This window comes from Sphaeramia orbicularis, chromosome 6 (genome assembly GCF_902148855.1).
Source record: "Sphaeramia orbicularis chromosome 6, fSphaOr1.1, whole genome shotgun sequence".
Lineage (NCBI taxonomy): Eukaryota > Metazoa > Chordata > Actinopteri > Kurtiformes > Apogonidae > Sphaeramia > Sphaeramia orbicularis.
Window position 1 is genome coordinate 20,864,042 of NC_043962.1, and position 68,569 is coordinate 20,932,610.

At 37.4% G+C, this 68,569-nt stretch overlaps 2 protein-coding genes across 3 annotated transcripts; one reads left to right on the forward strand and one right to left on the reverse strand.

The window, feature by feature from the left end:
- Positions 1 to 332: 332 nt before the first annotated feature.
- irf7 (interferon regulatory factor 7) lies at positions 333 to 5,702 on the reverse strand. 2 transcript variants are annotated; one of them, XM_030136183.1, is made up of 10 exons: positions 5,609 to 5,702; positions 4,336 to 4,489; positions 3,190 to 3,364; positions 3,009 to 3,094; positions 2,799 to 2,850; positions 2,578 to 2,697; positions 1,396 to 1,598; positions 1,087 to 1,288; positions 881 to 996; positions 333 to 773 (listed from the first exon to the last, which is right to left on the reverse strand). In XM_030136183.1, exons 1-10 carry the CDS (start codon positions 5,614 to 5,616, stop codon positions 600 to 602), a joined length of 1,290 nt encoding a protein of 429 aa, XP_029992043.1. In that variant the 5' UTR covers positions 5,617 to 5,702; the 3' UTR covers positions 333 to 599. The 2 variants fall into 2 exon arrangements, with proteins under 2 accessions (XP_029992043.1, XP_029992042.1); XM_030136182.1 differs by having other exon boundaries at positions 2,578 to 2,700.
- A 9,207-nt stretch (positions 5,703 to 14,909) lies between these two features.
- LOC115420420 (achaete-scute homolog 1b-like) lies at positions 14,910 to 15,921 on the forward strand. Its single transcript, XM_030135654.1, has one exon. It carries the CDS (start codon positions 15,092 to 15,094, stop codon positions 15,716 to 15,718), a length of 627 nt encoding a protein of 208 aa, XP_029991514.1. The 5' UTR covers positions 14,910 to 15,091; the 3' UTR covers positions 15,719 to 15,921.
- Positions 15,922 to 68,569: the final 52,648 nt, after the last annotated feature.

Below are 68,569 nucleotides of genomic sequence, written 5' to 3' on the forward strand. Positions count from 1 at the left end.
TGTGTAGTCATTTTAGACTTTGTAGTGCTCGAAGGTAGTCCTATACAGGAGATGAAGCAAAGCGGGTGTTACACTTATACACTTACAGTCGCGGAAAAAATTATTAGACCATCAAAAGTCATCAAAAACAATGGTTATGCAATCAAGTACTAACTCCTGTGTGTATCATGTGACTAAAACAGACAGAAATGAAAACATGGAATTTCTAAAAGCACTGTTTTTGGCAGTACAATGCCATAGCTATTGATGCAAGAACTGAAGTGATTTTGGTTATCAAGAAAACCATAGAAAATGGCTAAATATCAGCTCTTAAATTAAATTCTTATGAGCTATTTTTGTTGTTATCATTATATTTGTCCAAATAAATGTACCTTTAGTTGTACCAGGCATTAAAATGACCAAGAAATTGAAGAAAACAAGGGTGGTCTAATATTTTTTTTCCGCGACTGTATATACTTTTACACTTATGAAGTCAAATTAATGCCCATTTTGCAACATTTTGGTGTTCACTCCATTCAGTTTTACACGTCACAGGATAGCTTTAGCTGATAACAGGAGCCAGTGCATGAGGAAAAAGTGGAAATCATGACAGATCAGATCTAATATGCGAATGGGTGCGCTGGATCTTCAACCATTGGAAGGCCGAAGACAGAACTGATGAGATCATACAGGCTGTTGTGTGATATCTGTAGGCTGACGTTGGCGCTGTGAAGAGACGACGCCCCCTCCATTTGGGCCAGCTCATGAAAATGTCGGCAGATCAGAGGGACGACCTGAAAAGGGAGAGAGTGCTCTTAATATGCATAACTAAAAGAAGCTGAACCTCTGTGAAGTCCACTCCCATTAAGTGCCCCTAAAGGGAGGTTGAAGATGGTGGTACCTTGACTACAATGAGCTTCTTCTCCAAAGGTTTGCCATCTGGAAACTTCTCCCCAAAGCACATGTTGATGGTATATTCTGGAGAACCACCGTTGTTTTCTCTAAACTGTTTCAGTTCTGAGACAAACAAGCTAAATTTAATATTGGATTCCCTGAAAAGGTAATGATTAAAACCAATAAGAGAGCCAGAAGTTGGTGGAGACCTACCATTTACATACTTCTCAAAGCTGAGAAGCTCCACTGTGGTGTTTTGTGGCAATTTTCTTGGATCTGGATGGGCCACAACAGGGTCACTGGTGCTGGCGAACACGTGGCACCTGTCCTGCCTGAAGGCGTAAATACCAGTTTCACGCACCTCCAGGAGAAGACCTTTCTGAATGCTATTGAGGATGCGGTTGGTGTATTCAATCTGGTGTGAACAAGGTTATGTTGAGTGTTAAATCTTCCATATAACAAGTCTTGATAAAAATATTGTACTCTAAACTGTCATAGGTGCTCATACATTGGCATGTGTACCTGTTTGTGGTCCAGCAGGCTTTCAGTGGATGGGAAGCACAGGTGTTCAGCATTGAGCTCAGGGGCCTCATGGTAGTAATGCAGCTGGAGACGGGGAGTGTGCAGTGTGGTCTTCAACATTTCTTTCTTTCTATAGTGGATGGAAATCTCCAGGTCAAAGATGGTCGGCTGCAGAGGTTGAGTGATGAACTGAGGAGGGTTGACTGTAACAAAAACATTAGCATACAGTTTACAAACCCATATCATTCCAGCTAATTAACCCTGTAAAGCCTGAACCATTAAATCATTGACAGAAAATTCCAGTTCTTTGAAACTGGAGCCTTTATTGGTCCTTCTGAACAACCAAAAAAAAAAAGGTTTTTTTTTTCAAATATCACTTTCCATGTATGAGTTTCAATTTTGTATCATATTTGATACATCAGGTCTCAATGCTCTAATATTATTATTTTTGTGGAGGGGCAAGAGCTGTCACAAGCAGCACTGGTCAGGCTTGAGAAGTGATGCGAAAATGACCAGTAGCCACCAAATGAGGCAGTACCAAGCATCCAACATCCTTCGGGAAGCAATTAGCACTGCCCAGGAATGGATTCGGCATTGGCGCGCTAAGATATGATGATGATTTTTGAACAAACAAAAACATAATATGATACAAACATGTCTTAACAAATTGGTAATTCTTTTTCAAAATTGGCCAAGTTCCACCTCCTTCCTCATTAATGACAATCTTGTTGTGTCACTGGAAAGGCCTCTGGTGAGTGACTTCCTCCCCCCTGGTGGATTATTCGTGTTTTGCATGAATCTAATTGTATACATCAGGTTTTTCAAGAAAAAAAATATCACACTGATCATTGTAGAGGGCTTCAAAACTCATGTATCAAATATGATATGTTTGGCATTACAGGGTTAATGCACTGAGTGGTACTTAAAGTCTGGAAGATAAACATAAATCATCAATTTGGGGTTTAATTTGCACAACACTGGTAATCTGCCTCTTAAATCTGTTTAATCCTTTGCAGATTCGTGATCTCTTCAAACTTTTGTCCCACTTCTGCTAACGTACACAGCATTATCCTATTTAAATTCCCGTTATAATCTCATCAATTCCACCTAAGCAAGACTCACTTTACGCTCAGAATAGCACTTTAAAAAATGACATTTTACATATTATACAGATTTACATACCCTCGCAATAAACAGGCTGAACTGGTAAAAGCTGTGAGTGATTTTCAGGTGCTGGAATAGGTGCATAGTTTTCCATGACGGGAACATTGGGTTGGATGTAGTTCTTGTCCCACTGTTGCTCTTCTTTAACAGACAATTATAAACATTACAAACCATAGACACTGACAGACAGCATAAATTTTTATAACCTGTGTTGTTAACCTACACACTAGAAATGCTACCTGTTGACTGGCTGCCAAGATCCAAATCCCTGAGGTTGTTAAGCAGATTGTTCTGTTTGAAGAAAGAAGGTTTATTTAGTAACGCAGGATTGAGGATTAACAAAGAGCACAAAGAAGTTCTGTAAAATACCACAGACAAAAAAACATGTCATAATCTGACCAATACTTGACAGAGAGAGAAGTGAAAGTGTGCTCTAAGCAATAACACACCTCGCTGCCTGAGGGGAAGTACTCGGTGGGGGTGATGATATCTGGAGCCATGTCTGAATCTTCCTGGGAGTCTTGTATTACCAGATCTACATATGACATAAAGACAGTATGTAAATTACAAAATATTGTCAAACTTGATACTCTGCTCCAGAAGATCTGAATTAAGCAAACATCATCTTACTTTCGGTGTTGATGATCTCGTAGATTTTATGAGGGTCCTCGTTGTTAGTCTTGGAATTGTCCTTTATCATCTTGAAGCGTGTCGAGAGGTTGTTGAGAGCGCAGCGGAAGTTGGTTTTCCATCTTGCTTTGTCGTTGGGGAACTCATTAATTTTGCCGCTGGCTACTGCCCATGCCTGTGAATCATGCAAGTTACACATTAGTCACAATTTATTTTGATACGTTTAAGATTTGTTAAGATACTCTGGGGAGCTGACATGGGAATTTATGATCACTCCTTTTCAGATATGTTTTTCTTTTCTTTTTTATATTGTTTTTCCTTGTTGTACTGGTTTTAAATGTTGATATTTGAAATAAACAAACATTTGATGAGATGTTACTGAACTTCTGTATTTTCCAGTGTAACTCTTCAACAGTTTAATGAACTGCATATGAATCCTTTACGACAATAACATGGTTTAGCAGGTTCTGTATCAGGTGTGTCAAACTTATTTTAGTTTAGAGGCCACATTCAGCCCAATTTGATCTCAAGTGGGCCAGACCAGTACAATAATAGCATTATTACCGATAGATAATGACAACTCCAAATTTTTCTTTTTATTAGGGGAAAAAAAGTAAACATATTATGAAAGTGTAATTGTGAAAATATGAATAGCCTGAACAATAAGTAAATTTTAACAATATTATACCTCAGTTTATCATTTATACATGTATAGTACAACTTATAGATTGCAGTGGATCTACAAAAACACAAAACATTTGGTAACAGGTATCTGGAACTGAAATTGACAAAACCACTTGTCAAGATTCAGTGACATCTTTGAGTATTAATGTATTCTGTGTGATTTTCGTACATTATACATTTCGGGTGGGGCTGGATCAGACCCTATGGTGGGCCATTTTTGGCTTGCGGGCACCATTGTTCTACATCAATTGTTCAAAAGGTACAGTTAAAGCAACTTACAATGCTGTTGCTGTGAATGGCTGTTGGATTATATTGACAATGTGACTGCTTTAGCCTGACCCTGATAAAATATCATGTGTCAAGTTGTAAACAAATGTTGTTCTATCCAGTAAATTGCTGTCAGATAACACAGCAGGGCTATCACATTACAGTCATAAATGTCACCAAGATAGTGAAACCTACCCGGAATATTTTACTGTCTCCATCATTGCAGTCCTTTCTGGAGTTGTGCTTCCAGGGGACTCTGAACTTGTTGTGGTCCACAAAGGACAACCCCGGGTATTGGCCCGTCTCCACCTGCTCTATGAGCCAGTTGGCAAACTGTGGCTTTGGTGGACTAGGACAGAGACATGGCAGACATTTGATATTATGCCTTGCAACTATATTGAATCAAAAAAAGAAACAAGACTCCTATCCTCCCTCCTTTTTTCTCTCTCTCTCTCTCTCTCACACACACACACACACACACACACACACACACATGCACATACATACTAAACCAGGGGTGTCAAACTCATTTTAGTTCAGGGGTCACATGCAGCTTAATACAATCTAAAGTGGGCCGGACCAGTAAAATAATATAAATAATAGCGTAAGAACTGATAAATAATGTCAACTCCAAAGTTTTTTCTATGTTTCGGAGTGAAAAAGTCAAATTCTGTCATGAAAATGTTTACATCTACAAACTGTACTCGAGCATAACATGAACAAATATGAGCAACCTGAAAATTCTGAAGAAAAATAAGTGCAATTTTAACAATATTACGCCTTAGTTTATCATTTATACCTGTGCGTCACAACTTACAGATCACAGTGGATCTACAAATACACAAAACATTTAGTAACAGGCAGAATATTGTTAAAATTCCACATACTGCTATTTAGACATTTCGGGTTGTTCGTATTTGTCAGGTTTTTCACATTTTTTGTAAAAGGCTAGTCTGTAAATGTCAACATTTTTGAGCAATTTAACTTTTTTTTTTTTTTTTACACTAAAACCAAGAAAAAAGTTTGTGGTTTTCATTATTTATAGTTTCTTCTGATAGTATTTTACTGATCTGACTTACTTTAGATTGAATCGACCTAAAATGATTTGAACATCCTTGATTGTTAATATCTTCAGTGTAATTTTTTGCATTTCACAAATTCATCCCACGGGCCGGACTGGACCCTTTCTGCGGGCCGGTTTTGGCCCCCGGGCCGCATGTTTGACACCATACTACACAAACACTGCTGTAACTAAAGCCCAGTGATCTGTCATTCTGTTATGCTTAAATATTCTGATATGCGGCTCTCTATAATCCAAAATTAAAAGAGTCAAAACATGCACTAAAAGCAAAACAACCCAAAGCCTGCTCATCAGTGCTGAAAACATGACAGGAAATCCACTCCCACTGTTACAAGCACAAGCAAATACACGCAATGTGGAATCAAATAAACTAGTGTCTTCCCCTACCTTTGCATGTCTCGGTAGATTGTTGCTAAATCCTTAAAGTTGAAGTTCTAGCTCATCGATACGTCTTGACTACCTTTAAAGGGACGGATCGCTGACGTCATATGACGCGCTGGTGTCCCCGCCCCTGCACTTCCGCACACTTTCACCGCAGCCTACTGCAGACAGGAGCGGCTGACGTGTGTGAGGTGGACTGGCTGTCCGGTTCCGTCCGGTTCCACAGACCGGGGCTTTGGTACAGGCTCTTAAGGGAAAATTGAAAGTGAAAGTCTTTAGTCGGAATATGTGATGACTTTTGTTGCATCATCGTATCTTCGATATTTTTGGATCCAGTTTCGGAAATATACTAGAACTGGTTACACAAGTTTTTTTTTAATCATCATAAGAATGACTAACACCATATGAGTTTTATATGTCTACTGTTTTTAAGATTTTAGATTTAGATTTATTTATTTATTTCGAACATGAAAAAAAAAAAAAAAAAAAAGAAAGCAAATTAAGACATGCAAAATAACTTTTAAATAGACAGAATCTATCTTCAAGCACATACAAGTCTGAATATCGCATGGTCGAAAAGGAGTAGGAAGAAGTATAAACTTAATTTTCCTTGATATATGAAATTGAATTGCTTTTAGATAGATTTTCCTTTCTTGTTCTCATTTCTGCAAAGGGAGCTCACATTAAGTTCTAATACTATGGTTTATAGAGCAGTTTTTACCACTTAACTTTTCTTTTTACTGCTGTGTACATACATACTTCCCATATATCCAGACTGTGTCTTAATACAGAGACTGAGAAATGCATATGTGTGGTTATTTTCACTTTAGTAATTCAATCAATCTAATATTGACCTAAGACTGCACAGAACTGTTCATACATGTATATGTGTACTCTCACAGATAAACATACATTAAAAAAAATTGTACGTGTGTGTGTGTGTGTGTGTGTATATACATATATATATATATATATATATATATATATATATATATATATATATATATATATATATAGGTCAAAAGTTTTACAACACTCCAATTTTTCCAGTTTTGTATTGAATTTCAAGCAGTTCAAGTCCAATGAACAGCTTGAAATGCTACAAAGGTAAGCAGTGAACTGCTGGAGGTAAAAAAAAAAAAAAAAAGGTAAGGTTAAACAAAACTGAAAAATAATATACATTTCACAATTATACAAAAAGGCGAACAAGAAATGGGTTAACAACTTAAAGCAGTTCTGCAGCAATGGAGACTGATCAAGCCTCGAAAGTTGGTGCTACCAATTCCTACAGGTGTCCCAACGTTTGTGAATTCCTTCCAACCCCCTCTGTCTGCATAAAAGTAGTGTTGGAACACACTTTGGTACCATACCGTTGTGAGCATTATTTGAACAGTATTAGACTGCAGAAAGTAGTGTGTTACTATAAAAATGGAAAAGAGGAAAAGGCAATTAATGATAGAAGAGAGACAGACCACACTAACACTTAAAAATGTAGGTCTTTCCTACAGAGAAATTGCCAAGAAAGTCAATATAATATAAACTACATCGGCCACCATTCAGTACAATACAAGAAGTATGTGGGCAAAAGTGATTTATCAAACACTGATGATACAGTATGATGTGATGAATGAGTGTTTCATGTTGCCTCAGGGTTTGTATTCCAGTTCCTTTTTAAGCTAAGAGAAGGGAATTATAATTTAAGAGGGTTGTTTGTGTTTGAAACACGTAAAGTAAGAACGAATGTTAAATATTGCTGTGTTTCTGTTATTGGTGTCAATTTATGGAGTCAGTTGAATGATGAATTGAAATTGTGTAGCTCATTGTTGAGTTTTTAAAAAAGTTTTATTTTGTTAAATTCTCAAGGGCTATAAAGGTGAAATGATCTCTAAATGACTTAAGAAATTGAATGTAGATTTATTTGTTAATGTTTTATTTGCTGCAATGTCAGGTAATTAAAGGATGGGAGTAGGAGAAACATAAATAAGCTTCTTACTTACTAATCATGTCAATTGTATGTTCTTTATATGTATGTTTTCTGTACTTAACTGAAATAAAAAATATGCATTCACTCATCCATTCATTGTCTATTGTGCATTTCAGATATTCAGATATAGTTTTGATTAGATTTAATAATAATCATGGTGTTGGCTGAGAAAACGCAGATCCACCTGCTCTGATCTGAAGAACTTTAGGGAAAATAGTAGTTGATTAAATTAGCATCTCATGAAACCATTCCTTTCCAGTGAATTACCACAAATGAATTTAGCATTGTAATATGTAACCAATATGCATTGTCACCAAGTGTTTTGTGGGACTTTCAGAGATAGCACCGAGCAGGTGTGTGGTTCAACATGTACAATTTATTAATAACCAGACGGTGGTTGAAAGTACCGCGGGGATGTCCTCATCTATCTGACATATATTTTAGACTGAATACTTAAATAACTTACTCATCTTGCCCCAAGTGGGGCCTCACTTCCTCTTTTCATCATTGTTTAAAACGTAATTGTAGAGAAAGGAAAACTTGTTGAATGTCATTTTACCCCCACTTATATGTATTGTTATGCTAGCTTTTACCTTAAACTTTTATAGGGTACTAATAGAAATACCCTGAAATTCAAACTTCCAACTTTAGTGTGTTCTTGGAAGGCCTAACAAGACTTTATTACTTTTGTGAAATTTTTCGAAATGTTTTATTTTTATGTAAACAAAAAAAAAAAAAAAAATCAAGGTGAGAGAAGTTACCATATTTACTTCCTTATCTGTAAGTGGCAAAAAAAAAAAAAAGTTAATATGAAAAATACAAGAAAAACGTGTAAGGTGAAAGGAACATGTATTTTAGAACATTAGAACATCGCTTTTGGAATATTATAACAACATCAGTGCTGATCCAGACACCTGTCCACATCCACATTCCCCCTTTGAACATCATTCCTTACATTAGTACCATTACTTCATGGTACCTAACAAAGCAGGTGCACTCACTGTTCATGCAGAGGTGGACCTTACAGACCCTGTAGACCACATTAGACCTGAGATTGTTGACTCACTGTCCTCACTGTAACTGTTGATGCCACTGTCTCGTAATGTATTTGGAAATTACCCAAAATAATCACTTGCCCAATAAAGGGTTAAGTCAAAATACAACATTTCAGGTACAGGTACATTGTGTTTCAAGCTGACTTCAGTGGACTTTTTTTTTTTTAATAATAGGGAAAATTGCCTGTTATTAAGGGACCATATCCTGACCACAGACTTACGTGATCAATGATTAACACAGGGCTAAGACAGTACTCTGATACAGAATAAGGAATAAAGGTCACATAAGCCTGGTATGTTTCTATAAGGTATGGGGAAGTGATACATGCTCTGATGGAGCGCTTCCTTTTTCCTGCTCAGGAAGGATCTCAGTCCTATCAAAAAACATAGAGTTCTTCACCACCACAGAGGAGAGTTCTCTTTTAGACCTTAATTCATAAACTCAGTGTCAGCAATGTTAGATTTATGTGTCAGGTTGAATGGTATGAATGTGCAGATCATAAATCATTCATTTCTGTGTTTTGACTGAGCACAAATTTTGGGCTGTACTGACTCAGCACTTCAAACAGAGGCCTGAATGCAATCCAATAATACAGGTTACAAATGAATGAGCTAACAGGCAGTAGCACTTGTAGTTTGACACCATATATGAACCAGTGTACACTATCTCATTCTGTATCCCTTTTGTGCAGTTTAACCCATAAAGACCCAGTGTGACTTTTGTGAAAGTTCCCAAATGACTTTTTGTCCATATTTAACATTTCTTAAGTGATTTACCACCATATGTCATAATATTATCCTCTATATTTAGCATTTTTGCAGTGAAAATCAGGTATTGTCCTATATTCAATTTAGTGATTATGTACTTTAATCATCATGATGAGATTACAGTTAAGGGTTATCATATCAAAAATAAGGAAAACTTAAGAAAAAATGTGTTTTTTCAGCAAATATATCATTAATTAAACATAAAACAAGTGTGTCTATCTACTGTCATTGATCCAACTCCATGGGTTTTACTGGTGAATCAATGTTGTAGAAGATGACATTGTTTCCACAGTAACTATGGAGCCTCTGAACGTCCAAATGGGTCATATCTGATGACCATGATAAGATGACAAACTGCATTTACACCAATTATTTACATGGATTGACAGAATTAATGGATCAACAAGTATTACAAAGTATTACAAATTCCTCCCCCCTGGTGGATTATCTGTGTATTGCATGTATCTAATTGTATGCAACAGGTTTTTCAAGAAAAAAAAGTATCACACTGATCATGTAGAGGACTTCAAATCTCATGTATCAAATATGGTACGTTTGATGTTATAGAGTTAAGTAATTTATCACTATGTATTATAATAGTCTCCTCTGTATTTTACACGTTGTCAGAATAAATCTGGTATTTTCCTATATTTAATTGACTGATCATGTGGATGTTCATAAAACATCAGATTAAAGTTGAGGGTTATTTTCTGAGAAACAGAGAAAACTGCAGAAAAAAAGTGACTTTTTTCAGTCAAATATATCATTAATTCAACATAAAACAAGTGTGTCTATCTACTGTCATTGATCCAACTCCATGGGTTTTACTGGTGAATTAATGTTGTAGAAGATGACGGTGTTTCCACAGTAACTATGGAGCCTCTGAACGTCCAAATGGGTCATATCTGATGACCATGATAAGATGACAAATTGCATTTACACTAATTATTTACATGGATTGACAGAATTAATGGATCAACAAGTATTACAAAGTATTACAAAGTCCTCCCCCCTGGTGGATTATCTGTGTATTGCATATATATAATTGTATACATCAGGTTTTTCAAGAAAAAAATATCACACTGATCATGTAGAGGACTTCAAAACTCATGTATCAAATATGGTAGGTTTGATGTTATAGAGTTAAGTGATTTATCACCATGTATTATAATATTATCCTCTGTATTTTACATTTTATCAGGATAAATCTGGTATTTTCCTATATTTAATTGACTGATCATGTGGATGTTCATAAAATGTCAGATTAAAGTTGAGGGTTATTTGATGAGAAACAGAGGAAACTGTAGAAAAAGTGACTTTTTTCAGTCAAATCTATCATTAATTGAACATAAACCAAGTGTTTCTATCCACTGTCATTGATCCAACTCCATGGGTTTTACTGGTGAATCAATGTTGTAGAAGATGACAGTGTTTCCACAGTAACCACGAAGCCTCTGAACGTCCAAATGAGTCATATCTGATGACCATGAAAAGATGACAAACTGTATTTTACACCAATTATTTACATGTATTGATAGGATTGATGGATCAACAGGTATTAAACTGTTTCAATCAGTAGATGGTTTTGGTTGCCGGTGGCTGTTTGGATCTTTATGGGTTAATGATCATTATGTTTTTCCGTATCCCTGGTATTTGTGTCACATGAAGCGTGGGCGTGCACTGACAAGGATGTTTCTGTGTTTCTAAAAACCTGCGGGTATTCTCATGAAATACCACACCCTTACCTGTGAGTAAGACAATGGCAGGCCTCCGCTGAAATGACTTTACCCCATGACTATTAGTATGAAACTGTGGAATCATAACAGTGAGAGAGGGAGGGAGATAAACAATACTAACAGTCTTTCTTTTTTACAGTAACTGGATCTGTGTAGTGCTATTTTATTTTCTCAACTTTTTTTTAAGAAGCCAGGAAGAATAGCCGGTCGTTTGTGCGTTGGTTAATATTTGTATTTGTGTTTGTTTGTTTTTTTTTTAATTTATAGTGAACAGGTGATGCATTAATGTTGTCTGTTTTATGTCTTCTTTCTGTCATCTGCCTAGGGACTGCACATGAAAAGTAGTTATTTTTACTAATTCTGGCATATTTACATGGGTGTATTTTTTATACAGCAAAGTTCATAAATGTGCACGATCCCTATTAAATAAACCAATAAAATAAAAATAAAGAAAAAGTAAAGAATAAACTGAATAAACTGATTAATTTCATTTGATGGTTTAGTCATAAAATGTACGCATCATAGGTATATACCTGTTCCTGATTCTATGGACTCACTAAAAATGTTACATCACATCAAGCGATTTTTAAGAATGTCCACAACTCTTTTAACGGTTTATCCCGTGGACCATTCCTGATGGTTTTTGGGTTGTTTATGGGTTATTGTGCTGCTACAACTAACACAAAGTCATATTTTTACAAGTATTTTGATCCAAAATTCCTTGGTCAGCATGGAAATAAATCACAATTTCCACTATTCCCAAGTAGCAGGAAGTGAATACGTAGCTAAATGTGAAAGTGCAAACACAGACAAACACTCCAGTGGAGAGAAAGTCACAAAAATTCCAAAGTAATCACCTCATACATTGTACAAGTTATTTTGCCATCTTGTGGTTGCACAGAGATTTCAGTGTGTTTTCACTGAACGCCCTCTGCTGTCTCAGCGAAGAGCCAACCAGAGGTGGAAGGTTGAGGAAGGAACGAGTATTAAATATAAAGTGGGGATTACCACACAGTGTTCCCTTGTAGATAAGATAGCTAAACTACACATGAATGATACACAAATAAATTATATTTCATAAACAAACCTGGAGAAAACTGTTATTGTTGCAGACAGTTGAGACCATAACAGTGGCCTACAAGCAAAAATCTATATCAAAGTGGTGAAACTGTACCACATTTTTGTAACTCATACAGAAAAATGAAGTCATAAGTACCAGTTGACTGATACCAGTTTTCATGATATAGTAATGGGTCAAACTATGAAACTATGAATTAATGAGAGAGTTGGTTTTACTCAAAAGATGTTTGTCTATGAGCTATTAGTTCTACTTCAAAATGTTATCTGCACATCAGAATATTTTCACTTCAGATTCTTTTTATCTATCCATCTTAAACCTGTGTGTACATGTAATAACACTTGCTCATATCTTGAAAACATTTGTCGACCAGCACATAAGATTTAACAAATTTTATCTCTGAACCAGACAATTTCCCCAAAGAATCGTAGACTAGACTAGTATTATTACTTTCATACTTATATTGCTTGTATATCGTTGTTATGACTACTATTATCACTTTATCACATTGTTATAACTATAATAAACTATACATATATGCATATTGTGCATACTATAATATTATATATTACAATATTACATGATAAACTACTTATTTATTATTATCATTATTATTATTATTTTTTATTTACTACTTTACCACTTGTCTCTACCAGTACTTTTATTCTGTGGTTATTAAACTATATATATATATACATATTATACATATTCATATTGTGCATACTATAACGTTATATTATAACATGATAAGATATTTATTATTATTATTTTTATTATTATTATTAGTAGTAGTAGTAGTAGTATCATCACTACTACTTGTTACTACTAGTACTTTTATTCTGTGATTATTGAACTACATATACATATTGTACATACTATAACATTATATTATAACATGATAAGCTAGTTATTATTATTATTATTATTGTTATTATTATTATTATTATTATTATTATTATATCACTACTACTTGTTACTACTAGTACTTTTATTCTGTGATTATTGAACTACACATACATATTGTACATACTATAAGAATATATTATAACATGATAAGCTAGTTATTATTATTATTATTATTATTATTATTATTATTATTATTATTATTATTATTATTATTATTATCACTATTTTGCCAGTTGTTACTACTAGCACTTTCCAATGTTCAATGGTGTTTTTTTCATTACTGTTTTTTATAGCTTTTTTTTTTATAGTTATATTATTGTATTGCTCTTTTATTGCTTTTTTTTTTTCTTCTGGGGGCTCTTGTGTGTATGCTTGGTGTTGTGCTGCTTTTGGAACCTCAATTTCCTCAAGGCTCTGCCCATGGGATCAACAAAGTTCTATCTAATCTAATTTATCTAATCTAGTAATTCATGTGATTCACACTTCTAGGGAGGAATGAAGGAGTTATTTATGATGAACTGATTTGGTAATTTCAGATTTAGCCTATGGTGTACAGACTATATATAGTTTATTGCTGACTTCAGCATCAGAAACTGTGCTCCAGCAGCTGTCTGGGAATGCCCCTTATCTCTGACCACAACAGGAAAAGAAAATCCCAGAAATCTCGTTACAAGGTGTAATGACAGACTTCCACCGCCAGAGGCCACAAGTGTCCCGTCTTTACTATGTGTGCAGCTCCAGACGTTTACAATCCAACTGTTTCAGAGTCAGAGTTTACGGACAAGACTCTCATCCATGGACACAAACTTAGAAGACTTTATCTTTGACGACATTAAATAAGTTTTGCAATAAGTGAAGCCAAATGAAACTAAATGTCCATAGAATCGTCAGACCCTAAAGGTGGGCGTTGTGCTTGAACTTTCCACTGAGATGTGGTGCTGAAATGTTGCATCTGCAGTTTGGAGTTCGATTTGGCATTTGTGCGTTTTATTTTGTGCGTAAATGGTGCATCCTGCTGGCTCACAGGCTCCACAGGGAAATGCATTAAGTGACAGAGATGCAGAATATTTCAACTTCAGCCGCTCCAGCTGTATCCTGTTAAGCAGTGCCAATAAAAGTGGACATACAGAGCAGTGAGTTGATATCCATGCGTCTGGACAGCTATCACAAACACATGTTTACTTTGAAATTAATGGCGTCCCTGCGCGAGCTTTTATAATTACCGATTATTGTGCGCAGAGACACGCTTCCACTGTATTTTCCTGTGTAGCCTGGTTACAGCACAGAGCGTCCTTGGTATTTGTGATTGTAAAGAACTGGAGGAGAACCGCGGCCGAGGGGGAACACTGATAATTTGAAGACTTGCCAGGGGTACATTGTCAAATTCAAAAGGCATTTCAAAGAACCAACCCATTCACTTTTTCTTTCTGTCTTTTTTCCCCTTCTTTCTCTGTCTTTTTTTTCTCCTTTCTTTCTTTTCGCACGGTTGCAGGCCGTTTGAATCGACCAATGGGCCTGCAAGTTACAGACATTGGAATGTAAATGAGCCCAGCGCGTGCTCCCGGCGCAGTGAAAGCTCGGGATTGTTTATTGAGCTACCGGAGCCACGCGCCTGGCCCGGGGGAGTCGGCGAGCAGAAGAATCACACAGCGGGGGCGGGGCCTTGCGACGAAGCGTGCGTCTCCCAAAAAAAAAAAAAAAAAAGGGGGTGGGTGGGGTGTGTGTTGGGGGCGCGTGTTGAAAAAGAGGAGTGCTGCCAAAGTTTGGGTCAGATCGGCTCGTGGAGTAAAGCAGTCAAGAGACTTGGACTAGAGTTAGCCACACGGTCCCCACGCGAAGGACACGAGAGCTGTACACTGCCAACCTTTGCCTCTCCTTATTGCCCCACTGACTGAAGCTGCACTCGTCCTCTCCATCCATCTGTCCATCCATCCATCACTTTAAGACGTGCTGTCAGCGAAGATGGAGACTACGACCATCACCACCACCACCACGCAGAACGCCTTCACCTTTGGACTTACCGAAAGACGCGCCAGCATCACCCTGCACGCACCGGCGCAAGACTGCACGGTCCCCGCAGTAGCGCACCCCAACAGCAGCAGCAGCGCGTCCGGTTACCAAAGCAAAACCAAGGTGCTGAAGAGACAGCGCTCCAGTTCCCCAGAGCTGCTGCGATGCAAGCGGCGTCTGAGCTTCAACGGCCTGGGCTACTCCATCCCACAGCAGCAGCCCGTGGCCGTGGCCCGGCGGAACGAAAGAGAGAGGAACCGGGTCAAGCAGGTCAACATGGGTTTCCAGACGCTGCGCCAGCATGTGCCCAACGGCGCGGCCAATAAGAAGATGAGCAAAGTGGAAACCCTGAGGTCTGCAGTGGAGTACATTAGAGCTTTACAGCAACTTCTGGACGAACACGACGCCGTGTCCGCTGCTTTCCAGTGCGGACTGCCCTCACCCACACTTTCCAACAGCTACTCTGCAGACCCGGAGTCACCTCATTCCACCTACTCATCAGATGAAGGCGGCTACGAGCCCCTGAGCTCAGAGGAACAGGAGCTGTTGGACTTTACCACCTGGTTTGACAGGTACTGAGACTGACAGCATGGAAACAACACAGCAGGGTCTGTGCGTAAAAGTGTTGTCTTTTTTCAGACTTGTAGACATCAGATCAGTCCCTGCCCTTAGAGCTCGGAGAGGATCTGTTGCCTCCCTCCCTCCCTCATCCAGGATGCTTCTGCAGGAGCAAAGCAATAGTATAAGAGAGGACAGGAGAGAGGGAGAGAAAGAAAGAAAGAGGGAGCAGCCGCCCCGAAGTCCCCACTAGAAGGAGGGAATTGGACACGTTGACGCGTGGAAGTAAAGAACTGTTGGTGTTATGTTTGAATAAGTGCAATTACTACGTGACACAGCAGGCTCTGCAGAGACGGTGCTGTAGTTCTAAAGGACTTGAGTGATGAATGCTTTTTAGCAGAGCAGGACTGCCTTCCTCAGCGTCCACGTCTTATGGAAAACAAAACAAAGATGATGCTCCGACCCACTCGAACTGTCCCTGATGTAGCTACCCCCTTTCATAACGAAATTGTATTATAATACAAATTGTTTAACATGAAGACATATTTTTGTACATTGAGACAATGTTCTTGAACATCAGTCACTGCCTCTTTCCATGATAGTGTTTGGACATAGCTGTCAGTGAGGCAGTGAGTGTGCATGTGTGAGATGAGTGACTGGACAGCAATATCATGGCTATTACCTGTGACAGATTGTAGTTTTTTCTAAGTAGGTGATAAGGAGACCTTCATTAATGTATGCACTTGTTCTCCATTTCCTGTAGCCTACAATGTACACACCCAATTTTAACAAATCTATTTTGTGTAAAACAAGTTTTATAAATAAAGATGAGTCTATTTATATTATACACTTTGCAGTGGTTTGCTTCTTTGTGTTTATCTGTAGGTGTATTTATGAACACACATAAGCCAGTGTATGTGTGAGACAGAGGGGTGTGTTGGTGGCAGTAATTGAGCAAACTGGGAGCTTCTATTCAAAGCCCCTGGATGACCTTTTCCCGACTTGGTTGGGCACGCGGGGGAAAATTGCGCAGCTGGGTGAGCACTCAATAACCATTATAGACGTGCACCTTCTACACCGCTTTGTCTGCATTGAGGACGGGGAGATTAATATTACGTTTCATGCATTGCATTGTTTCTTTTGCATACTCTGCCTTTACCCAATAGCCCAGAGGGCCTGGAGCGGTGAGAGGGAGAAGGGAGGAGGGATGCAATTCACTCCTCTCAAAGGGTATAGACACTTTGAAATACGGCCTGGGGAAAGTCAGCAAGACAATGAAACGGGTCAAAATTCTTATTGCCCGATTGAGATCAATCTAAATAAAACCTGGGGTTGTAGACTAGTTGTATCCCCAACTGTGTTTTTCATGTCGCACACAGCCCAATCAAAAAGCACATCTCCTCCGAAATGGGGAGCACAACGCCCCATTGTGAGCACCATTATGTGCGCCTTTGCGCCTCATTATACGAATTATAGAAGATCTTCTATTGTAAATAAACACTGATGCAAAATTTGGCGAGGCAGGAGGAGAAAAAACAAGTTGAATCTTAACTGGTGCTCTGTGTGGGAGTGGAAAATTAGGAACAAGAAAGGCTGAGTGAAGTTGATCTGTATTGTGTTGTAAATTATATGAAAACTAACAGAAAACAATGTCATTGAATAAGTTTGAGCTGCTGGGTCGGTTTATTATACAATTTAATTCCAGGACATGTATGATCATATGAAACATACAGAATATGTAGAAGATGATGTAGCATCTGAAAGTGTGCCACAACTGTGTGCTTTTCTTTCTGGATTTATTGACCTCTCTCTCTCTCTCTCTCTCTCTCTCTCTCTCTCTCTCTCTCTCTCTCACACACATACACACACACACACACACACACACACACACACACATTGCAGCCTGCAGGTGTGAGCCACGTGCCTGTACTTGGTGACAAAGGATCTGGCTCTCCTATTGGTTAATGGCTCGCGTATGCATGCACTTTGGTTAAAGCCAGTGACAAAATCAAACAAGTGATAAATGACATTAATTACGCTCTGCTTTATATCGTCCTACGTCACCAGGACTCAAAAAAGACAAATCAATGCTGATGAAAACCACCCCGCTGTTCCATTATGATGTGGTTGAAATGGTGTTTCTGAGGTCCTTCTGTGTCAGACAGAGGCCAGGGCACAGTCAAAATAAGCCCTGTCTCTTGTCCACAGAAAGATTGATATGCAATTTTCTCCTTAGCAATATAGGGAGGAGCAGGGGCTAAGACAGATTTACCCATGTCATTATGTCTGTGGGTCATTTGGACTTGGACAATACACAAGGGCAATATTAATTTTGGCCTAATTCAGTGCTGAATAACCAATCACATGCAGCTCATTTATGCATGCGTTTCAGTCCAAGTCATAATGTATGGTCAAACCATGGAAATGAGCCCACTCTTACACAGAACATAATATGACTAGTGCTAAAGGGGCAAAGAGTGGGGTGGTGTGAGGTCATCTGTTGCCCTGAGCACAGGCATCAGAGGGCTCCATGGATTCTCTTGCTGTTTTGCATAATCAGATGGCCATCTATTTTATGGTGTGTTGCAACTTGCACATTGTCGAACAAGTTCAACAGTTCCACTATAATCATGTTTGTTTCTGTGTTTCGTCCCCACCGGCAAAAACATTCATCAGTGTATATCCCACGACAGGAGCAATTTGGAGGTAGAATATTTACATGATAACAATCTAACTGACGCTGTTTTTAGAAATGCTTTGTTTTTCACTGTAGTCAAAATATGGAATTCAACAGGACTCATTTGTCATTATGTAAACTTTGCAAATTTAGCAAGAAATGCAACCATAAACATGGGTTTGCCTATTTTTATTTTGTGTGCTCTGCAATAAATATGTACACATAAAACAAATAGTGCTGGATTATATGGCTGCTCTAACATCAGTAAAGATGAAACTGCTATTTCAGTGTTTTTCAACCTTGGAGTCAGGACCCCACATGGGGTCGCCTGGAATTCAAATGGGGTCACCTGAAATTTCTAGTGATTGATAAAAATGAACGAAACTTACAAATAAAAAATATATAGTGAGTTGAGAGAGACAATCACAACACATAAAGGATTCTGTTGGGTCTCTGTAAACTTAATTTGATTCTGATTTGAATTGATAAAGCACTTTGTGACTCTGTGAAAAGTGCTCTATAAATAAAATTTACTTTACTTACTTTACTTACTTATAAAAGACATGACAAACTGAAGCTGAAACTGAAGCACTGTGGTACTGTTTATCTGTCAAACGTTCATTGTGGTCAGTTTCAGATGCTGCAGCTCTTTCATAATTCATAGTTTGAGTTCTTGTTTGTTCAGTATTAATTGTCAGCCTTGTAAATCACAGCTAGACTGACTGTACATATCCTGACCAAGGAAAATCAAATTCTCACTTTGTGCAGTAATCTACACCTGGCTTTTCTGCCCCCGTCCATAATATCCATCCGTCCATCCATCCATCCATCCATCCATCCATCCATCCATCCATCCATCCATCCATCCATCCATCCATCCATCCTTCCATCCATCCTTCCATCCATCCATTATCTGCAGCTTATCCGGGGCCAGGTCGCGGGGGCAACAGTCTAAGCAGGGATGCCCAGACTTCCCTCTCCCCAGACACCTCCTCCAGCTCTTCCAGGGGGACCCCAAGGCATTCCCAGGCCAGCCGAGAGACATAGTCCTGGGTCTTCCCCGAGGCCTCCTCCCGGTGGGACATGCCCGTCCATAATAATATACATTATATAGACTAAATGTTGTCTAAAATTTACATTTATTTGCAACATAGTATTATTATAACTATTACATGATCAAAAACAAATTAATTTTAGCAAAAAAAATGTTGCCGTTTTGAATTTATGGGGTCACCTGAAATTTGTGATGTAAAAATGGGGTCACGAGCCAAAAAAGGTTGAGAGCCACTGCGCTATTTAGTCATAATGACGAGAGTCAAGGGAAGCCTGTCATACTCATACAACACACAAGTTGCTACTGATACCGTTGTGTGTTGATAACATTTGATCCGTAACTGAATGCTGTGAATGTGTGATATGCATATGTGAGTCACTGCACAGTTTGAGGCTGTCATCTCAGAACCACTGCTGCAACAGGTGCAGGAAAAAGCCACATGTCAGCTAATGGCCCGACAACATGAAGAGAGCAGAGTTTGTCTTATGGCACATATGTGGGTGCTTCTATGAAACTGAGTACATTTTGGTATCTGGCACTTTGCCAGCTTTTTAGACCCAATAATAACAGAGAAATTTAGACATATTTCCCCCAGGATATACCTAATGATGACCTCAGATAAATGCAAAAAATTATACTCTTGCTCTGAGCCATCCCAAAATTAATGGATTTTTAATCAAATATTGGGGCCAAAAATAGGACCAAAATTGGGACATGAAAAGCTACCTAGGTGTCAGTGCATTTGATCTGGAAAACACAGCTTGAAATGGTCGTATAGACCACTATAAATAAAGACTCTGTGTTAAATTTGATGATCCTAGTGGTTTTTCTAACCCAGACATGCAGGTTTTTCATGAATCTCAGTCTCATTCCAGGTTTTGTATGTAACCCATCGTGTCCACTGGTGTTACATGCAGAACCTGCCTATTTAAACACAAATAAATCACAAACGATTTTGCAAAAGCGGTCATTTTTGTGAAATATTCTGCTTTGCATAATTAGTTCAATTCCCAAAACGTACCTGTGAGAGAACAAAAACATATTCAAAAAAACAGTAGCGTGTAATTCTCATGTCCTTTTTAACATATCACACACAGATTTTTGTATTAAAAATAATGTAAAATAATATAAAAATATGTTTTATCTGAAAAATAGTTTCTTTTATCTCAGTAAATATTTATTTTTAAAATAGACCCAAAGTCCTTCCAAACTTGCTTCATAACATTAGTCTGACAATTAACTATTTTGACAAATTAAAGTAATATTATCCATTTTATTTCAAGCTGCACTTTGTTTAACAGAACAGTAACAAGAATCTGTGCTTTCCATTACATGTAACTTAAATGGCATTGATCCAAGAAGCCATACATATTTAACCCATAAAGACCCAAACATCCGCTGGCAACCAAAATCATTTACCAATATTAAAAGTTAAATACCTGTTGATCCACTAATCCTATCAATACATGTAAATAATTGCTGTAAAATACAGTTTGTCATCTTTTCATGGTCATCAGATACGACGTGGACGTGGAAACACTGTCATCTTCTTCAACATTGATTCACCAGTAAAACCCATGGAGTTGGATCACTGACAGTGGATGGAGACACTTGTTTTATGTTCAGCTAATGATAGATTTTTACTGAAAACGTCACTATTTCTTCAGTTTTCTCTGTTTTGATATAATAATCCTCAAGTTTAATTTGAGCTTTTATGAACATCTACATGATCAGTGAATTAAATATAGGAAAATACGTGATTATCACTAAAAAAATGCAAAATACAGAGCATAATATTAGAACAAATGTTGATAAACCACTTTAAAAAAGGCTAAAAATTGAGAAAAATGCATTTGGAACTGCCACAAAAGTAGCACTGGGTCTTTATGGGTTAAGTTAATTTTCATCATCTTAGAAAAAACTTTTAAGAGTCTTTCTCTGCAAAGATGCTGATGTGACAAATGTAGTTCAGGAGATCAAATAAAGAACAGATCCGTGTTGATAGAGCAGTGATGCAGATGAAAGGAGTGATGTGCACAACCTTGAGCAATGCTTACAGAGGTGTTAATGTTTAAACAGACACAGACACGTTTATATTTAACAAAGGCTAAAAAACTTGCTGAACAAATTTGGAGTTGACTCTTTGACACATACACACACTGACCCATGCAGCTGTTTCAGACACAAATATTTTGACCCCTTAGCTGTCGATTGCATGAGATCTTAGGCGTGCAGGGGTATGTATTTTGTCCTGAGCCACCTATATAATGGCATCTAATGGTTATAGATTACCATGACTTTTAGTTTATTAGTTTAGTTGTAAGAATTAAGTGTTTTTCCTGTCATGCTCCATTGTGTATGGAATTTACAGGGGTTGGACAAAAGAATGGAAACACCTTAAAAAATCAACAAAATATAATTTAATATGGCGTAGGTCCGCCTTTTGCGGCAATTACAGCCTCAATTCTCCGAGGTATTGATTCATACAACTTGTGAATTGTTTCCAAAGGAATTTTAAGTCATTCTTACGTTAGAATACCCTCCAACTCTTTTAGAGACGATGGCGGTGGAAATCGACGTCTTACTTGAATCTCTGAAACTGACCATAAATGCTCAATAATGTTGAGGTCTGGGGACTGTGCCGACCATACGAGATGCTCAACTTCATTAGAATGTTCCTCATGCCATTCTTTAACAATTCTAGCTGTATGGATTGGGGCATTATCATCTTGAGGTGAAGGTGTTTCCATTATTTTGTCCAACCCCTGTAGATACTGTCTGAAGCGGTAGGTGCTGCTCAACACTTTTTTCATCATAAGAAGATTTTCTCCTGGAATTATTATTATTATTTTTTTTTTTGGTAAGAAACTTTCTGACGTGTTTTTCTGTAACGGAGATGTTAATGTACCTTGTGAGCACATAATGTGAATCAGTGGAATAGAATAGAATAGAATAGATCTTTATTGTCACTGTCACAGGAACAATGAAAATCAGTTTAGCAGCTCAGCTCAATTTAGCAGCAAAACACTTGGTGCAAAAAGGACTGTATAATAAAATAAAATGAAATAAAATAAAATAACTTAAAAGAAAATGAAATAAAATACAATAAAATAAAAAATATCACAGAGTAATAAGAAAAAGTAGGACTATGCAAAGGCTTCAGAATAAAATATTAAAGGTCCCATATTATGCAAATCTCACTTTGTGAAAGTTTTTTTTATAGTAGTGTGTGTTGCAGTAGCCTCATTATGAGGTTCGAATTTGAAAACTGTTTCCTCCCTGCCTTGCTACACCACATTTTGTGAAAATGCCTGCTCAAACGGCCGAGTTTGAGTTGGGTCCGCTTATGACGACATAAGCGGATTTAACTCCTCCCCCTGACTGTGCCCCCACCCTGCATGAAAAGGTGAGCCCCACCCTGGCAAAGTACCTCTTGGACAACAAACATGGCGAAGGCGAGACACGCAAGTTGTGGTGATGTTTATTGTGACAGTTTATTTTTGCTCCCCACTTCCGAGCCTCTCCGTAAAAAGTGGCTGGATTATATCTGTGATGGTCATGTACCAAACAACATTCCCAAACGCTTGTATGTGTGTGCCCGGCATTTCACGGACGAGTGTTTTTCGAACATGGGCCCATACAGCTCCGGCTTAGCACAAAGACTCCGAATCAAGAAGGATGTAGTACCAACGCTTCGTGACCCAAGTTACAAGTGTGGGAGATGTAAGTTCTTATTTTTTGTATCTTTACTGCATAACCCTACATTACGGATAAGCTGGTGGTTGTTGATGTGTACGTCTAACGTTAGCATGGCAGCTAACATAGTTGGGTTACTGCTGCTAACGTTTGCGTCCCCGTTAACATGCAAGAGCTAATAATATCAAGAGACATTCAACAGAACTACTTTGAACACGTGTCAGGTCCATGAACCCGACACAACACCGCCGTTTTCCGTCGGGGCTCAATCACGCCTCAAGGCAAAGAAAGCCAGTGTTTGGAAAGACGTCCTGTCTGAGACGTGTATTGTAGACGAGAGAGGGGCATTTCAGACAGCGCGTAGTACCGCTAGCGTAAGCCGCGTCCTCTCCCAGACTCGAGGGGGAGTGGGCGTGGACAGATGCGTTCATTTGCATACCCGGAAGCAGGCCCAGAAACAGCCTGTTCTGAGGAGGGCTGGTGAGAGTGACTTTTTCGACCGCTGAAACTCCGAACAAAGGATGTTTTTGGGCTTCTGAGACCTATATGACGTGACTGAAAAATAGCATAATATGGGACCTTTAATACACATGTCTTACTAAAGTAATGCTAGAACTCCTGAGATGAACAACATATACATAGAGAGTATACAAAACTAACTCTATACTACAGATGAGAGATATGTACAACAAATAGGATATATACAGTTAGTGGTAACGTTCATGCGTTGTGACTGTTACACTGAGGTAGGGTGAGTATTGCACTGTCCATTACTCTGGGGGTGGAGATGCTAATTGCTAATATCTTGAGTCCTATAGTTAAGTTGTGAAGGTTGTAATTCAGTTTCAAGTTGAGTTTTCCAATAGTGGGACAGATACTTGTAACTTTATCATTAAGGAAGTGAAAGTAATGTGTAACGTTGGATAAATGTGAGATGGGGATGGGGTTTAATAAGTTTTCTTCTTCCCACTCTGGTTTAAGCAATACATATTGAATTTATTTTGTTATAGTGTACATAGCAATTGCTATATTGTCTTGATCACCTTTATTATCTCCGCCACAGAGGTTATGTTTTTGCTGGCGTTGGTTTGTCTGTCTGTCTGTGTGCAAGATCATTCAAAAAGTTATGGATGGATTTGGATGAAAATGATCTCTCTTGGCAGAGGCCTGTGCTCTCTGAGTGCTTTTCTATTTTATTGATGTATTTGCTCTTATATTGGTTCCTTGTACACATAAAAATGTTTTGTTTTTTTCTTCTGCTTGAAACAAACAAATGAATGAATGAATAAATGCACTGGAAAAAATCCAAATCTTACCAAGTGTATTTTTCTCTTCTAGTCAAAATATCTCATCACACTTCAGATAGATAGATAGATAGATAGATAGAATGATAGAACGATAGCTAGAACGATAGCTAGAACGATAGAACGATAGATAGATAGATAGGTTATGACAGCAGTAAAAACACACTGACCTATCCCAACAAACAACCAGCAATGGAGACACAAGGTAAGAAATGATTTTAAAAAAAGAATAAAAGATATATGAAATATACAATATGTACAGTAAAAATAAGGTAAAATAATAGGATAAGACACCTGTAAGCATGCCCAGCATATAATAATTTATCGGTCAGCAAAATTAAAAAGTCTAATAGCAGCTGGCAGGAAGGACCTCCTGCTGTGCTCAGTCCTGGACCGAGGGGGAATCAGTGTGTGGCTGAAGGTGCTATCTTAGCAAGATAATTTTCACTTGTTCCCTTGACAGATTTTTGTGCTTGAATTAAGCAAAAAAAAAAAAAGTGCCAATGGAACAAGTGAAAATTATCTTGGTAGGATTTTTTGAAATAAGATTTTCAAGATCTTTTTTCTAAAAATAAGTTCTTATATCTCACTGAAAAGTTACTCTTTAGGTGATTATGTCTTATTTTAAGTGTGATGAGATATTTTGACTAGAAAAGATAAAAATACACTTGGTAAGATTTTGATTTTTGTAGTGTGAATACTTGAGTAATACATTGCTCCAAGTATCTGCTGAAGATGTTCTAAAGTTAAACTACAGTAATTGCTGTTGAATGGGTTTAATACCTGGATTAAAACAAGACCTTCTGTTCCCATAAGAGCCACCAGGCCAGTGAGTCCTGATTTCATTTTTTTCCCCACTCAGTGCATCTAAATATCCTTCAGCCACTCCTGTTAAGCACATCTAAATATCATATAGCCAATACTGTAATTCCCTTTGCGGCTGAAGCCTGTAGATGTCTTATCTGCACAAGCCACTTTCACACAAAAAAGTCAATCATTGGTCTCATGTTTTTCCTTTATCTTTCCTTAAGCGCAAATCTTTATTTCTTTTCAAATGAACAGAACAAAAAAAAAAAAGGAGTTTGAATGCGTGCAGCTCAGCACTTTTAACTGACACCTCTGTATGTTTGAAAAGGCCCTAAACTTCAGACGACCCAACAGAGGAGGATCCAGGCCCAGGCCTGAAGGGTGGAGGGAGAGAGGAGGTGGGCATGTGCGGTGGGGTGGAGGTGGCGGGGGCTGTGATTTGCATGGGCCATTGTGCTGCACAAGTTTGGGTGCTTTTTTTTTGGCCTGGGCCCTTTTGGCCATTTACTTCCACTCTGGCTGGCTGTGGCGGGCTGTGAATAGTCTCTGCTCGGAGGAGACACAAAGGCGCTTTTGTGCTACGGCCGCACCATATTCATCATGTAATGCCTGTAAGACAAATCTGATTGGACGTCTCTGTCACTTTGATGTGGGTCCAGAGTGCGAGTGGCCCTGAGATTGCTAACTTCACTCTCTATTGCCTATTCTGCAGCATTGATATGGGGGTGGAGGCAGGGATTCAGGAGGAGAAGTGGCTGAGGGAGAGAAGGAGGAGGGAAAAGGGAGAGAAGGCAGGGGGTAGTCCTCATTATTTGCAGGAGCAAATTCATAATAAATTTCCCCATTCTACAAAACCGGGTCGAGATGATTGACACTACTTTACGCCAGGCTGAACAAAAGCCCTGATTTAAGCAGAATACCAAATGAATGGGGTGAGCGTGGACTCAATTCAAACAATTTTAATCTCTCCCTGTCCTCCGTTATTTCTCCTCTCCTCCTCTCTCCCCCTTTCCCTCACACTTACCCCCTTTTTTCAACTCCAACTCTCCTGCCTCTTTTGTCCGGAGCATTCTCATTTTACAGGGTAATTCTACTCCAACGGATGTGCTAATTGTGCTGGGTTAAACTGGATGCTGGTGGACTCCTGTGATACAGAGCTTATTCTTGCCTAATGACTGTAATGATGGTTCAGAGAGCCTGCAGCCTGAAGTGGAGAGCTTGCACAGAGCTGGAGAGGGATGTGTTTTTTTTTTTTTTTCCCCTATCGCTTGTGTGGCTCATGGTGACCAAAGCCTGAGCTAATATTTGGAGTTAGGTGAAGGAAAGAGGGTGAAGATTTAACTGATAGTATTGAATTTTGACATAAAATGATGCCTTGAATGGTGGATCATGTGTTCCAAGATGGGAAGATTCCAATCAGTGTTGGAAGATACATAAAAAATATCAAAACAGCAATGTAAAAATACTTATATTAGCAGTAAAATGCAGTTACAGAGCTGATATTAAAGTACTGTTGAATCTCTCTGACTGATCTAGAAATCAGATTAATAGTGAAGCATGAGTGTTAGAGCTACCTGGATCTACTGTGGAGTTTGAACTACTTTATTTCATGTTTTCTTGAGAAAGACACCAAATAAATCTGAGAGTTCATCTAATAATCAATAGATGAAGAAAAAAAGTTATGACACACAAATCTATTTTCAGTTTTGTGTTGCTCTATTGGATGATTTTAACATTCAGTGAAATGAAAGATTGAGAATTTTAGGTCAAAAATCATTATTTCATGGAGATGTTAACTCATAGAGGGCTGAAATGTGAATCAACTGCACACCGTTTGTGCTCTTTATTTATGTTTTTTTATTTTTGTAATATTTGTCTGATGTAGTGAATTGGAAGTATAGTAACTTATAATGGAAATACCCAGGAGTAAGTACTGTACCTCCAATGTGTTCTTAAATTCTTGATTAAATGCAATTAGTTACATTCAGTGCTTATAACAGTGGTGCTGGACTTGTACTAGATATACTAGACTGGGGCAGCATCAGAATATAGTCATTATCATACAAATAAAAGAAAGGAAAAACACTAGAAATAGATAGAAGGCCATAGATTACACTGGTCTACAAATTTTCTTTTTTTTTCTTCTTTTTTTTTTTTAGAACTGATCTGCTTCAGAGATTAAATGTGCTAAATGTTACGTATTTTAATAAGATTAATTGGAAAACAAATGACAAAAGTGCTGTTTTGCTGATGTTTTCAAGGTATATGATGAAGTGTTATTACACATGTATATTGGTTTATGTACATTTATACAATAGATTTATAAATCTTCCACTAGATAGAACCTATAAAGTCAATGTTTCAGACAATGTTTTGAAGTAGATCTAGTAGCTCTGAGACAAATATTCCTTTGGGGTTAAACCCATTCTCTTGTTAATTCTTGAATTTCATATTTTGACCCAAGACTGTATCTTGGAAACTTCAGCCATCCAACATTTTTGACTTGATTTTTCTTTATCAGTGACTCAGACATCACCTTGAACTTCCCAAACCAAAAACGAATCGATTGAAAAATTGTGTCATTTACAGGGCCTCCAGTCTATGGAATAAGTTACCTTCATACATCAAACACACTAAAAGCTTACTTTCTTTTAAAAAAACACTCAAACAGGAACTACTCAAGGAAATACAGTAATGCAAATGATTGTTTTGACTCTCACATTCCAAGTTGCTGTGAAGATAAAAGTTTAAATGTTTTAAGGTTTATGTGTTGATATGAAATTTCAGCTGGCTGATGATAACAATGAATTGCAAACTTCTTTTTATTTATGTATGTATCTTGTAACTGTATCTGTATTTTAACGGACCCCAAGAAGAGTAGCAACCACAATAAACAATAAACAAATGTGTTAAAATTTCACTCCTTTTATTCTGGAAACATTTTACTCATAGACTAGTTAGAATCTTCTGTACTGAGTATAAGAGACTTCAGAGCATCAGAGAGAAATGACAAGGAATTAGACATAAGAAATAGTGTGGAAAATGCAAATTACAAAAACAAAGCAGTGATATTGATATTGACTTGTATTATTATGTAGACAGTATAGACACGACATATTTCATGTTTTATCTACATAGGTAAACCCTGCCTTCACCTATAGGTAGGTGGGATAGGTTCCAACATCCCTGAGACCCTCTCAAGAACAAAGCAACAAATTCACAAATGGATGAGACAGAAGCAGTTAGGTCTCATAATGAGTTAAAATACTGAAATAGCTGCATGATTTAAAACAGGTGGTGTGTGATGAAAGTATAGTCCTTTAGGAAAAAGATGGGATGAGACTCGCCAGTTTGTCAGTAAACATATGACAAAGTTATTGAGATGTTTAAATAAATAATGCTCTGGATAGTCCACCGTCTCCTTCAGGACCTAACCTTTAGTGTTGGAAACAAACTGAACAAAAATAAAAAAGGAATTTGCCAGGTTTTTGTCTTTACAATCCACCTTTTAGTTTGAGCCTGCGTCCAGTGGTTAATACATAATTAACATCTTATGACGCTTCGCAATGGCCTCAGCTGAAACTAAAAACTATGATTTTCACCAAGCCTCTACATTAAGACAAAATCTACTTTTAGCATGTGTATGTGAGTCCCCACCTGGATTTAACTGAGTGAACAGGTGGGTGCCTTCCACTGGATGGTTCCCACAGTGATCACTATGTTTTCAGCTGCAACAAGTTCTTTAACTCAGACTGATGCAGTGAGTAGCTTCTCATTATTTAACCCATAAAGGCCCAAAGATCCATCAAAGACCAAAAGCATCACAACTTTTTAATACCTGTTGATCCACTAATCCTAACAGTCCATGTAAATAATTGGTGTAAAATACAGTTTGTCATCTTTTATGGTCATCAGATATGACCCATTTGGACGTTCAGAGGTTCCATAGTGAACGTGGAAACAGCGTCTTTTTCTGCAACGTTGATTCACCAGTAAAACCCATGGAGTTGGATCAGTGACAATGGATGGAGACACTTGGTTTATGTTTATTTAATGATAGATTTGGCTGGAAAAGTCACTTTTTCTGCAGTTTTCTCTGTTTCTCATATAATAGCCCTCAACTTTAATCTGACCTTTTATGAACATCCATATGATCAGTCAATTAAATGTAGAAAAATACCAGATTTATGCAGATAAAATCTAAAATGCAGAGGATAATATTGTAATACATAGTGATAAATCACTTAACCCTATAACTGTAAAAGTATCATATTTGATACATGAGTTTTGAAGCCTTCTACATGATCAGTGTGATATTTTTTTTTCTTGAAAAACCTGATGTATACAATTAGATACATGTAATACACAGATAATCCACCAGGGGGGAGGAATTTTTTCACCAGAGGCCTTTCCAGTGACACTACAAGACTGTCATTAATGAGGAAGGAGGCAGAACTTTACAATTTTGAAAAGGAATTACCAATTTGTTAGACATGTTTGTGTTATATAATGTTTTTGTTTGTTTAAAAATAATAATATTTGAGCATTAAGACCTGATGTATGAAACATGATACAAAATTGAAACTCATACATGGAAATGGATATTTGAGAAAAAAAACTTTTTTTGGTTGTTCAGAAGGACCAATAAAGACTCCAGTTTCAAAGAACTGGAATTTTTTGTCAGTGATTTAATGGTTCAGGATTTACAGGATTAAGAAAGGATAGATGTAGAGAAAATTTCATTTGGGAACTGACAGAAAAGCACTGGGTCTTTATGGATTAAACAACCATCAGCTTGATAGAGACCATAAATACTCGACAATGCCAGGATTCACTGGGGTCACCAGACTTGGGAAGGAGTGGAGAAGACTTAATGCTAAGGTCTGACTCTCCCAATATCGTCACAAGCTTCAGGTCAAACATCAACGCAATGACAGCTGTAAAAAATGTGAAATTGGTTGTGACATCGCATAAGCATTGGGCAAAAAAATATATACTGACATTACTACATGTTTTTTTGGCTGGACAGTACAGTCGCAGAAAAAAATTATTAGACCACCCCTTGTTTTCTTCAATTTCTTGTTCATTTTAATGCCTGGTACAACTGAAGGTACATTTGTTTGGACAAATATAATGATAACAACAAAAATAGCTCATAAGAGTTTAATTTCAGAGCTGATATCTAAACATTTTCCATGTTTTCTTGATAATAACCAAAATCACTTCAGTTCTTACATCAATAGCTATGGCATTGTACTGACAAAAACAGTGCTTTTAGGCATTCCATGTTTTCTTTTCTGTCTGTTGTAGTCACATGATACACATAGGAGTTAATACTTGATTGCATAACCATTGTTTTTGATGACTTTTGATGGTCTAATAATTTTTTCCGTGACTATGAAAGTTGAGGGTTATTACATCAGAAACAGAGGAAACTGAAGAAAAACAGTTACTTTTTCAACAAAATCTATCATTAATTGAACAGAAAACAAGTGTCTCCATTTACTGTCATTGATCCAACTCTATGGTTTTTACTGGTGAATCAATGTTGCAGAAGATGACGGTGTTTCCACGTTCACTACGGAGCCTCTGAACGTCCAAATGGGTCATATCTGATGACCATGAAAAGATAACAAACTGTATTTTACACCACTTATTTTACATGTATTGATATGATTATTGGATCAACAGGTATTAAACAGTTTAGATCAATAAAAGACTTTGGACGTTTGGGTTTTTATGGGTTAAAGACAAAAAGATATGATTAAATTTCCATTGCCTGAACCTGAAAATTACAAGAGTTGGAATGCAAGCTATATCTCTGGGAACAACCCCCCAGATTTTATGAAATAAAGGCAAAACCAGGTCTGTATCTGTCACTGACACATTACGATGGCGACTATGTTAATAAAAGCTCAGATTAAGTTGAGGGTTATTATATCAGAAACAGAGGAAACTGAAGGAAAAAAGTTACTTTTTCAACAAAATCTATCATTAAATGAACAGAAAACAAGTCTGTCCATCCAATGTCATTGATCCCACTCCATGAGTTTTATTTTTTTCCATGACTGTATATTCAATGTGCTAAGTCATGCTAGTGTTTTTTTCTCCTGTTGGGTCTCCATCAGTTGTGTCCTGTTCTGCCACATTTGTGCGTCAAAGTGTGTATATGTGATGACATCTGTTGTTAAGTCATTATTGGGAAAACAGCAACTCCCTTTAGCATCTTTTTAAAAAGGCGTTCTGTATGGGCTTGCTCTGTGTGTGTGTGGCTTTGTCTTTGACTGTGCATGTGTGTGTTTCAATAGCTTTTCTCCAATGCCGTGGTGTGATCAGGTGCATTCCTTCACTCAACAATATTTAGTAACATCTTAGAGTTGGTGTATATGCGGGCTGTTGTGCAAACCTGCCAATTGTCTGCATGTCAAAGGTCACTCCTTTAAACCCTGAATACGTCTTTTTTTTTTAACACTCATTACTAACAGAGCTTATTCACCTAACTCCACATACACACATAGTCATGTCCCAGGGTCCTTTGCAAGTTGGAGCCTGCCCCTGGAGAACCTGTTCGCAGTGACACACCATGGCTTCATCAGACTCTGACACGCATCGCCCTCAGCTTTAGATCACATGCTTCATTCTTCTATTGTTTGATCTAGACAGACAGTAGGACACTTAGATATTTTCTTTTATATGTCTTGTGAATATCTTTGCTTGACACAATAGACACGCTGTCTTTATGTTATCAAAGCTTAGTATACACTTGCTTCAGGTCATGAAAGACTTGTGTGTTAGGACTCTGAATGGAAACATGAAAGCACATGCAGGATTAGGATAAAAACAAGTCTAGTTCAGCTCGTTCAATAATGTTAAACCACAGTCTGATTTGTCACAGCCTTGATGTTGGGTACATTTTATTCACCGACACACATATTGTATCTGACTTTAGAAATAATTACTGGACCAGTGGGACAAAGTAAACATGTGCCATAAATGTGATATCAGGGTTTTGTTGTGTGGAAATGAGAGAAAAAACTGGCACAAAGACATGACCACATGACTTATCAGGTTCATAAATAGAACAAAACATACCAAAACCCAGTTTCTCTATAGCAACATACTGAATACGTTTTTTCATTTTCATTTAGCTTATTTCAGACACAAACGTATATACATACAAATACAAAACAGGGGAAAAAAGGAAAAACAGAAAAAGGAACAGTCCGATTAGGTTCATGTTGTCTACTTAAGGTATAAAGATTTCCTTTTCTTTCTTTTTTTTTTTTACCTTGTGTTTTTTACATTGACATGTTTCAGCTACAACCTGTGTCCTCAGAAGGGTCACTTAATGTTACGGTAACGTGTCATTCTCTGCTATTATTGGACCAGTGGGACAAAATAATCATGTGCCATAAATGTGCTATCAGGGTTTTGTTGTGTGGAAATGAGAGTTAAAAATACTGGCACAAACATGGCTTATTAGGAGCATAAATAGAATAAAAAAAACAAAAATGCAGTTTCTCTATAGCAACATACTGAATACGTTTTTTCATTTTCATTTAGTTTATTTCAGACACAAACGTAATACAAAACAGGGGAAAAAAGAAAAACAGAAAATGGAACAGTCTGATTAGGTTCATGCTGTCTACTTAAGGTATAAAGATTTCCTTTTCTTTCTTTCTTTTTTTTTTTTTTTTACCTTGTGTTTTTTACATTGGCATGTTTCGGTTATAACCTGTGTCCTCAGAAGGGTCACTTAATGTTACTGTGATGTGTCATTGTCAACTGTTATTGGACCAGTGGTACAAAGTAAACGTGCCATAAATGTGCTATCAGGGTTTTGTCGTGTGGAAATGACAGAAAAAAACTGGCACAAACACATGACTTATTAGGATCATAAATTGAAAAAACATACAAAAAAGCAGTTTCTCTATAGCAACATACTGAATAAGTTTTTTCAATTTCATTTAGTTTATGTCAGACACAACGTAATACAAAACGGGAAAAAAGAAAAACAGAAAATGGGACAGTCTAAGGCTAAAGACGTTCATTTTGTCTTCTGTTTATGTAAATATAGTTTTTTCTTTTGTTCAGACAAGGAATAGTTTTTAGTTTTTAGATGTTACATGCTTGACCAGCTGATAAATGACACGTCAGCAACACGTCGGATGACGCTTCTGAGGAAGACTGGAGTCACAGTCGAAACTGTCAAGCAGGTAACATCTAAAAACTAAAAACTATTCCTTGTCTGAACAAAAGAAAAAACTATATTTAAATGGAACAGTCTGATTAGGTTCATGCTGTCTACTTAAGGTATAAAGATTCCCTTTTCTTTCTTTTTTTTTTTTTTTTTTTTTACCTTGTGTTTTTTACATTGACACGTTTCAGCTACAACCTATTTCCTCAGAAGGGTCACTTAATGTTATTATGACGTGTCATTGTCAGCTATTATTGGACCAGTGGGACAAAGTAAACATGTGCCATAAATGTGCTGTCTTGGTTTTGTTGTGTGGAAATGAGAGTTTAAAAAAAAAAGGGTAAAAAAAAATATACACCCCTACAGACATATATATTTGTACACTACATACAGCCACAGAAAATGGAACAACTGTTGTGCCTGAAAGGGAATAGGAAGAAGCTACTGCCTGTCTGCCTTGCTTGTGCCTAACACTTTATAGACAATAAAAGAAAGAGTCTGTGGAAACAAATATGCACCCCACAAATATGCACACATTTACACCCATGTTGTATGTACCTCCCTTATAGACTACAATGTAATTACTATTTGTATGTATTAATTATCTATATACGTATATGTACAGTCGTATAAAAAATTATCAGTCCATCAAAAGTAATAAAAAACAATGGTTATACAATCAAATACTAACTCCTGTGTGTATCATGTGACTAAAACAGACAGAAAAGAAAACACGGAATGCCTAAAAGCACTGTTTTTGTCAGTACAGTGCCATAGATATTGATGTAAGAACTGAAGGGATTTTGGTTATTATCAAGAAAACATGGAAAATGTCTAGATATGAGCTCTGAAATTAAACTCTTATGAACTATTATTGTTGTTATCATTATATTTGTCCAAACAAATGTACCTTTAGTTGTACCAGGCATTAAAATGAACAAGAAATTGAAGAAAACAAGGATGGTCTAATAATTTTTTCCGTGACTGTATATACATACATACCAAATTATGTATACATCTATACACTAACCCACATCTGCCCTTCTATGTATATATCAGGGTAGAGACTGCGATCTGGTAGGATCGGCGATTCTACCAGTTGAGACTCCGATCATAGTCTCTACCAGTAGAAACTCCGATCAGAGTCTCTACTGGTAGAAACTCTGATCCTGCCAGTAGAAACTCCGATCGGGTTAGGGTTAGGGTTAGGGTTAGGGTTAGGGTCAGAGACTCTGATCAGAGTTTCTACTGGTAGAGACTACGATCGGAGTCTCTACTGGTAGAATCGCCGATCCTACCAGATCGCAGTCTCTACCCTGACATATATACAGACATACCCCCACACATAATACAATATAACAACCTGACAATCCAAGTAACTATCACACCTTTCCTTGAGCAATGTAGTGTCACATGGTTATTTCTTTTCACATTGTTTTGAATTTTCGAATGTGTGGACACCACCTGAGGTCTACCCCCAACTCATTCCAAGTCACGAACACCTAACGTTGACAAGAAATCCAGAACCACTTAACCCTTAAAGGCCTAGAACAATTTTTATGACAACTTCCAAACAAAATTTGATCTACATTTAACCATTCCCAAGTGACTTATTATCATTTGTTTATCCTCTGCATTTAGCATTTTTCAGTGAAAATCAGGCATTTTTGGCTATATTTAGTTTACTGATGATCTAGATCAGGGGTCTCAAACATGCGGCCTGCCAAAGGTTCCAGTCTGGCCCGTGGGATGTTTTAGCAAAATCAAAAATTCCAGTCTTGAATTGAATTAAGCAAAAAAAAAAAAAAAAAAAAAAAAAAAAAGATTGAATTAAGGAAAAAATTTTGAATTACGCAAAAAAATCTTCAGTTAAGTAAAAAAAATCTTGAATTGAGCCAAAAATATCTTGAATTAAGCAAAAAAAATTTTTGCAAAAAATGTTGAATTAACAACTCAAATTTTTTTTCTTTGTTTTAGTGCAAAAATAACATTATATTATGAAAATATTTACATTTACAAACTATCATGTAACAATAAAATGTGAATAACCTGAACAAATAAGAACAACCTGAAATGTCTAAAGAAAATTAAGCACAATTTGAACTCTTTTCTGCCTGTTAGTAAGTGTTTAGTGTCTTTGTAGATCTGATCCATAATGCACATGTAAAAATGATAAGTTGAGGCAGAATATTGTTAAAATTGCACTTATTTTTCTTAAGAAATTTCATTTATTTCAGGTTATTCACATCTTTTTTTGTTTAGATAGTTTATGAAAGTAAGTATTTTCAAGATTCAATGTTTTTTTTTTTCTTTACACTAAAACAAAGACAAAAGTTTGGAGTCATTATTTCTAGGTTATTATGCTATTATTTTACTGGTCCAGCCCATTTCAAATCAAATTTAGCTGAATGTGGCCCCTGAACTAAAATGAGTTTGAGACCCCTGATCTAGATGTTCTTAAAAGATCAGAGTAAATTCATTCATTGTATCTAAACAGAGAAAACTGTGGAAAAAGTTACTTTTGCAGCAAAACATATCGTCAACTGAACATAAAGCAAACATTTACAACTACCCTACTACACTACTTTCATGTAATTTTTTATTGTTTTTTTTTTTTACCTTGTTACTGTCCTTCATGTATCTTTATGCTGAGTTCTTGCAACTCGTTTCCAATGCAGTTTTTCTGTAAATGGCAAATAAACTGATTCTGCGTGGGTTTTATTGGTCAATCAATGATGCGAAAAATGACTGTGTTTCTAAGTTCACTACGGAGCCTCTGAATGTTGAAATAGGAGACATTTGATGCAACTTAAAAGCAGAGAAACTGCATTTTACCTGAATTATTTACATGTTTACATAGGATTAGTGGTTCAAATGTTATTAAGCATTTAGATCAGCAGTTGCAGGTGGCTTTTTGGGTCTTTAAGGGTTAATATTCTATGAAAAGAATTCTGGAAATGGCAAATAAACTGATTCTCCATGGGTTTTATTGGTGAATGAATGGTGCAAAAAATTACTGTGTTTCTAAGTTCACTACGGAGCCTCTGAATGTTCAAATAGGAGACTTTTTTTTTTTTTTTTTTTAACTTTATAGAACTTTTCAACATTTATAAAACTTTTCATTTCAGAAGTATGACATTTATAATTTCAAGCAATGTATTTATAATACAAAGATTGACACTAGATATGATAAACAAACAGAACCCAAGGCAAAACAAAACAAAACAACAACAACAAAAAAAAGGGCAATACAAACAAGACACACATAAAGACAGTCGAGACAGTGCATTCTGGTACCATTAAAGGAGGAGAGAAAGTAAATAAACAAAACAAAACAGGTCAATAACAATATAAACACTTAAAATGTTTTTAAAGTTCCAGGCCAGGTAACATATTCACACAGTGTAAAAGAGGCTCCCATATTTTATAAAATTTATTGATAGAGTTATTTAGGATGCACCTAATTTTTTCTGACTTTATATTAAGCATGATGTCTCTAATCCATTGATTGTGTGTCAAATAGGAGACATTTGATGCAACTTAAAAGCAGAGAAACTGCATTTTACCTGAATTATTTACATGTTTGCATAGGGTTAGTGGTTCAAATGTTATTAAGCATTTAGATCAGCAGTTGCAGGTGGCTTTTTGGGTCTTTGAGGGTTAATATTCTATGAAAAGAATATCAAAAGGTCATGTTGAAAGGTTGTCTAATTGGAAAACACAGGCGGTCTAATAACTATTTCCAGTACATCGCTATAATTTATTAATCTGTTCCATTAATTATTCTTCCCTTTTCCCTTTCTATGCCTGTTCCCTTACATGAGTAATGCTTATGAACACAAAAAACCTTCCAACAGGTTGGGAAACATTGACTTTTTCCCTGTTTTTCCTCTTGCGCTGCTCCTGGAATGTTAAGGACAACAAATTTAACAACCTGATTTGCATGAGAGCAACGGAACTAAACACCCATGCCAACTGTTTCATTTGTGTAACAGCCCAATATCAGATAGAATAAGACGTTGAAATTGGTGTTATTTGTATCCCCCCCACGCCCTCCCAGCACTCTCTTTCAAATACACGCACATACACACTCATGCACATATAAATACACACAAAATCCATAGCCCTAGGCCCCCTGCACCCCACAACCTATTATCAGCAGAGATGCCCTGGCTTATAGAGTCCTGCCCCCTCCCTAAAACAAGGTAAAGGGAGGATTAGTGAGCACCATTTAGGGCTTCTTTTAGGCCCCCATTTCATTTCATTAGCTTGTGACCTCTCCAGTTAATTATTTTGATCTGGCCAAAGGCTTGGGCTGCTTTTAATGATCCTGACTGACTCACCGCCCCCATCAGAATGCACAATACTTAACACACCCATTGAGGGCAAGAAATAGGGGAGTGAAAAGGAAAGAGGAGAGAAAAGAGAAAGATTGAAAGTGGCATTTACCAGTCACCGGTGGAGGCTGTATGGAAAAGGAAACCCTGTGATGGCAGGGTGGCGTTACGCCCTCAGACTTTTTTGTCAGAATATACCATTGTCCCTCATTGATGGAGTGGCTCTTCTTTTTGAACGGTGAAATCGTTGCAGAGCTTAAAGCAGATTTCAGTGAAAAAAGAAAGAAGAAAGAAAAGGGAATCCACTGCACCTCCTTCTTAAAAATAACAGTGATGAAGAAAAAGCCTTTAGAAATCGTTCATCAAAAGTGACATGAGACTGAGGTAGTGAGGCTACTGAGTCATCAAGACGTTACAGATATAACTTATCTATCTGTCACTTGTTGGATTAAAGGGAGAATAGATGAATGTTGGATGATAAATGGAGTATTTTCATCAAGTAATACTTAATGTTATCAACACAAAGTTCAAAATACAGCTGTTTAGATACGGCCATGTTGTTTCATGAGCTCCTCTATTTTCCTCTCCTCTCCTCTCCTCTCCTCTCCTCTCCTCTCCTCTCCTCTCCTCTCCTCTCCTCTCCTCTCCTCTCCTCTCCTCTCCTCTCCTCTCCTCTCCTCTCCTCTCCTCCTCCTGTCCTCTCCTGTCCTCTCCTCCTCCTCCTCTCCTTTCCACTCCTCATCACCTCTCCTCTCCTCCTCCTGTCCTCTCCTCTCCTCTCCTCCTCTTCTCGTCTCCTCTCCTCCTCTCCTCCCCCCCTCCTCTCCTCTCCTCCTCCCCTCCTCCTCTTCCTCCTCCCCCTCTCCTCTCCTCCTCCCCTCCTCCTCTTCCTCCTCCTCTGCTCTCCTCTCCTCCTCCTCCTCCTCTCCATCCACCTGTCTCCCTGTTCTTGCCGTGCTGTGCTAATTGCCTGTATTTGTTCATCCTGTGGGTGTTTGCGAAGGGATAGCTTCCGTTTACCCGTGGCCGCACAGCTCCATATTGAGTGTAAACACAATAAAAAAACATCTAAGCAGCTTGTGCTATTTAACAGCATATATGCATGAAGCCCAATTCATTTCTCATTTAAACCAAACAAGGTGATAAACAGTTTCAGAGGTGGGGCATCCTTACGGTCGGGTTAGTCTCATATTCCTGTCTTTCCTTCTTTGCGTTCTTTCTAAGTCTGTTTTTGTGCCTAGTGTTTGCTAGCAGCACTGCTGGCCAGTTTACTCTGTCTGGCTATGCATGTAAAGAGTGTCCCCTCTTTGTTCCAGCCTTGGGCCCACAGCCAAGCTCCCCCTTCAAAACTTAAGCCACACACACGCACACAGACACGCACACAGGACCCCACTCACCCCTTTTTACTCTGTTGCTCCCTCAAACAACTCACTCCCTCTCTCCCCTGTGCTGCCCTCAAATTGCACATAACAAAAAAGGAGGATAGAACCGCAGAGACAAGCATCACTTTAAAAAGCAGGTGTCCAGAACTTTCAGTGCTTGTCGATTTCAAATGGAGACCCTTTAACCTCTGTGCTTTTCTAGCTGGTGGCTGAGGTATCCAGTCAGAAGCCTAATCAGTCTCGTCTGACAATACTGGGAGGTTGAGGGCTGTCACTCCTTCTTTCAGACGGGGGCTCCAATGAAGCCGTGGCAGGGGAACCCCTGATTGATTAGTGCCTCTTTATTGAAGTGCATGTGTGTGCGAGCGAAAAATAGAGTGTGTGTCTATAGGGGCCCAGCCAGGAAGCTTTATTTAAATCCAGCCAGAGAGAGTACTATAATTATGACTTTTTCTTTCTGCTGGCCGGTTAAAGCTGACAGAGAGGGTTCTTATGGCTCACTTCACCCTCTCAGCCTCCAAAAGAGAGATTATTACTAACCCTAAGAGCCAGGGCCAGTCAGGCTCATCAGCACGGCTTTGCAGACTTGACGAAAAGGCCCAATCCAGATTGGACTGAAAAAAAAAAAAAACACAAAAAAACCAACAAGAGATGACTGGGACAACTTGCAGCGTAATCCCATTTCAACCTTATTTACTGATGTCAAGGGAGTGACAGTTTTTCTGCCTGGTATTTCAGTTGAATAAAACCAGACAACTATCTTGACAGGGAACCAGTTCACTTGCTACGCCTGGCATGCTTGGGTGTGTTGCCCCGCAAAAACAAATACACAAACACAGAAGCTCCAGCCGACTAGAGGTCAGATGAATTAGTACATTTTGGCTGCGCTTGTGTGGCCGTCCTAGTAGGAGGTCTTCCCTATTTTCTTTTCTCTCACTCTCGCTCTTTTTTTTTTTTTTTTTATCAGGTCATCCTCTATCAGTTCGTCTCTGAGTCCCCTTCTGTGAGTCACCACCATTACTGTCTGGTTCTATTGTTCACGGACAGCTCCTATCTGCTGACCATTTTGAGATGTGTCATTTGCTTTGTAGGTGGTATTGTACGTGTTCCCGTTAATTGCGTTGCTTGCAGATAACTAAGCAAACACATTCTGGTGCAGACAGCGAGGCAGAGGGGTCATGCGTAGGTAAGGAGAGTAATTGGGCTGCATTACGTTTTTTTAAAGAATGCTATAAAGTCACTAAAGAGAGGTTTCATCTAAGCATTGTAAATCTGTACCTTGGGCCAGACTAATAAAAGTGAAAGTGATTTATTTAAGGCAGGGCTGTAATAAAATGAAAGTAGGTTAATTGTCATTTGAAAAAGCCAACAAGAATATTTTATGCTTCATCAGGACTCTGCATTGTGGTTGGAGCTGCTCATTTGTTGATGTTAGTGACTCTATTTCAAGGTAACAGTAGTTAATGTTGCATAATTCTGTAGAGGAGCAGAGGTGAGCCATTGAAGAACATGGGAGTGAGCGTTTTTGGGATGTTCGGTGACAAAACCCTGACCTCTACAAGATGTTATCATGACACCAAGCAATTCAGAAAGTTAGTTGTTTAGAAACGTTGACAAGTGACTGGATCTGAGCACAACACAGGCTACAAATACAGCTTAACATAAGCACATCTGTTGTCCTTTTCCACACAATAACTAATTCAATGTTTGTTCACTGCAACCTTTCACACTCACAGAACACACTGGAAAAAAATCTAAATCTTACCAAGCATATTTTTCTCATTTCTATTCAAAATATCTCATCACACTAAAAATAACACATAATCACCTAAAGAATAAGTTTTCAGTGAGATATAAGAACTTATTTTTAAACAATAGATCTGGAAAATCTTATTTCAAGAAATCTTACCAAGATAATTTTCACTTGTTCCATTGACAGATTTTTTTTTTTTTTTTTTGCTTGAATTGAGCAAGAAAAAAAAAAAATAAAAAAAATAAAAAAATAAATAAATAAATGAAAATAAAATAAAAATTTAAATAAATAAATCTTTAATTAAGAAAAAAAATCTGCCAGTGGAAAAAGTGAAAATTATCTTGGTATGATTTCTTGAAATAAGATTTTCAAGATCTATTGTCTAAAAATAAGTTCTTATTGGAGAATAAGTTCTAAGGAGAAATGGGGGGACTGTTACACTGCAAAAATCTTATATTTCAAGAAATCTTACCAAGATAATTTTCACTTGTTCCATTGACAGATTTTTTTTTTTTTTTTGCTTAATTCAAGATTTTTTTTTTTCAAGGAAAAAAAAAACCTGTCATTGGAACAAGTGATAATTATCTTGGTAAGATTCCTTGAAATAAGATTTTCAAGATCCTTGTCTAAAAATAAGTTCTTATATCTCACTGAAAAGTTACTCTTTAGGTGATTATGTCTTATTTTAAGTGTGATGAGATGTTTTGACTAGAAATGAGAAAAATGCACTTGGTAAGATTTAGATTTTTTCCAGTGCAGAATCATGTCTTGAAGGCTTTCTTGGTTTTTAACAGTACTCAGAAATCTCAATCTACCAGCAAAATTTCCCACAAAATAAAAATTCTGACGCCACTCATGATCTAATATGTAACTTTGTGTGATGTGTAAACACCAAGTCATCATTGTACAAATACTGCAAGTTGACCAGCAAATAAACTTTACAAATAAACAATATTTGGATATTTAGAGATTTCACAATACCATGATTTTTAAGATGTCACTTTAACCTTTTCTTAACAAGGTTACTAAAGTTCTATATGTCGAAAAATATCTACACAAATGACTGTTCAATGATTTTTTTTCTATTCCTTATGACTGAAGTGGGTCTTAAAGACTCAGTGCTTAACCTTTTCAGACAGCAGAAGTCAGTCTGCGTCCATTCATCCCTGTGTTTTATGTGTTTTTGTGTGTGATGATGAGTCGCTTCACATTGTATTTGGACTGTTTTAACATGCACCCCCGGGTAGGTGAGACTTTAGTTTTCCTGACAGTGCCGCTGTTTACAGGTACAGTCGTATGAGGACACATGCATCCCATATCCTGGAGTCCTTCAACCATGCTGTGATGCCTTGTTCTTGCAGTCACGACATAACTCAACTCAGTTACTGTCACTCATCAATCCTGACTGATTAAAGTTTCTGAGTGATGTTTGTTCTTGTGGAACCACCACCACCAAAGTTTTGCTGTTGTACATTTCTGAAAATTACAGTTACATGCAATGCCATCGTAATGTGTCAGTGACAGATACAGACCTGGTTTTGCTTTTATTTCATAAAATCTGGGGGGTTGTTCCCAGAGATGTAGCTTGCATTCCAACTCTTGTAATTTTCAGGTTTAGGCAATGGAAATTTAATCATATCTTTTTGTCTTTTAACCCATAAAGACCCAAACATCCAAAGTCTTCTATTGATCTAAACTGTTTAATACCTGTTGATCCAATAATCCTATCAATATACATAAACTAACTGGTGTAAAATAGAGTTTTTCATCTTTTCACAGTCATCAGATATGACCCATTTGGACGTTCAGAGGCTCTGTAGTGAACGTGAAAACACCGTCATCTTCTACAACATTGATTCACCAGTAAAACCCATGGAGTTGGATCAGTGACAGTAAATGGAGACACTTGTTTTCTGTTCAATTAATGATAGATTTTGTTGAAAAAGGAACTTTTTTCTTCAGTTTCCTCTGTTTCTGAAATAATAACCCTCAACTTTCATAGTCATGGAAAAATTATTAGACCATCAAAAGTCATCAAAAACAATGGTTATGCAATCAAGTATTAACTCCTGTGTGTATCATGTGACTAAAACAGACAGAAAAGAAAACATGGAATGCCTAAAAGCACTGTTTTTTTCAGTATAATGCCATAGCTATTGACGTAAGAACTGAAGTGATTTCGCTTATTATCAAGAAAACATGGAAAATGGCTAGATATCAGCTCTGAAATTAAACTCTTATGAGCTATTTTTGTTGTTATCATTATATTTGTCCAAACAAATATACCTTTAGTTGTACAGGCATTAAACTAAACAAAAAATTGAAGAAAACAAGGGTGGTCTAATAATTTTTGTCCCGCGACTATACATGATCAGTAAATTAAATATAACAAAATACATGATTTTCACTGAAACAATGCAAAACACAGATGATGACATGACAATAAATGGTGATAAATCACTTCAGGAAGGATAAATGTAGAGGAAAAAAATCATATGACCACTGCAACAAAAGTAGTACTGGGTCTTTATAGGTTAACGTGATAATATATTTCCCTAAACCTAAATACAGCACATAAAAAGATGATTTCTAAATATGAATATGTTTGTTTCAGAAATGTCATTTGATTCTGTTGAATGGGTTGTGAATGGAGGCTGCATCTGTGCATAGTTTCCAAGTGATATTTGTTCTTCTTCTGCCATTACTGAAGACACTTCCTTTGTGACCACTTCCGTTGTGTTGTTCACGCTGTTTGTCTCATCGTTGCTTGAAGACTTGGCTTTTCTGGCAAAATTTGGAATATTGACTACTGATTTTGGACAAAGGACAATTGGATTTTGGATAAAGGAAATTGGAGTCAATCATTGGTTTGACCTCTGCCTAGTAAATTGCGACAATCTTGGAAAAGGACTGAAAGACCAGGAAAGGAGCTAGCGGAGCTAATAACATCACCGGTAATCAGCAGACTTAGCTAACAACTCACTAAGCTAATAACAACTGGCGTAACTGGTGAAAGTGAAAGATGCTAGAAATGCCAGCAAAAGCGTTGAAAGTGGAGATGAAGCCAGATGAAGAGTATGTGTTACTTAGTCACGTAACTGACTTAATACAACAGCAGAAGGATACGTTTATGGCTCTTCTTCAACAACAACAAGAAAACTTCAAAAGCTTCGTCCAAATCATTGTGGACTCTACAAACACCCGAACTGACGCAATAACACAGGATATACAAGAAGTCAAAGTGAGCCTGCAGTTCAACCTTTTATGTACCAGTACTTATATTTTGTTGCTTGATTTTTGTTTTGATTTCACTGTCTAAATGTTCAAAATAAAGATTTCAATCAATCAAACAATATTCAACAAGGTCTGAAAAACAAATGTTAATTTTTTTTAGGTATTTATAGCCCTTTAGACCAGCATCAGCATTTCCTGGTTAGAGTTTTTCAAATAGCTTTCCTGAAATGCAGTGCTTTCATCTTGACACATTTTTTCTTTTTTCTTGGAGTCAAGTAAAAGTGGATGGAGTGACAGATTCCAGAGTCAATATTTAGACTCAGGTAGAAAGCGCTCGCCTTTCTCCTCTCTGTGTTTTTGTTGCCCGCAGTGACAGTTTTTAGTCCATGCCGTCATTGTGAGCGAACAGGACAGACAAGTCTTGTCATTTGACTCCTGGGATTAACAGAAGCAAAGAGTGTAATCCTAACACTTTGAAGTGTGTAAGATCTCAGTGTCTTACATCACACAGAGCGCCAAAAGATCTACCGTCGTTTTTGATCTAAAGAAACTGAAGGCCTTCTTTCACCTTTGATCATCACTTGATTTTTTTTCCTTCCTTTTTCTTCATTGTGATAAATGGCATTTCTTAGAGAACTACAAAGAAATAAAGAAGAAAGACGTAAAAAGAGACTGTTTCACTGCATTCATTCAGTTTAATTATCTATCTCATAACAGAATGTCTTGCTTTGTTTGGGTTTTAGTTCATTTTAATGGCGTGTGGCAGCAGGTCTGCTTGGTTCACTATTAATCAGAGTTGTAGATAACACTTATTTTCTACATCCTTTTTATGTCTTGGCCAAGTATAGAGAATCCACTGGTAAACATGGAGGCGTTAATACACACACCTACACCTGCTTAAGCATTAACCATGTCTACCATAGGTGAATAAATGCACAGGTTCACACATAACTTCTCTATCTCCGAAACATGCACACACACACACCTGTGTTTAGTATGTCTTTTAGTTAGAGGGGGAAAATTCCGACATGAGCCCATTTATCAGGGGGAGAAGGCACGCGATTAGATATCGGCGATAAAGATTTTAAGTCAACATCCCGGCAGGTGTCAAGCGCTTTTTACTGCACACTAGTGTCTCCACTCCAGGGTCTTTATGGGCAATAAAGGATAAAACCCTTCTTTACTCCGTCCACCACTAATTCCCTTCGTTGGGCAGAGTCCAGCCTGGGGTTTTACACTGCACACCAGAGGAGAGGAAGGCAGCCTCTGAATGTCACAACTATTTACACTTCCCCAGCTAATATGTCCTTTTACAGTAGTACTGCATGTCATGTATTATGCTATATACCCTTACTTTAAACAGCAGTAACAAGTAATGTGTAAATAATATAATGGCCAAAGGATCATGATTGAACATGTTTAGAATGTAATTAAAGTTGGAATATCAAAGAGCTCTTTGATACAGAAGCATTGACAATATATTTTTATTCTGTGTATGTAAAGTCTGTTTTCAAGCTCATAAAACCTGTGCAGACACTGAGCACAGATGCCTCAGAGTAGCCTAGAACCATGTACTGTTTTTCTTGCTGTAACAAGTTCTTACTCATAAACTCCAGGTTCATGCAGTCACAACAATATGACATATAAAATTAAAACTATTAAAGGGGCTATGTGTAGTATTATTGCTTTCAAATATTAAAAATAGTCAATGATGTCAATGTACTGGATTTTACAGATATGATCTAAATGTGTTCACACCGATGGGCGGTCTGATTTATGTGACCACTGGAATCACTCTGTTGTTCTCCCACAGTAAGGAAAACTAATGCCTCGGGGCCTTTGACTGAACTCTTAGAAAGAGATGAGATGGGATAAGAACCACAACGACACAACTTTCAGAGTAAAAATAAAAGCAACAGAGAGATAAAAGCTAGTTTTTCACCACTGGACACAGCTTTAAATGAACAGAATGGAGTTTAATGCTCAAATCACTGCATTTCTGCGACACAGATGAGTTTGATTATGAGGCTTATGAAGGTATAAAGTTATTATATGACGTTCTTACATTTGCTAAATTTGTCATTTGTTGATCCACTGCTCAGACTTAATAGTGACAGTTCTGACCATGTTTGGATGATTCCAAACAGATCTTTAGTGCAGCTACTGACATCACGAAACATACCGATGACTCATAGTTTTATTGTAACTGTTTACTTTCTAAAAACAGAGCTAAGCTAACAGAAATATAATGCAAAATATCTACTTATGTGCACATTATAAAACACTGTTATTTTGACTGACTAATAATAACCGACAATGACTTGAAGAAAACTTGATAATGCCATAATACGGATGTGTGTAAACAATGGGCTGTATACTTTATTCAGTGAGTCATACAGTCTGTGTTTCATTGGGGATTTTGGTCCTCAGCGTGTTCTGGTGTGAATATCAGTACTACATATACCTCCTATGAGTGTAGAGCATGTCCACTGCCCTGTTTGGCTTTATGAAAGTTATCTAGAGTATCATAAGCCCCTTTTACACAGCACTTCTGTTACGGGAATATTTCCCCTTTATTCCGGAACAACATCTGTATAAATGAAATGGTGGATCATTTAGTCCCACCTCTGTAGCACCTCTGGAGGTAGTAACAGAGCCATGATAAAGGTGGAGCCATGATGAACGCTATGTAAAATGAACACTTCTCATTCCACAACCAAGGTGTGTCAGTTTGATGATGTATTGCATGTGCGACCCCCGTGCCAGAGGGATTAAAAATGAGCGTGGACCATGTACAGTAAACAAGCAAAACGACGTGACCAGAAAGATGTTGAACTGGGGAGATGCCGAGATCCGTGAGCTGTTGTCACTTCAGGCGTAGGACTCTATCCTGGGGCGCCATAAAGGGGGGTAAACATGAGAAATTCATAGGGCCCAGCATTTGTGGGGGGCCCAGTGGATACAGGTTAGAAGTTGTGAAAATTTCGTGTAAGGTCCACTGTATAATAGAGGTATAGAATTCAGAAGTCGGACATTGAAAGCATGTTTAGTTTCACTTTTGCTTCACCCCCAGCGTTAGTTACATCAGTTATGGACTGCAACCCCCCCCCCCCCCCCCCCCCCACTCTGAAAACTCTTTAAGATACTCAATTTTATAGAGGGCCCACATCGTTTAGCTTTCATGGGGCCCACAATTGCTAGTGGCGTCCCAGACTCTATCCATGCTAACATTTGTGGAATGGTGAAAGACTCTGGAGAGGTTAGCAGCACCGCTATGCTCGGGGTATTTCCAACACACAAGTTATACATAACCCTATATGCTGCACTGTGTCACCGCCCTTTTGATTCTGGAACGCAGGTCCTCTGTGTAAAAGTCCAGCCTGTCTCAACTCTGTTACTCCTTTGGCTTGGCTGTGGAAATTGGTCAATGGTGGCAAAAAGGTGGGATCACCATCTTACCTTTTTTCCGGGATCTCTGTCTAATGCCGCGTTTCCACTACGTGGTACTGGCTCGACTCGACTCGATTCGGCTGTTTTGCATTTCCATCATGAAAAAGGACCTGGAATCTGGTACCCGGTACTAGTTTTTTGGTATCACCTCCGAGGTTCATCACTGAGGTTCCAGGACATCACTAAAACGTGATGTGTAAACACTGCAGACCACTGATTGGTCAGAGAGTCATCTCTGTGACCCGCCATTTTACAAAAAACAGATGTGGAAGTTGACAGTAAATATAGCAGTAGGTTAATCCACATGATGACAGCCCGCAAGACTACACCATGGTTTGTCGAGGAGGTTCAGATGTAAAAATTTAGCTTGAGCTTGATGAGACAACATGCAATGAGCGAGTTTATCAGCAACTCTCTGAGCAGACAACACGGAAGTAATGCACTAGATCACTATAACGTCCAGGTACTCTAAAGTTGGTAGTATCCTGTAATGGAAATGGTCTCCAGGAATAGGACCTGGTACCCGAGTCGAGTCAAGCTGAGCCGAGTCAAGCCAAGTGGAGTCGAGCCAGTTCCACGTAGTGGAAATGCGGCACAAAAGTGGCTACAGTTCCATTTTGGTCCATTGTGTGGAATCTGTTGATGTGAAACACAGACAACAGCAAAAACTGACAGAAGAGTGTGTTTGTGTTTTAGACCAATGTTGCAAGAAGTGTACTACTGCAGGAATTGACAGAAATGTGTGTTTTGTGTTTGACCCAGAGGCGCCTGGTGTCACTGTAGTGATAAGTAATCTCCTTACAGCCATACAGGAATGTGTAATGTACTTTCACCTCTGCTGGTGGTGGTGGTGGTGGGGGGGGGGAGGGCAACATTCACTCACCTCAAAGACAGCAGAGAAGACCTCCAGCAGCCGTAGCATGTATGAACCTCCTGGTCATTATGAGTGTGACCTACTGCAAGAAGCCACTCCATCAGACCCTGACAGGGATGAAGCCCCAGGCTGTGGAATTAACTAAGTTAGCCATTCAGATGCTAGTCTGTGCAGCGAAAGGCAGGCATGGAGAATACACTCCATTTGTTCCCTGATCAATCAAAGTCCATTCCTGGCCTTCTTTTTGGTTTGGGATCAGACAATTAGGTTGGATTGTCTTCCTAGTGATCCAATCCTGTGATAGTTTCATCACAATAGACAACAGAAGAATGCCAGTTGGTTCTCCTGCAGGGATTCTTTACTGTATTGGACAATTACAGATGGATGGACAGCATGTACTGGGAGCTATTGTTACATAGTGGGGAGGTTGTCCTGCATCTGCTGCCCACTGGGACCTGTTACCACACCGACAGTCCAAAAAAAAGTTAATTCATTCAGGTATTGTTTGTATGTTGTAAACTGGTGGCTTAACATCTGAATACAATGATGCACATCCTTTAAATTGTTGTTTTAATCCATGTAGCCACCATTATTTCAGGTAATTTAGCTGTTTTAAAGACAATTTTGCATGTAAATAAATCACTTAGCACATCACAGTTCCTTTGTTTTCATCACCTAAATTTGTTTGGTGCAAACATAGCTGATAAATGTCAGTTCTGTCTAATATTTACCTCCTCTTTTCTTCTTTGTTTTTCCCTTCTTCTTGACCTCATTGAAGCACAAGGACTTTAAGACACATCCACGCACACGCTGTCTTGGTTCGTTTGTAAATAAGAGAGATACGTCTTTAATAGCTCCCTTCGAGATAGCAGAAGGAAAGAAGAGTAAATAGAAATATGATAAAGCAAAGAGGAACCAATAGCGGGTGGTCCTGTGTGCTGCCTTGGTTTACTCAGTGTTAAACCAATAAGATAATGCAGGGGACATACAGTCTGGACCTGCTCCATCCACAGACAGAGCTTGGAATGGGCAAAGTGTGGTCTTAATCCCTCCATCACTGGCTCTGATTTTCAGTTAGATAGCAGGGGCCAAGATATGTGTTTGTGTGTGTGCGAAGCTAGAAAACAGTGTTTACAGCGCCCATTTCATAGGCAGGTGTAACTTGAACGCAGACTGTGCAGCTCACTCTGAACTTTGCTCCACAGACCACAAGTGTTGTTTTTTGTCTTTTTATGGGACAGGTGAGACACAGTATGTACCAAGATGTTCAGTATGGTCAAGAAGTTTGAGGAAGAGACTCTAAAGGGGTCATATTTTGCTAAACCCACTTTTATTAGTCTTTGGTACATTGATTTGTGTATCTTTGGACCCTAATAGTTCCAAAAGTTTGAATTTGAACCCTCCAGGTGCTGCAAAGCTATTTTTATATTCATTCCTGCAAAAATCAATCAGATTTCTACAACCTGTTTCAATTCCTACTTAATTTGTTACATTTACAACTAGTTACGTCACAAGATTTGCACATATAAGGTCAAGACTTCTGACGAACATTTCTCCGAGTACGCCATAATTGTTTGTCAGCAGCAGCAGTTGTAGTAAAAACTGAAAATATGTCCAAACTTCGAGCAGATTACCTAAAATGTTCAGTTGTTGGTTGTATTAACAAACACAAGTGGTTAAACGGGACAGAAAGCACTGTCAACAACCTGGAGGGGGTGGAGCATGAAATGGGTCATTTGCATTTAAAGGGCCAGCGCTCAAAATGACCTTTCTGGTGTCATTACTCAGAAATAAGGTTGAAGATGGACCTGTGGAGTTGAATTAATGAAGAATTCAGACCCAAGCATAGCATTTACAGTTTATGTAGACCTGGGGTGCTGCTAGTAATTGTGGGCCCCCTAAAAGGTAAATGTTGTGGGTGGGCCCTTCATAAATTCAGTATGTTGTCGACTTGTCGGAGCGGGAAGTGAGGGGGAGGGGGGGGTACCACCAACCAATTGAAATAACAGGCAGGTTGTGACTGAGTTTTCTTACACCTATATCCTACATTACTGGCACTAACGTTCACCTGAATTGAATTGTCGGCGGTCTCAGAATTCGCAAACGTCCCCATGCACTGGGGCACCATAAAAGGGGGTTAAATGTGACAAATTTATGGGGCCCAGCATTTCTGGGGGGCTCATAGCGCAGTGGAGGGGGCCCAGTGATACAGTTTAGAAGTTGTGAAAATTTCGAGTAAGATCCGCTGTATAAGAGAGGAATAGAACCTGGAAGTTGGACATTTAAAGTACGTAAAGTTTACGTACTGACAAAAAAACAAACAAAAAAACACACACACACCCCACTGTTTTTTTGACAAATCGCACCCTTGGGGGTATGTACGTGGGGTAGGGCAGCAGTTATATACGCGGGGGTGCAGTTCAAAACTAACGTAACTAACGCTATCGTGAAGCAAAAGGTAAACGTAACTTATTTCTATGCCTCTATTATACAGCGGACCTACATGACATTTTCACAACTTCTAACCTGTATCCACTGGACATCCTCCACTGCTCTGTGGGCCCCCCAGAAAGGCTGGGTCCCATGAATTTGTCACATTTACCCCCCCCCTTCACGGCACCCCAGATATAGACCACAGGGAAATGTTTTAAAATGCATAATTCCATTTTAAAAAAAAGCAAAATATCTCTCCTTTAAGAGAAATGATTATGATAATAACAAAGCTGTTAAAACGTTGAAAAAGCAAATGTGGGAGCAGAAAAAGTGCTGATGTAAGATGTAATTTAAAACGGTCCTTATCAGCAACACCTCCGTACATCCATCATTACTGTGCCAACCATCACTCCGGAGGTGACCCCACCTACCCACAAGTCTTCTTCCTCGGATACCCAGTGGCTCAGCCCCGTTGAGTCGTGCTCCATTTCCCCTACACATTTAACCCTTCAGCGGTTCTCCTGTGCAACTGAGCGACTTATTAATTTGTGACCCCTGTAGAAGGAAACGAATTAAGTGGAGAGATTTAGTTTCAGGCCATGAGGAGGACAGAGTTCTTCAAGTTGTCGACCTTCGCAAAAAACTGACACATACCCACAGGATCAGGACTCTGGGGTTAGAACGGGAAAGATAAGAAATAAGAAAATAAAGACTACAGAGTTAGAATTAGATATGAGTTTTGTCTTCTGTTGGTGCATGTGATGTTGTTTTATTGTGAAAACCAGTGCAACATCCAATGTGATTCTTGGCGCTTTGCAGGTTTAATTTAGGAAATGTGTTTGCATGCATAATAAAGTAAAGCACTTGCTCAAACTTTGCATCCTCCGTGTGTGTTTGTCATGAATAGCTGAACGCCAGGTACACATTGAAAGGAAGAGTGTGTAACCTGTTGTCTGTCTGCAGCACACGCACTACACACAAACTACACACACACACACACACACATATACAAACAGTTTTCCCCAAACATCTAGGGAGTTTGTGTTGCTGTGCTTGCAAATCAAGACTCCCAAGTACCAAAACTATTTTCTTTTTGGAAGACAGAGCACAGGTCTTTGTTTATTCCCTGTTTCATTCAATTACCCCTCTTTGGTTTGTTTAACATTTTGTACCCATGATCTAATTTTTTGTTTGGTTGCTCTTCAGATCTGTAAATTAATACCTCAGCTGAGTGCAGAAGCTGCATGTGGTGTAGAATTCATTAAGCCTGCTTGTCCCCTGCGTGTGTGTGTGCGCATATCACAGAACGACGGCATCCCCGCAAAGAAAGTGTGAATGTGTGTGTGTGTGCGTGTGTGTGTACATGTGATGCTACGGTGAAAGGCACCATCTGTTCCATGTGACAGTAATGAAGTGAGGGGCATTGTGGTACAAAGCCTCAGACCCATTCATCACAGCTGTAGGCGCTCTAAGCATATTCCCCCTGTCTTATAGGGATACCTCTACACACACGCACATATGCTGTGGTTCCAAGTGTTTAGGGGACACATTGACTTACATTTATTTCCTGGAGACTTGCCCTAACTTTAGCCATAACGACACACCTTGCCCTCACACTTTATCTCACCCCGAACTTAAAGCAGTTCTCAACCTTCAGTTTATTGATCTAAATTCTGCTCTTATACAGAAGCTAAGTCCCCATAAGTGACCGTAGAAACTGTAGAAATATAACTAATGCATGACCACGCACACAACTGCAGTCTCACATGAATATATACATATTTGCTTAAATGGTGAGAATATGCAAAACTTTTAGAAAATTACGCAATGTGATCACAATTATTGACTCCTCGAATCCTCAACTGATGTATCAGACTGATCTCATGAAATGGCGTTGTATGTCACATCAGTTCTTATGGCATTTGGTGTGCTATATGTACACATTTTTATAATTTTGCGTGTTATTCAATGACATTTGATCGCTTGTCAATATACGCTAAGATCTCCAGTTTACATATCCATAACCCCTTACCCTAACCGCCAGTCATGTGGTATTTGACGTGGTGTGAACATACACATGGAAAGCTTATAATGTGTACAGATAATACACCATTCAAAAGTGGCGTGTTTTCTGTATGCAATTCATGATATCATGTTGCATATTTGCTTAAATGGTGAGAATATGCAAAACTTTTAGAAAATTACGCAATGTGATCACAATTATTGACTCCTCGAATTCTCTACTCATGTATCAGACTGATTTCATGAAATCGTGTTGTATGTCACGCCAGATCTTATGGCATTTGGCGTGCCATACGTATGCATTTTCATCCTTTCGAGTGTTATTCAACGCCATTTGACTACATGTTAATGTACGCCAAGATCTCCGGTTTACATATCCGTAACCACTAACCCTAACCCTAACCACTAATCACGTGGTATTTGACGCGGCGTGAACATACACGCGAAAAGCTCATAATGCGTACAGATAACACACCAATTCAAAGTGGCATGTTATCTGTACGCAATTCATGATATCACATTGCATGTTTGCTTAAATAGTCAGAATATGCAAAACTTTTAGAAAATTATGCAACGTGATCACAATTATTGACTCCTCGAATCCTCTACTGATGTATTATCATTGAGACCTTTTTTTTTTTTCTTTTACAACCTTTGTTTATTTGGAGTTTTGCAGAAATTGGGCAATACAAACACTGTATTATAGATGACAAAACAACTGAAAATGAACTGTTGCACAATTTCCATTTTTTTTTACTTTTTTTTTTTTGCATGTAGACAAAAACAAAACAAAGCAAAAAAGCAAACCCAAAAACAACTACACCAACCCTCTCTATTAACACACACAAAAAAAACAGCTTGGAAGGTTCACATTTAAATTAATGATGTATTATGGGTTAAACAATGTAAATTGCCAGACGGAAAAAAAGAAGAGGACCAGGCAGAAAAATTAACATAAAGGTCAATCTGGAACAAAGAGGAAATTAATTTTTTTTACTAGTTGAAACAAAGCATTCCAGATTTGTGAGAATTTATCAGCAGAGGCATGAAGTGTCATTCTAATTTTTTCCAATTTGTGGAATTACAGGACATCTCTGAGCCAATGTATGAAGGAAGAGATCAGTGAGATTTGACAGTGGTTTCATTTGCATGTTATCTGTCAAACCCAGTGCATTCTTTTGCTTGTCATAGTGTTGAAGGAACTGTCACGCCAGTTATTGTTGTGCAGGGTTCTCATGAATTACACAGTTACAACCTTGGGTTTCTGTTGTACTTGAGACTCTCATAAATCATTTGACACCTCATGTTTCAATAGCATGTGCCAAAATAAGACCCTTAGACAAGGATCTCGAAGTATGTGGCATTCCTATTGTGGTTTATTTGATTTTGTGTCATAATTTCACAATATGATGGAGATATACTTGACTTTATTTGAAGTACAGCAGGTTTTAGCTCCCACTGATTTAGTTTTGCTTATAAAAGCTCTTTTTTCCAGCTGTTTTTACAGGCTCAAATTAAAAAGTAATGATACAGTTTGTTTATTAGCAACAAATAAAATGTAAAACACCAGGAGACAACACGCTGTAGGGTTTAGGCGGATCTACAGAAACAATAGAAAGCTATAGACATTAACATCAACTCTGTACTGTAGTGTGATGGACTTGTTTATTACCCTCCTCCTGGTGAAAGTATGGCACTTAGATCTGTCTGTCTGTCTGTACTTGTGAGTCAAAAACTATGGCACATTTCAACTCAGTGTAGGTCTGCTCCACATCTCAGCCCTTATAAAGACACTATTGTTTGGAGGTTTCTTCATTACTGGATAATGGGGCACTGTTTGACCATTTTCTGAAATGAAGGCAATTATTGCTCTAAAAAAAAAAAAAAAAAAAGAAAAAAAAGTTCCCTCATTTCTTTTTTTTCATGTTTGACCTCTACTCAGTCAGATAATAGAAATGACATTGGCACTGGCAGTAAAATCCCATCAACTCCACAGGTAACTTCAAAATAATTAATGATAGAAATATTAATCCACACCTGTAAGTATAGCTGAAGACTCAAGGTGCTGATTTATAACAACTATGAATCTCTGAGTGAATTTACAACTATGATATATAGATATGATGATCTGAGGCTTTACTCACTCATCCAAGCAACAGTATTTTGATCCATTTGTTCTGTCAGTTAGAAGGTCTCTACTACTCCTTATTCTTCCTTAAAACTAGTCTTAATCTGCATCCGATCTGACATCTTTGGACTGTTTTTGTCATTTTCTAGGAAATTAAGGTAGCTATTCCTGTGAAAAAAGACCATATTTCCATTTCTGAATCTGCCACATATGATAGGTGTTGATACTACATAGTCTAATAATTGTACTGCAGAACTAACACTGAGATTGCATCCACTCAATCCACCTTAAACATAACTTATTCTGTGTTCCATGCAGCTCGTAACCTGTGTTTTTCCAACCTTCTACCAGTGAAAATGCACTGGAATGGAAGTCAAACCTGTGACGTCCCACTTGTGAACTCGTGCTACAATCTTTGTACTCCCAATTCCGAGTTCTGACATTACATAGCCCGTCGCCAAACAATGGTGGCCCCCATGGATGTGGTGTTTATGCAGATCGTTTATTAAAACAAGGTATTGCTCTAATGTTATTTATCTGCAAATGTTCTGCATAATCAGCAGCTACTGTAGTGTTAGCTAGTTTTCAGTCCATTGAGTGCAATAATAAATTAATACCAAATATGTATCCAAATATACAAATAACGTACTCTTCTCCACAGTTATGGTTTGTGTCCTAAATTAATTCCATACTGGACTAATATGTTTAAAACAGATAAGCTTCATATAGAGTTGAAGTTTTGGTTGTACTTGGAGCCTCGAATCAGTTTTCGCAATTTGACAAACACCACCGTCAACTGCTATCTTATGCACTTATTGTAGAAAAAAGCTTGTTTTGTTGTTCTGGAAAAGATCAGAAGTTCCTTCAGTTAAATTATGGATGGAAAGAAATGGTTAAACTCTTTCACCTGGAGAGAATCCGCTTCTCATTATTAAATAAACTACCCCAGTTTAATTAGATTTGGCATCACCTTCAACAATATATTGATAACTCAACCTGAATGTAATTAGAATTTATGTGGCCTCCCTTGGTGTGAAATGTTATAAGTCCTGGGAGGGCGGGGGGGGGGGAGTGTATGAGGGTAGTTAAATTGTGTGTTTGTCATGTTTGCTTTCCTCTGTTGTACTTTTGGTTTGTTCACTCCATTTATTTTTCAAAATGTGGACAAATTGTAATAATGGATGTTTTTGTAATTAACTCTTGACTGAAAAGATTGACTATACAAATATACAAATAATGTAACATAAAAGGTATAGCAGGTTCTCTCGCCTTATGCGCTGTTTTTCCTCCTGTTTGCCTCAAATAAGCAAAGAGCAAGAACCTCTGGGATGGAAATGACTGTAAATGAGCATAAGCCTCGTATGGTCCACAACGCTGGTTTGTTTACATCTGGTTTGTCTGATTTTGTTTGTTCCTTGTTTTTCGTGTGTTTGTCTTATCTTGTCTTATTGTTACTTTATTGTGTATTCATTTGTGTTGCCTTCAAGGACTTATAAACGTATGTACTTATTTATTTATTAATTTACTTTTCTGGTATGTCAGTATGGGTGTGTATGTGAGGATGATAAGTGAGGTTAATTACTTACAAAAGATCTAAGGGACTTGACTTTTCATATATTATGCTGATAGGAAGCTAAAGGATAGACTGTTGTGTGGAGAAGCAGTGGGATTAAATAAGTTATACTTCCTCCCACTCCTTTTCAAATGAGCAAATGAAGTCATGTATGTGTATAAGTTTTGTTTTTGTTTTTTTTCCATGACTTCTTACTACCTGTTTTATTTCTAAGGACTAAGTAAGATTACTTTGTCTTGTTGCATATTTGAAATAAACTAAACTAACTACACTGTAAGGCCAGACTTTGTATTTACTAAAATGCTTTAATTATGATGTACTTAAATGATTTAAGTTTTATTACATTATTATAAAATGTTAAATATGTTCTACTAATTTGTAGACATAGTCGAAAGTATGAAAAAGTTTAAGTTGAATGGAATTAAATCACTAAGTTTTAGTCATGACCACACCTTTTTATCTCCACATGTCATTGTGGGTATAGGGCATGTTGTTGAAAATGTGTTATTTTTTTGTGCAGGGGTTCAGCGGGGTTGTGGTGTTAGTGTTAATTGTGACTTAATGTGTGTATGGCAAAGTTTATTGGACTTTATGTGTTTGTTTTTGTATTTTTGTAGAGTTACACCATGAGTCAGAGCCATAGGAAGAACAATGGGTTTCTTGTTCATCCATTAGTCTTCTTGATTTATGCGAATCTTTATGCCTTGCCAATACCTGTACTGGCAAATTACGCTGAGGTATTTTCCTACTTAACTTCTATCCACTGTATGATATATCAAGTTGGGTAATTAAATAAAATGACTTATATTGCAAAAGATTTACATTTAAATAAACATGGAAGTGAGTCCAATGAACTGATGATATTAAGTTAATGATTATACAAAGCAATTGACATTGCAACAAATTTTAAGTTTAATTAACTTGGTATTTAGTGTGTTGCACTTAAAATAGCAGTTCCATTCAAATCAAGCATTTAAGTTTAATACACTCAAGTTTTCATTACTCATTACGTCAATTTTTTCAGGGAACCGGTTTACTCAAATTTTTTTAAGTAAACTCAACTTATCCGGTTTTACAGTGTACTACAATTCCTTGCGCTCAGGCAGTTTAGCGTGACTTGCCTGGAACTCTACAAAGTTGTGAGTCACGGCTTGAAGTTGTGACTTACGGGCTCAAAAACTTGCCTGGAACACAGCATCAGATGATCCAAATCCTTGTGGGGTGCTTTAAAGGCAAAAAAAAGACCCTGTGTTTCTATCAGTGAATTCACAACACAGTCTACATCAGTGTTTTTCAACCTTGGGGTCGGGACCCCATGTGGGGTCGCCTGGAATTCAAATGGGGTCGCCTGAAATTTCTAGTAATTGATAAAAATAAAAAAATAAAAAATACTAATAAAAAATATGTGAGTTGAGAGAGACAATGATACATAAGACATGACAAACTCTGAAGCTGAAACTGAAGCACTGTGGTTCTGTTTATCTTTCAAATGTTCATTGTGGTCAGTTTCAGATGCTGCAGCTCTTTCATAATTCATAGTTTGAGTTATTGTTTGTTCAGTATTAATTGTCAGCCTTGTAAATACAAGCTGGACTGACTGTACATATCCTGACCAAGGAAAATAAAATTCTCACTTTGTGCAGTAATCTACACCTGGCTTTTCTGCCTCTGTCCATAATAATATACATTATATAGACTAAATGTCATCTAAAATTAACATTTACTTGCTACATAGTATAGCAAACTATTACATGATCAAAAACAAATTAATTTTAGCAAAAAAAAAAAAAAGGTTGCATTTTGAATGTCTGGGGTCGCTAGAAATTTGTGATGTTAAAATGGGGTCACGAGTCAAAAAAGGTTGAGAACCACTGGATTATGTAGTCCCATTGGTCGATAGAAGAGGGTGAGGGTCTGTAATTTTGTGATTAGATTGTTTGATATGCAACAGCAGGAGAAACAGGCAAAAATAATAACTAATGACTAAATTTCATTGAACTCCGCTGGTTAATTCAGAAATCTATTGTGCCTGCTTTGTCTCCAACAGTCTTTCTATCATTCCCACACCAGCATCTGATCTGTTAGATAAACCAAGGCAGACCTCATCTCTGTGCAAATGATTAAAATCATTGTTCAAACATCAGCTGGAAACGCTTTATGCCCTTCTCTGTTTGACCAGACAGGGCTTTCCTAATGCCACCAACTCTAATATTGACTCTTACAGACTAATCCCTCAACGTCTTGCCTTGTCTCAGAACTGTGAATGCTGACATTAAACAGCCCATTTATCATATTTTCAGAGACTCGGCGGTGGTGTCTCCTCTCCGTATAGGCCCTCCCTCCTTCTCTTGCCCGCTGATTGTTTTGTCAGTGCCACAGTTCAATGCCAGTACGTACTTTCAGATTGGCTGTTTGGTTTAGACGTTCCCCTTTAGACGTACCCCTCCCGTCACTTCTGCCACCATGCTCGGCATCCCCCTGACGGACATACAATGAGGTTCATTCTATGCACTTGTTGCCCTCTCTCTGCATGAGTTGCTTGTGTGTCCTCTATCTTTACACTATATCAACACATGCTTTGTACATAACTGCCCTCTGTGACCTCGGACTGAGGCAGCTCTCTTCATGTGCCTCCCACACACACAAACACACAGACGCATTTGCATGTTTACATGACTACACATGCATTTGCTCTACTTAGATTGGGAATTTGTCTGTATGTGTGTTTAAAATAGTATGAGCGTCCTGTGGAATGTCAAACGTTTAGCTCTTCCCGTGTTCTCAAACTCTTATTCCGGTCCTGCAACCACCCCTCCATCCTCCAACTTCTTTCCTGCGAACAAAAAAGTAGACCTCTTTGACATTACAATAATTGAAATACAGTTCAATAATTTATATTACAGGATTCTGCTTAGAAAAAAAAAACTTAGAGCAGGGGTGTCAAACTCATTTTAGTTCAGGGGCCACATTCAGCTAAATTGATCTGAAGTGGGCCGAACCAGTAAAATAATAACATAAAAATATATAAATAATGTCAACTCCAAACTTTTTTCAGTGTTTTAGAGCGAATAAAGTAATTTTACATTATTAAAAGTTTTACATCTACAAACTATTCTTTCAAATGATGTGAATAACATTAACAAACTGAAAAAAAAGTGTAATTTTAACAATATTCTGCCTCAGTTTATCATTTACACATGTACATAACAACTTACAGATCACAGTGGATCTACAAATACACACAACATTTAATAACAGGCGGAATATTGTTAAAATTGTACTTATTTCTCTTTAGACATTTCAGGTTCATATTTGTTAACTTTTTTTTTTTTTTTTTCAAAATTATACTTTGTTTTAGTGTAAATACATGAAAATATTTACATTTACAAAGAGAAAAATTTGGAGTTGTCATTATTTATATGTTATTATGATAGTATTTTACAAGTCCTGCCCACTTGAGATTGAATTTGTCTGAATGTGGAACCTGAACTAAAAGGATTGTTAACATCTTAGTGTAATTTTTGCATTTCACAAATTCATCCCAAGGGCCGGACAGGACCCTTTGGCAGGCCGGATTTGGATGTTTGACACCTGTGACTTAAAGGAACCATTAAAAATGTTGCCAGAAAGGGAAGACAGAAAACTATTCACCTGTTAATCACCACAAACCAGAACAGAGTGGCACATTTGCAGTTTTACAGAGTGAATTCATGCACAAAAAGAAGTTATAAAGTCATTGTTGTCACTTGCAGTTTTACAAATTGCTCCTTACATCTTTTAATGGTCCTGCATCTCTTGGTCTGTTGTGGGCGAGTTTAATTCTGCTCTCTTCATCACCCTCCTTCACTCCTCGACCCGCCCTCTCTCCTCTCCGCCTCCTCCTTCTTCTTATTTACAGGGTTGCTGGTGTGCCTCATGCTCTGTATAGGGCCCCACTTTGCATTTCCCTGCCTATCAGAGAGCTTGTGTGTGTCTGTATGTATAGGAACCCCCCTTCTCCTGTTAGCTGAAAGCGCAGAGACAGCGTCCCTCTCCTTCAGCCCTGAGGATAAGTCTACTATCATGCTAATGCCCATGTCCTGAGACTAATAGGTCCTTTTACACTGGAGGTTTTCATTCCCCTTGCCTCACTAAAGGGTTTAGTGCCAAGCCCCTTTCTCTCCTTCCTAAACTTTTAAACAGGATAAATATTTCTGTGATTCCTTCGCCTGGACGAAGGGTTTGGAGACCGTTCTTTGTATAATTGGCTCCAATGGCCTTGTTACGCTTTCTGTAAATACACCAGGCGAGATGCAGCAATGTACAATTAAAAAGGCTGATCAAAAAAGAGAGAGGGAGAGAAAGGATTGTACTGTGCATTTGTGTGAAACTATGTGCCCCTGCATTTTTGTGTTGTTTCTATGCATGTGGGTGTGTACGTATGTATGTATGTATGTACGTATGTATGCACTCGTGGTGATGCTGGAATGATTTAGATCATATTTTTAGCATTATTTGTGTAAATATACTTCAGGGCTGTCATTGCTTTTACGACAAATACTACAAATTTAATGAAAAATATGAATAGTGACACCATATATTTATTGTATATGATTTTACATCAAAAATATGCTGAGGACATGCATGTTGTCGCACTGTGTTGAACTTAAAAACCGAATGTAAAAATGCACCATTGTGTTTATTGCAAGTTTTGCTTGAAAGGCAGTACATCTGATACACTATTATTATTATTATTATTATTATTAAAAATTAGTGCGAACCATAATCAATTTTTGCTCAGTGGCTTGCCTTTATCCCCTTTTTTTTGTCTGTTTGTGTGCAGTATGTGTTGTTGTTGTTTGTTTTTCTTTTTGTAGATCTCAGTTCAGTTATGGTATTATGTTATCTGCAAGTTTTGTTTTTGTTTTTTTTTTACCTGCCAATGGGACTCGAGATGAAAATTAGCTATATGGCTATAATCTCTTGTGTTTATGTGTAAATGTTCATTAATGCAAACTTTGCCATTTTGAAAATGAATAAATCATTCATTCATTCATGATTTTTAGAAGTAATGAAGGAAAACAACATTAATAGATAGGTTTTGACTTAGCATACTCACTAGGGGTTCTGCAATATATCGCGATATTACATTTCACAACACTGTATCGCTATTAAAAAGTACTGTATCAATAATTTCAGATATTTATTCAAGGGCAGATATGGTGGAGGTCCTTTTTTATGTTTTGGTTTTCTTTGTTTATATCTTATTTATTATTATTTAACACTGTTTTATTAAACAATGGTTAGTTGAAGCATCCTAAAAGTACTTTTTACTGTCTGAGAGAGGCAGATGTTATTGTTGAGACAAATATTATGATGTTAGCTATGAACTAAGAGAATATGAACATTTGAGCTGGAGCTTAATCTGTTATGTCTGTAAAACATCATTTAAGCTTTAACAGAGGAACATTTTGTGATATAGCATCAGATCTTGTTGGGATCAAATAAAAATGTGTTTAGTATTTGTGCAGATTTCAGGTGTAATTCAATTCTTCCAGGGAATAATCTTTTTAAAAAAGAAACAAAATATTGCCTTCTTAACAGTATCATGATATGTCATGATATATTGTGATATATCATATCATGATCCTAGTATTGTGGTTTGTATTGTATCGCCAGATTCTTGCCAGTACTTGTTTACCTTGTAGAATATTTTCATGGAGCTGTTAAGTGTTCAAGAATATGAAATGAAATGTAGTTAAATGGTGTTACACAAGTTAACAGAATAGATTAAGACCTTCTCTGATAAAAACTGTTCATATTTATAACTGGAAGCACTCGGAGAGCGCAGACCTCCGCCAAGGCTGATCAGTGGCCCCCCCCGTGGGCCCCCCCACCCCCGATCACCACCAAAATTTAATCATTTCTTCCTTATCCCATTTCCAACAAACCCTGAAAATTTCATCCAAATCTGTCCGTAACTTTTTGAGTTATGTTGCACACTAACGATCAGTGCCCCCCCCCCGTGGGCCCCCGCCCCCCCCCCCGTGGGCCCCCGCCCCTCCGATCACCACCAAAATTTAATCATTTCTTCCTTATCCCATTTCCAACAAACCCTGAAAATTTCATCCAAATCTGTCCATAACTTTTTGAGTTATGTTGCACACTAACGATCAGTGCCCCCCCCCCCCCGTGGGCCCCCGCCCCTCCGATCACCACCAAATTTAATCATTTCTTCCTTATCCCATTTCCAACAAACCCTGAAAATTTCATCCAAATCTGTCCATAACTTTTTGAGTTATGTTGCACACTAACGGACAGACAAACAAACAAACAAACAAACAAAAACAAACAAACAAACAAACAAACAGACAAACAGACAAACAAACAAACCCTGGCAAAAACATAACCTCCTTGGCGGAGGTAACTAATACAATGTGTTCCAAATGTGATAATAATAGAAAATCTGGCAAATTCTATCCTAATCTAAAAGCTGAAACTGTATTTAAGTGAATTTATTTATATAAGCAATATTTTCACAGTACGGTGGTTTCATACATACAGCTGTAAATCTCATGGGATCAGGATTACTGTGACAACTACCACAATATGTAGATCCAACTCTATTGTTCCAAGGGAAGCCTTATGTTCACCGTCTGCAAAACTGTTGTGGACTTCTATAGACCATCACTCAGTGAGAACGTGGATTATGAACTGACAAATCAGCATAATAGTTTTTCTAATTAATTAATAATGAATTTTCAGCTGGAATGGGTGCTCTGTGCTCTGAACCAAATATGATAATGCCTTAACGCTGGCATTTGTGGATGTTACTGTAGTGCTTTACAAAGATTTTCCACAGTAATCCTGAGGGAACAGAGCTTTTACTCACTGAAATATATTAAGAATCTTTGAATTTTTTTTTCTGTTCTGCACTGTAGGGACTGTACTATGCTAATCTGGTCCTGTATTTCTTTGAGGAACAGTGTTGTTAGCATCTCGATATTTTTTTTTGTGCATTTTTTTTTAAACTGCTGATCTTTGCACTATATTTTTGTGCCGTAAGTGTTAGATCTTTCCCGGATGTTGCTCTGGTGCCGAATCAGGATTGCAAATCACATTATTTCATCATTTTAACTAATTAGTCCTAACTTGCACAAGATGTCACATTCCTACATTGAAAGTCAAAGTAAATTTCAAGTCAAAGTAAATTCAAAGTATTTTTCAAAAAAATTTTCCCCTTTGTTTTTCTTAATGAGGCCAGCATCCTCATTTTTAAATCTGATGTTCATGGACCCCATCAGTTTCACTGCAAATTATTTGGTTCTTACCATGATTTAAAAAAAAAAAACACTTAAATTTAGAAGTATTAGATAATTACCCCGCCCCCTGAAGGGGAGGCAAGGGGTACTGTTTTTGGTTCGGTTAGTTTAACACTCTAGCAGCAAAACTGTTGGTTGAATTCATACCAAATTGACTTTATAGATTGCCGGTGACCCAGAATAGACATGATTACATTTTGGGAACAGTAGGTCAAAGTTCACATTTTTTATGAATTTTTAGAATCTTTTTTTGTCCTCCCATTTACTGATAATGGCTAATAATAGATTTCAAATGTCTATAAAAAACATCAATTTTGTTTCTATTTTCTTCAAACTTGGCACATATATAGAGGCAATTGATATGCTGACATCACCACACACAGAGATTTTTTTATTTTTTATTTTTTGATTAATTCAAGATTTTTTTGCTTGAATTAAGCCAAAAAATCTTAATTAAGCAAAGAAAAAAATCTGAATTAAGCCAAAAAAAATCTTAAATCAAGCAAAGAAAATCTGAATTAAGCAAAAAAAAAAAAAAAAATCTTGAATTAAGCAAAAAAGAAAAAAAAAATCTGCATTAAGCAAAAAAAAATAAAAAAAATCTTGAATTAAGCAAAAAAAAAAAAAACTAAATTAAACAACAAAAAAAAGTTGAATTAAGCAAAAAAGAAAATTGGAATTAAGAAAAAAAAAAAAATCTGCCAACGGAACAAGTGAAAATTATCTTGGTAAGATTCCTTGAAATAAGAAATTCAACATCTATTGTCTGAAAATAAGTTCTTATATCTCTCGGAAAAGTTACTCTTTAGGTGATTATGTCTTATTTTAAGTGTGATGAGATATTTTAACTAGAAATGAGAAAAATACACTTGGGAAGATTTGGATTTTTGGACTAGTAACAGTCCCTCTGATTTCTTCCTAGTCTTCAGAAAAACTGAGCATCATCCCAAAGAAAGGGATGAGTGTTGGAGCATGTTGAGTATTTATTATGTTTTGGGTTTTGCTTATCTCACTGTACAGTAAACAAACAGACAAGGTGTTGGCAGCAGACAGTCAGTGTAGGCCAACTACTGCGTCCTGTTGTGTGTGTGAAGTATCCAGACACACACACACACACACACACACACACACACACACACACACACACACACACACACACACACACACACACAAAAGACCATGACTAGATGTAAAAAGTGCCACTGTCAGTGTTTGTATTTACATCAAGCGTGAAGAACAAGTCTGATACTGGTTTCAGCAACCACTTTGCATCTAACTGAACAGAGCTGGGAAGATCCATATCAGTTTTTTTCACGTTGTTATTCTAATTTAACCACTGCTTCTCTTGGGATCATCTTCTCAAAATCTACATTTGGCATGTACCCAAATATATCCATGTAGTCATCTTTATGACTTATGAGTTTTATATGTCACAGCTGTGAAAAATGATTGAACTTAAAGGAATGTATTATTTTAGTGGTAGTGTGATTTATGAGCCCGTGGCAGCAGGTTCATGTAGAGTTATATAATCTATTAGTAACTGAAATAGAACTTAAATATCACAAAGGCTCTTAGAAGGAGTACAAAAACATAATTATCTGGGTTTGTCTTACAATAATGTTCGTGTCTATGTGCTGTCCTTTCATATATCATCTATCTGAAATACTGTTAGCGGTTAAAGGCATTCTATTGCTGTAATTTGGCGTTGGATGAGACAGACAGGTCCGATCATGTCTCAGTGCTCAGGAGAGAATGAAAGTAGCTTGGAGCAGAGGTGGTTTAGTTGAGGAGAGAAAATAAGCACAAACATTTTTTTTTTTTTTTTTTTAATGCAGCCATTGTTTATTATTCAAACTCAGTTCTGTTCACTCTGTATAAAAGTGAAATACCCTGTTTCATGCTCAAGACTACACTGCAAAAATCCAAATCTTAAGTGTATTTTTCTCATTACTAGTCAAAATATCTCATCACACTTAAAATAAGACATAATCACCTAAAGAGTAACTTGTCAGTGAGATATAAGAACTTATTTTTAGACAATAGATCTTGAAAATGTTATTTCAAGAAATCTTACCAAGATAATGTTCACTTGCTCTACTGGCAAATTATTTATTTATTTATTTATTTATTTGCTTAACCCTGTTTAGCCTGAACCATTATATCACTGACAGAAAATTCCAGTTCTTTGAAACTGGAGCCTTTATTGGTCCTTCTGAACAATCAAAAATTTCTTTTTTCAAATATCAGTTTCCATGTATGAGTTTCAGTTTTGTATCATATTTGATACATTGGGTCTCAATGCTGAAATATCATTATTTTTGAACAAACAAAAACATAATATAACACAAACATGTCTAACAAATTGGTAATTCCTTTTCAAATTTGGCAAACTTCTGCCTCCTTCCTCATTAATGACAATCTTGTAGTGTCACTGGAGAGGCCTCTGGTGAATGAATTCCTCCCCCCTGGTGGATTATCCATGCATTGCATGTATCTAATTGTATACATCAGGTTTTTCAGAAAAAAAAATGACACTGGTCATATACAGGGCTTCAAAACTCATGTATCAAATATGATTTGTTTGGCGTTACAGGGTTAGTTCAAGATATTTTTTTTGCTTAATTCAAGCAAAAAAATCTGCCAATGGCACAAGTATCTTGGTAAGAGTTCTTGAAATAAGATTTTCAAGATCTATTGTCTAAAAATAAATTCTTATATCTCACTGAAAAGTTACTCTTTAGGTGATTATGTCTTATTTTAAGTGTGATGTGATATTTTGACTAGAAATGAAAAAAATACACTTGGGAAGATTTAGACTTTTTCCAGTGTGTGGCCTGTTTTCCAGTATTAAGGTGCATTAGCGTGAGGGCGATGGCTCACAGGGCCTCAAACCGTGTCCCACTTCACTGATTCACACTGTCAGATTCTGTATGTTTACAAGTCTACAGTACCTCTTCTGTCCTTATGGATAAAGACACCTTCCAGGTCTCATCCTTTCACTCTCTGACGGAAGAATGCGTGCCCTGAGCTCTCAAAAGAGAAGGGACGAGTCGATGCATTCTGACAGCTCCGTCAAGCAAGAAATGGCTGCTGGCTGTCCCTAAAACTGCTGCACAGCGCCCCCCCACTCCACCCCACTCCTGTTCATACATCTAAAATCATGTACATGTATGCATTCATGCATATGCATATGTCAGGTTTGGTCTTTTGCTCAGTAAATGATCAAAACTTTACTTTACTTGTTAACACTTTTCCCTTTCACAATTTCATTTGACACACGCCTATTTCTATATTTGATATCTACTTTCATATTTCATGTTTTATACACAGCTTTGTTGGTCTATTTCTTAGTCTGTTATTTCTTCATGACAGATTGCTTCTACTACCAACTGTAGAATCTAAAGAGGTATTATTTAGAAGAAACAGTACAATCAGTGCTACTTTTGTGGCAGTCCCTAAATGATTTTTTCTTCTCTGTTTAACCTTTCTTACATGATTTATTATCATTTATTATGATAAATTTATTATTATTTATTTATGATTTATTATTATCCTCTACATTTTGTGTTTTTTCCAGTATAAACCAGGTATTTTCCTATATTCAATTCATAGATGTTCATTAAAGCTCTTATTAGAGTTCAGGGTTTTTATATGAGAAACAAAGAAAACTGAAGAAAAAGTGACCTTTTCAGCAAAATCTATCATTAACTGAACATAAACCAAGTGTCTCCATCCACTGTCATTTATCAAACTGCATGGGTTTTACTGGTGAATCAGCGTTGTAGAAGATGACAGTGTTTCCACATTCACTACAGAGCCTCTGAACGTCCAAATGGGTCATATCTGATGACCAGGAAAAGATAACAAACTGTATTTTACACCAAATATTTACATGTATTAATAGGATTAGTGGATCAGAAGATATTAGACATTTTAGATCAGATAGTTTTGATCACCGGCAGATGGTTGGGCCTTTTTTCCTTGATTTACTTTTTATTGAAAAGTTTTAACAACACTAACACAACAAAAACATAAAGAACACAGACCATCTTCTCATCAAGAACTAAAGTCAAAACCAAGGAAAATAGGCACAAACCATGTTTAACAGATGAGAGGAAAAAGTGAGGGTTACAATACATGCACATATGTATACAAATAAAAAAAAGCAAAGGAAAAATACTTTACTGTTTTTTCAACATTTTAGTAATTTGTGATTGATAAGGGGATCAACGGGTATTAAACATTTACATCGACAGTGGATGTTTGGGTCTTTATGGGTTAATATTTGTTGATCAAATGATTTTTCTTCTAAATAATGGTGTAAAGTAATGGGATAATATACAACAAAATAGTCTGTATTTTCTAAATAAACAAGGATGATGATGCAGGAGATCGAAGGATTTTGATCTTGAACGTGTTAATGACCAACTTGTTGAACATTTCCGTGGATCACGGAACATGAGCAATTGCTTAAATATACAAATGAGGGAATATCTTCTGGAAGAATGGCGTTTCCTTCCTCCAGTGGAGTTCACAGACGTGTAGAATCAATGCTAAGTCATATTGAATCACTTCTGACATGCTGTTTTTTTCCCTGATTTATCACCTACGTGCATATAATACAGTCATGGAATTGACTGTTACTTTATG

What these genes read in the sequence shown, in the direction of transcription:
- LOC115420420 (XM_030135654.1), top strand. Translation starts at nt 15,092, where the DNA reads ATGGAGACTACGACCATCACCACCACCACCACGCAGAACGCCTTCACC.
- irf7 (XM_030136182.1), bottom strand. An exon ending in TCAGCCTGTTTATTGCGAGG is followed by an intron (nt 1,599 to 2,577) that starts GTATGTAAATCT and finishes TTTTTGTTACAG; the next exon opens with TCAACCCTCCTCAGTTCATC. An exon ending in CTTTGAGAAGTATGTAAATG is followed by an intron (nt 997 to 1,086) that starts GTAGGTCTCCAC and finishes TGTTTGTCTCAG; the next exon opens with AACTGAAACAGTTTAGAGAA.